This window comes from Eriocheir sinensis, unplaced genomic scaffold (genome assembly GCF_024679095.1).
Source record: "Eriocheir sinensis breed Jianghai 21 unplaced genomic scaffold, ASM2467909v1 Scaffold1173, whole genome shotgun sequence".
NCBI lineage: Eukaryota > Metazoa > Arthropoda > Malacostraca > Decapoda > Varunidae > Eriocheir > Eriocheir sinensis.
Genome location: NW_026110489.1, coordinates 18,834 through 90,922, shown reverse-complemented (window position 1 = coordinate 90,922; position 72,089 = coordinate 18,834). Strand labels below are relative to the sequence as shown.

The 72,089-nt window shown below is 41.5% G+C and overlaps 3 protein-coding genes and 4 long non-coding RNA genes across 8 annotated transcripts in view; all 7 read left to right on the top strand.

The window, feature by feature from the left end:
- LOC126989450 (uncharacterized) overlaps positions 1–2,503 on the top strand; it is a 13,370-nt gene extending 10,867 nt beyond the window's left edge. Inside the window, exons 1-2 of one of the 2 annotated variants that reach the window (XR_007743286.1) lie at positions 1,871–1,933; positions 2,042–2,503. This is a non-coding gene — a long non-coding RNA (uncharacterized LOC126989450). Of the gene's footprint in view, positions 1–1,870; positions 1,934–2,041 lie in introns of those variants that run through there. The other variant, XR_007743287.1, reaches the window with a different exon arrangement.
- Positions 2,504–18,618: 16,115 nt separating this feature from the next.
- On the top strand, positions 18,619–19,284 carry LOC126989448 (uncharacterized). Its single transcript, XM_050848040.1, has 2 exons — positions 18,619–18,671; positions 18,780–19,284. Exons 1-2 carry the CDS (start codon positions 18,663–18,665, stop codon positions 19,002–19,004), a joined length of 234 nt encoding a protein of 77 aa, XP_050703997.1. The 5' UTR covers positions 18,619–18,662; the 3' UTR covers positions 19,005–19,284.
- Positions 19,285–40,754: 21,470 nt separating this feature from the next.
- On the top strand, positions 40,755–41,424 carry LOC126989449 (uncharacterized). The gene is made up of 2 exons (XR_007743285.1): positions 40,755–40,829; positions 40,938–41,424. It is a non-coding gene; the product is annotated as an uncharacterized LOC126989449 (long non-coding RNA).
- A 12,944-nt stretch (positions 41,425–54,368) lies between these two features.
- On the top strand, positions 54,369–54,992 carry LOC126989447 (neuropeptide-like protein 32). The gene is made up of 2 exons (XM_050848039.1): positions 54,369–54,516; positions 54,627–54,992. The coding sequence occupies exons 1-2, from the start codon at positions 54,391–54,393 to the stop codon at positions 54,840–54,842; spliced, it is 342 nt and encodes a 113-aa protein (XP_050703996.1). The 5' UTR covers positions 54,369–54,390; the 3' UTR covers positions 54,843–54,992.
- Positions 54,993–56,997: 2,005 nt separating this feature from the next.
- Positions 56,998–57,985, top strand: LOC126989446 (uncharacterized). Its single transcript, XR_007743284.1, has 2 exons — positions 56,998–57,394; positions 57,505–57,985. It is a non-coding gene; the product is annotated as an uncharacterized LOC126989446 (long non-coding RNA).
- Positions 57,986–59,170: 1,185 nt separating this feature from the next.
- LOC126989445 (neuropeptide-like protein 32) lies at positions 59,171–60,216 on the top strand. Its single transcript, XM_050848037.1, has 2 exons — positions 59,171–59,314; positions 59,613–60,216. Exons 1-2 carry the CDS (start codon positions 59,306–59,308, stop codon positions 59,862–59,864), a joined length of 261 nt encoding a protein of 86 aa, XP_050703994.1. The 5' UTR covers positions 59,171–59,305; the 3' UTR covers positions 59,865–60,216.
- A 952-nt stretch (positions 60,217–61,168) lies between these two features.
- LOC126989444 (uncharacterized) lies at positions 61,169–62,487 on the top strand. The gene is made up of 2 exons (XR_007743283.1): positions 61,169–61,235; positions 62,051–62,487. It is a non-coding gene; the product is annotated as an uncharacterized LOC126989444 (long non-coding RNA).
- Positions 62,488–72,089: the final 9,602 nt, after the last annotated feature.

Genomic DNA, 72,089 nt, shown 5'->3' with positions numbered 1-72,089 from the left:
CCTTTCTTCCATAAAGGCACATGGTGTTCTCTTCTAATTATTTCCTGCCGGCACGTTGTTGGAGGGAGACGTGGGTGGGGAGGAGATTTCATCTATTCTATGATTTCTATCCTGTCCTACCACACGGATTACTAGTAGTAGTGGTAGTAGACAGACACCCTCGCCATAGACGAACAGGTCTTCTGGTGGCTGTTCTTCCTATGTAATCCTATGTATCTGTAGGACTCAACAATTCTAAGATTTATCCTGTTGTACTCGTATTTATTTACTTCTATCTTTTTTTCCGACAACCATTTTGGTCTATTATTATCGTATCATTTTTTAGTACTACCCGATGTATCCTTTATACGTGTTTGTAGAAGCACGACTCTACGTGTGCACACTGTACCACTATGTCAGACATGTACTTAATAACCCATTGTAGTGGAATAAAGAATTTGAATCTGAATCTCTCTCTCTCTCTCTCTCTCTCTCTCTCTCTCTCTCTCTCTCTCTCTCTCTCTCTCTCTCTCTCTCTGTAATTTTTCGCCATTTTGAATTTTGGGAAAAGGTGTGTGTGTGTTGTGTGAATGTAGTGTGGTGTAAAAAGAAGAGATTATATTCAGCATTAATTTTTGTAAGACCACATCTAGAATACGCCGTCCAGTTCTGGTCACCGAATTATATCAAATATCAAGTTTTGCTAGAAAAGATACAGAGACGAGAAACCAAACAAATTCCAGCGTTCTGTAATTTGCCGTATGACGAGTGTTTAAAGCGTTTAGATATGTTTTCCTTAAAAAGGCGAAGGGCAGGAGGGGATTTAATTGAAGTGTTCAAAATCCGCAATAGATTCGAGAACATTAACCCAGAAAGTCTGTTTCAGTGAGACCCCAACACAGTAACACGCAGCAACGGTATGAAGTTAAAAGGAAACAGATGTAACACATTGGCGCGCAAAAGTTATTTCAATAATAGAGTCGTCGATCACTGGAATAGACTCCCGCCGACAGTAGTTAGCTCACAGAGTATCAATAGCTTCAAGTCTTCATTTGATAAGTTCTTCAGGGATATAGGATTTTACTGACCCTTTTCGAATGTTCCAGTCACACTGCAGCACGGCTCCAACCGAAGACTTTTGGTTAATAATTTCCCCCATAGCTAAGAGTAAGTTATGGGTAGTAATTTCCTCTTATTTTTCTCTTTACTGTAAAATTTCCATGTCCCTTTCTTCCTTAAAGGCACATGGTGCTCTCTTCTAACTATTTCTTGCGGGCACGTTGCCGGAGGAAGAGGTGGGTGGGGAGGAGCCTTCATCTATTCTATCCTGTCCTACCAAACGTATTACTAGTAGTAGCGGTAGTAGACAGACACCCTCGCCATAGACCGACAGGTCTTCTGGTGTCTGTTCTTCCTATGTATTCCTATGTATTTATAGGACTCAATAATTCTAAGATTTATCCTGTTGTACTCGTATTTATTTTATATGGTATGTTTAAAAGTGTTTCTGTTATAGGATTCTAATATTTTATACTTCTATCTTTTTTTCCGACAACCGTTTTGGTCTATTATTATTATCGTATCATTTTTGTAGTACTACCCGATGTATCCTTTATACGTGTTTGTAGAAGCACGACTCTACGTGTGCACACTGTACCACTATGTCAGACATGTACTTAATAACCCATTGTAGTGGAATAAAGAATTTGAATTTGAATCTCTCTCTCTCTCTCTCTCTCTTTTTCTCTCTCTTTTCCGGTACTAACAGGTTTCATAGGAAAAAAGAGTGTTAGCAACAAAAAAATCTTTTGGCAATGAAGTGACTGGGGAATATTCTGTAAGTCTTGCAACGCACTGGCTGGACTATATAAGGTGGACGCAGGCTTCACGCAGACTAGACGCTGATTCTTCATTGATACAGTTGAACCTTCCTTTACTTGCCATCATGAAAGCCGTGAGTATCCTTTTACCCTTGTTATGCCGCCAAGATCTTAACAAAACATAACTACATTCTCCCAGAGTTAGCTGATCCTCAGAGTACTAAATCTATATATTTCCTTAGTTGACAATTCTGTTGTTGGTGGCGGCCGTGGCCCTGATGGTGCTGGTGGTGGTGCAAGCCTTGCCTGAACCTGATCCTGAAGCATATCCCGAGGCCTACGCTCTTCCTGATCCATCCAGGGGTGGTCATTGGGGACATGGAGGTGGACATCATGGGAGAGGTGGTGGTCGCTATCGTGGTTAGTCCACGTGTGGTAGAAGCAGCAAAGGAGCCTACATCATCGTGCTGGTCACTCTTGTGTCAATAGCGAGACAAGATCCTCATACGTAGGCCTCCCCAAGCAACACCGTCGTCACCACTTCCACAGATGCATCTTTATTTTCGTATTTCCTCTTGTGCCAGGGCTACGGAATACTGTTGTCAAAATCTATTGAAATCATCTCTTTCCAATGACTTATTCTTGTCTACAAAGTTTCTCACCATGTTTGACCTTTTACGTCAGAATAAATAATTGCAAGCATACCATTTATATTATTTTCCCTTCATCTCGAGCATCAAATTAACACAAACAGGTGACTGTAGATAAATAATCATTTGTAAAAGAGAAAGGAAATGGGAGATATGTAGGCAAGGGCAGTTGTCACAACAACGACCTGAATTATTTTATGGACACATTCATATAAAAAATACACGGAGGGGATATTTATTGGAGCTAATAATAATCATGATATAAGAACAGATTTTTTTTTTTAACCGATTTTAAGTAAGCTTGTGATGCCTATTTATTTAGCTTTATTGTGTGTACAAGGCATCAGACTAAAATTCAAAAACATATAACTGACTCCTCGCGTTGCCCTCACACCCTGCACTCACTCATGACTCACGGACTGTTCACGAGTCATCCTCCTGATGAGCTTAAGACTTTTCAACAAGGTTACTGTTATAAAGTATGAATGTTTATAGAAAGCACAGCATAAATGCACAGACAGGATCGGGAAACAGAGGTGAGCACACAACTCCCAGGGTCCCTCATCTCGCGGCAGTATTTTTTTTCAACTCGGATGGCAGAAGCAGAAAAGAAATTGGAATTACACCACAGCCACACACCCGCCGCTGCGCCAAGCACCATCCTACATTTCCGACGGTTAGCAGTTTGGTGTTTGAGTATGAAAATGAAAACAAAATAAAAATGATAAAAAATGAAAATAAAAAAAACACTTGAATCAATCATCGTTGGATTTCTTCCAATAATGGAAAAATTGAAGCTGTGATTAAATATTCAGGATATGACCAACAAACTTACCTTTATCTGTTATTCACGCAGGATTAACTGGAAGGAGTGTTAAGAAATAAGATCTTCAGGGAACGATCAAGAAAAAAAATATCTCACCCACAGACCGGTTCTCAACGAATGATTCATCACTGAAAGCGATCAACAACTAAAAAAGGGTAATAAGGTGATGCACTTTTACGCAGTTCATGGTGCAGCTTTACTTACACAAGAAGAAGGGACACTTTAAAGAAAATGACTCACACACCATTCTGTTCAGGACCATCAGGGAAAAATGCAAACCGCTCAGGAAAACATTAATCACTCTCGGTTACTAGACAGGTATTCTGATTAAGACCATCTTAGGCAGCGCTTAACGGGTAATTTTTTCCCCTTAATTAAGCTGCTTTTTCAACAGTTAAAAAATACACTCAAGCGATCCCACAAGTGCTAACATAACCTGATACGAGCAATCCCGTTAAATCTTAGTATTGAGACTGGCATGGGCGGCTCACTCCGCCGCAAGACATGCATGCACTTGTCCCAGCTTCAGCGAAAAGAAAATGTTGTGTTCTTGCTTATATAAAACATCCGAAGCAAATAAAATATATGTTCTTTATTGGCACGGCATCTTGCACTCACGTACAGTGATGACGTAGAGGTAGTTGTAGATAGTCAGGTCTGACGCACTTTTCCAGTGAAAGAACAGTTGATATATGGCGCACACTCGGCGAATAAATAAAGCATCTTTTATGTAAATGCCTGTAGCATTATTCAGAAGAGTAGCCATTTGATAGTACATGCAATAGCTGAAAAACCCGACTTCATTTTGATCACAGAAACATGGTTGAATACACGCGACAAGCATCAATTAAGTGCAGTGGCTATTAAGGGTTACAATGCGTTTTCTAAGTGTCGTCTACACAAAAAGGGTGGAGGTGTAATAATATATGCGGAAAGTAATTTAGAAGTCATTCAGCTTAACACAACCAAGACAGAGGCATATGATTTTTATATGTACAAGTGACGATTGATAATGAAAAATATATTCTGGGCGTAATTTACCGACCTCCTAAATCAAATGAGGATATTGATGGAAATCTCTACGCAGAAATAAATAATGTTATCAGAAATAGAAATGCGGTAATACGCGGTGATTTCAATAACCCCTCCATTAACTGGTCTGCCATCTGTGGCGATAGAGAAGGCCCTAGATTAGTAAACTTTGCGCAGGACACATTTCTTTATCAAACAGTTACCACACCGACACGAGGAAGCAACATTCTTGATTTAGTCTTCACGACCGACAGTTACCTCATTAATGCCTGTGAGGTCGCCGGGCCATTTGCAAGCAGCGACCTCAACATTATCAGATGTCTCTTAAATATTGAAACAAAAACAAGAGAAAACTCACTTATAATACCTAACTATTGTAAAGCAAATTTTACGGACCTAAGAAGAGAATTAGCATCAGTAAATTGGAACCATTTGCTCAATTCCGTCAGCGTTCAAGAAATGTATAACCGTTTCTCTGCAAAAATCTCAACGTGAGTAAATAAATTCATCCAACTCAAGCCACGAAGGGCAGAGAACCACAACCCGTTGTGAATGACTAATTCCCTACAAAAAATCATCGTCGTAAAAAGAAAACTGTAAAAGAAATATAAACTGGTACACAATTCACAGGATCATACTAATTATATCAACATCAAGAGAGAGTGCGAAAAGAAAAGCAGAAAACAGAAACGCGAGTATGAAATGAAAATATCACTTGAGGCTAAGAATAATCCTAGGTTATTTTTCATTTACATATGAAATAAAAAAAACTATCAAGAATAATATCGGCCCACTGTTAGAAAATGGTGACACGGTTAGCGATGATAAAGGTATGGCGTCGGTCCTAAACTCAACTTTCAGTAGCATATTCACAAAAGAGAACTTGACATCGATCCCCGCCCCGAGGAATATTTTTCAAAGCCCTGAAGAATATAAGCTTACGTTGACCGAAATTGATATCAGTGAAGTGCGTGCATACCTGCAAAAAATATATCCAAATATATCTCCGGGTCTCGACAATTTATAATAATAATAATAATAATAATAATAATAATAATAATAATAATAATAATAATAATAATAATAATAATATTAATAATAATAATTATGATAATAATAATATTTTTATTTCGCCCAGCGGCATATAAAAAAAAAAAAAAAACAGGAGAAGAAAACGAACGAGATTGAAGGGGATACATAACGCTTAACTAATTGATACCTTATAAGTATATATGCGTGTGCACGGCACACTTATGCACAGTCTACACGTACAGAAGGCCCAGCTACTCCCGCCGCATAGATCCACATACATAAGCCGAGCTCTGTCTGACGAAGGTGATGATGGAGTTCCCAGATTGTTCCACTCTACCCCTCACACTGTACGCGGCGTGGCGACGCAGCACAGCCAGACAGTTCATCTCGTGCACGGTAAAGGCCAAGGATGAGCCAGTCCATCTAGGAAGTCCCAGAAGCCGCTTGAGGATGTCGTTATTAAAGACCGACAGACCCTAAGACGCTTCATGGAGGCAGCCCTATACCGCGACTACAGCGAGTTGCTGTGGTCGCGGTGTAATGGCCCGAAATGTACTACAATTGTAATGGTATTTTTCCCCATGTAAATAGAGTTAACCTGGGGTGTTTGCGCAACCAGTTATATATGTATGTGTGTTTCTCATGAGAGAGAGAGAGAGAGAGAGAGAGAGAGAGAGAGAGAGAGAGAGAGAGAGAGAGAGAGAGAGAGAGAGAGAGAGAGAGAGAGAGAGAGAGAGAGAGAGAGAGAGAGAGAGAGAGAGAGAGAAATAAGGAAGTACACAAGAGAAGGAGAAAAGAATGACAAGTATGGGAGAGAGAGAGAAAGAGAGAAGTTTGAGAGAAGAGGGAGAGAGAGAGAGAGAGCGAGAGGGAAGAGATGGGTGTTGAAACAAAGAGGCCTGTTGTGCTCCCATATCTCCCCTACAATCTGTCGTGTCAACAAAATTCAGAGGTGTCAGGGGTCAAAACAGGGTATCGTTGCCGAAAGTGGTCAGTCTGCCTTCCTTTAATTACTGCGGGAGAACGGTAAATATTTATAATGGAAATAAAATACCAGTGACCTTATATTGATATTGGAGGCCTACCAAGGAAATCTCAGGTCTCAAGCAGGCCTAACCTGCGATCAGTTTGTCATTCCGTGACGTCACACCAAGACGTTTTGGGGTCGAGACTGACCCTAGGTTGTGGAAGCGAGCTCATTCTCACGAGCGACATTGCCCCTTTCAGGTGAGGAAAGAGCCGTTCACGGTGTTCAACTCACTTTGGCAATAATACTATAACTGAGACTGGGATTCTCACGAGCGACATCGCCCCTTTCAGGTGCGCCAAAGGCAAGCCTGACAGATGGGAAGCTGGGCGTCGCCCAGACCAAGGCCAACATGCAGCAGTAAACACTTTTGAAGCTGCGTTATGGGGGATTGACTGTGGCAGGGTGTGTGAAGAGAGGAAGGAAGGAGAAGGCCAAAAGGGTGGTATGTGTGTCGTTGTCAGGGGTAACAATGGATAAGCGCAAACACTCACTAGTTTTAGTTAGGACTTAATTAAGGTGTGGAATGGTGGAGACTGTGTTTCCCCGTGTGGGTGGAAACAATTATGATGTTGGTGCTACTTATTCCCATGTGTGCATGTTAGTTTAAGGTGTTAATGTTAACCTGTGTTCATGGTATTTATAAGTGTAATTAGTGATGTAAGATACGTAAGCTAACCTCTAATCAGTGGACCCTGTCCTATGACCCTAGTTCACCATCAGAATCTCTAAACAATAATTACCTCAAGTAACATTCTTAAAGTCGCGTTACCTATATTACTTGGACAGGTGATGATCCCAAAAGGATAATGGTGCCTTATAAGACTGGGTGAATAAACTACTAATTTTACTCTGTGGTTTAAATGATCAATAATTAATTCTACTTTGAGGTATAATGAACCTACATAATTAATTAAAAGAGTGCCCATGAACGGCACGACAGCGGTATAGGGATGCCTCTCCTTGCGTATTAAGAGAATGTAGCCAACAGCTAAAATTACCTATAATGTTAATGTCCAACAGGTTATTAGCACTTGCGTGAAAAGAACCAATGTTACCCAGATCTTTAAAAAGGAGATAAAAAAAGCCAGTAATTATCGTCCTATCAGCCTTACGTCTGTCCTAATTAAACTATTGGAAAAAATAATTAGGGATAACGTGATCACTTTCCTCGAAACAAATGATTTGGTAACTGAGTAATCAGCACTGATTTCGTAGTAACTGATCTTGCCTCACCAGCTTATTAACTTTCTTCAATGACGTATACTCCAGCTGGGACACACGAGCCCCATATGACATAATTTACCTATACTTTCAGAAAGCGTTCGATAAAGTTCCCAACGTTAGGCTTATTTCAAAACAGCGTTCCCACGGTAAAAGTGACCATCTGTGCGCGTGGATTCATGACTGGCTCACAGATAGACAACAGCGTGTAGTTCTCAATGGTGAAGCATCCGACTGGCAACCCGTCACCAGTGGCGTGCACCAAGGATCGGTCCTGGGGCCAACACTATTCATAATTTGCGTGAACGATTTAGAGATTGATATCCTATCAAAAGTAGCCAAATTCGCCGACGACACCAAATTGGGAGGTACGGTAATGAACTGTAAAATTTGTGAGAATATTCAGTCAGATTTAACAAGACTTGCCGATTGGAGCGACAAATGGCAAATGAGTTTCAAAGTAGATAAATGTAAAGTAATGCACATAGGTGAAAAGAACCCTAACTTTAAATATCAGATTCAAGGACGTGAGCTCAGTGAAGTAAAACAAGAAAAAGATCTTGCTGTCATTATCAATAACACTCTTAATTAAAATGAGTGATCAATGTACAGCAGCGAGTAAAAAGACCAATATGATGTTAGGTTTAATCTCAAGAAACTTTGATTATAAATCACCCGAACTTATTATTTTTTTTACAGCTAAGGAGACAGTTCAAGGGCGTAAAGAAAAATATATATAAAAAAAAAAGCCCGCTACTCACTGCTCATGAATAGAGATCAAACTGTGTCCAAAAAGAGAGGTCAATATCAGGAGGAGAGGTGTCCTGATACCCTCCTCTTGAAAGAATTCAAGTCGTAGGCAGGAAGATTATTCCAGACTTTACCAACGTGAGGGATGAAAGAGTGAAGATGCTGGTTGACTCTTGCATAAGGGGTTTGGACAGTATAGAGATGAGCATGAGTAGAAAGACGTGTGCAGCGGGGCTGGGAGGGGGAGGCATGCAGTTAGCAAGTTCAGAAGAGCAGTCAGCATGAAAATATCGATAGAAGATAGAAAGAGAGGCAACATGGCGGCGGAATTTGAGAGGTAGAAGACTATCAGTATGATTTACATAGATTTACATAGAAAATCAGACCACACAGACCCCATGGTCCAGACTAGGTGGTCTGTCCTTAAACCTAAGTGATTTTACATTAATCAGAAGGCTCCAAAACGTTGCATTTCTACTCTAGTTGATATTAAGTTGAAGGAAGTGACGGTCGAGCTTATTTTTGAAGGAGTCAATCGTGTTACACTGGACCACTGATGGTGGAAGCTTATTCCATTCTCGCACTACAACGTTGGTGAAGAAAAATTTGGTGCAGTCTGAATTTACTTGTCTACATCTGAGTTTTATGCCATTGTTCCTCGTGCGCAAAGTGTCATCGGTCATAAACAATGTTGATCTGTCTACATTCGTGAAACCATTAAGTATTTTAAAACATTCGATCAGTTTTCCTCGGAGGCGACGTTTCTCAAGAGAGAACATGTTAAGGGTAGAAAGCCTTTCATCGTAGGATTTGTTGCGCAAGGAAGGGATCATTTTCGTTGCCCGACGCTGAACACCTTCTAATTTAACAATATCCTTTGCATGGTGGGGAGACCAAGACTGTACCGCATATTCCAAGTGGGGTCTGACTAAACTATTGTAGAGCGGGAGTATTACATCTTTATTCTTGAATAAAAAGTTTCTTTTAATGAAACCCAACATTCTGTTCGCTTTATTTGCTGAATCGATGTATTGCTGTGAGAATTTGAGGTTTGACGCGATTTTGACCCCCAAGTCCTTGACGCATTGAACGCTTTTGAGTTTAACGCCGTGCATTTCGTAATCGAACTTCTTATTCCTCGTTCCAACTTGAAGGACATGGTGCTCTCTTCTAACTATTTCTTGCGGGCACGTTGCCGGAGGGAGAGGTGGGTGGGGAGGAGCCTTCATCTATTCTATCCTGTCCTACCACACGTATTACAGTACTAGTAGTAGCGGTAGTAGACAGACACCCTCGCCATAGATCGACAGGTCTTCTGGTGTCTGTTCTTCCTATGTATTCCTATGTATTTATAGGACTCAACAATTCTAAGATTTATCCTGTTGTACTCGTATTTATTTTATATGATATGTTTAAAGGTGTTTCTGTTATAGGATTCTAATATTTTATACTTCTATCTTTTTTTCCGACAACCGTTTTGGTCTATTATTATTATCGTATCATTTTTGTAGTACTACCCGATGTATCCTTTATACGTGTTTGTAGAGGCACGACTCTACGTGTGCACACTGTACCACTATGTCAGCCATATACTTAATAACCCACTGTAGTGGAATAAAGAATTTGAATCTGAATCTCTCTCTCTCTCTCTCTCTCTCTCTCTCTCTCTCTCTCTCCTCATTCACACCAGACCTCTCCTGAGAGACGGACGTGACCTCACCCCGCTGCGCTCCACAGCCTCGCTTCACACCTTGTCAACCCTGTGTTTTCGTTGTGCTCTTGGAATTGCGTTTGCTTTCACGTGCGTTTGTGTGCTCTCGCTTGTGGACTTTGTGTGTTCCCTGTGATTTCCCGACACGTGTTTAGTGTGTGTTCGCTTGTGGTTTCTGCGAGTGTGTATGCCTGTGGTGGCCTCTGTGATTTGTGTTTCCGGTGTTTTAGCATGTAATCTGGCTGTTTCCGAGTTTTCTGCGTGGGTTCCAGAGTGATTCAAGTGTGTTGTGTTTCCGGTGTTTTTGCGTGTGATTTGGCTGCTTCAGAGCGTACTACGTGGGTTTCAGAGTGTTTTGAGTGTGCTGTTGTGTTTCCGGTGTTTTGGCGTGTGATTTGGCTGTTTTCGAGTGTTCTGCGTGGGTTTCGGAGTGTTTCAAGTGTGTTGTGTTTCCAGTGCTTTTGCGTGTGATTTGGTTGTTTCCCTGTGCTCTACGTGGGTTTCAGAGTGTTTTGAGTGTACTGTTGTGTTTCCGGTGTTTTTGCGAGTGACTTGAGGGTGTTTAATCGTGCTTATGCTTGAGTTTCTGAGTGTTTCGTGTGTTCCGAGTGTGTTGTTGTGTTCCAGAGTGTTTCACGCGTGATTTGGGTGTGTCGACAACTCACCCTTTGAATTCCCTGAGGATTCAATCTGTTCCTCCTCACTACACCCTCTTTAAATCCCCAAGAGGATTAACACTTCCTACACCCCTTTCCCTCACCTCACCTAAGCCCCCCCACCCTCGCTCACCTCACATCCCTTTTGCTCCTCCTCACTACAAATCCCCTAGAGGATTAGCCCTTCCTACTCCTCCCTCACCTCCACATATTTCTAAGCCCTCCCCCCCCCTCACTCACCTTACCTCACATTCTATTTACCCATCCCTTCACCCACCTTACCTCGCCTCTTTCTTAACCCTTCTTGATCTCACACACCTCACTCACCTCACATTCCTTCCTACTCCTCTCTCCCACTTTACCTCCTTTCCCAAACTCCCTCTCACTCACCTCACCTATTTCCTAACCCTCCTTGATCTCACACACCTCACTCACCGCCTCTCTTTCCCCCTCTTTACTCACCTCACATCCCTTCCTACTCCTCCTCTCTCTCACTTTTCCTCCATTACTAAACTACCTCTCACACACCTCACCCCCTCCTAATCCCCTTCACTCTGTGTTTTTATCTCTTTCATTTCAGCTAAGATGGCGCCTAAGAAGTGCAGTACTTGTAACGGTAGCTTCTCTGCTCACTTTTTTACAGGGCGTTCTGCTGTCTGTCGACTGTCTCTCTCCAGGCAGCATCTCGAGACAAGACTGCAGGAGCAAGAAGAGAAGATGGAAGAAGGCCAGAATAAAATAATAGAGCTTTCTCTCACCAGGCAGCATCTCGAGACAAGACTGCAGGAGCAAGAAGAGAAGATGGAAGCAGGTCAGAATAAAATAATAGAGCTTTCTGGCTCTGTTGCCTCCTTGCAGGAATTAATCCAGGCTAACGTTGCTGTGATGCCAAACCCTTCTCCAACCGCCCCCTTGCCCTCAGCGGTACCGTCGACACCAGCGGACAACACCACGCAACGGGAAGATGCTAGTGGCACCGCCCATGATGGCTTCACCATCGTGAATGGGGGAGCCAAACCAGCCAGACAAGCGAGTTATCCTGTTCATTGCTTCAACAGGTTTGCCATTCTGGAGGAGGAGGACGAGCAGGAGAGCACCTTCCTGGTGGGTGACTCCATGATTCGCCAGCAGGTCGTTGAGTTCTGCGGCAGAGTTCCTCGTCGAAGACGGAACTATTGCTATCCTGGTGCTGGGATCGACGATATAACTGCTGCTCTTGAGGAGATCTCCCCCAAGGCTACTAATGATTCACTGTTTGTTATTCACACAGGTACGAACGACGTCACCACGACCCGGTCTGAGGAACTCCTGGAGAAGTACCGTAGGCTCATCCAGCAGTATAAGTCTAAATCCCCTAACATTTTGATTTCAGGAGTTCTACCACGGACTTGGGCGGAGAGCGACTTTTTCAGTAAGGCCTTCAGCCTAAACAACCGCTTACAGACTCTTTGTAGGGAGCTTGACGTGGAGTTCTTCAACGCATGGGACAATTTCTATGGACAAAGTGACCTCTTCAACAGGGACGGATTGCACCTGTCTCCCATCGGGGCAGCCAGATTCGGAAGGCTCCTCAACGACGCAGTACGTGTCATCCGATCAAAAAATGAGTCACAGCCACGTCCCACCACCCCACCCGGGTAAACAGACGCCGTGCATCGCAACAAACCCGTAACCGTGATCCCGCAAGTACCACCACCTCTAATACCAAGTCTCTAGATAACTTAAAAATCCTTAGTTTCAATGCGCGTAGCCTAAGAAACAAATTTGATGAACTGAGATGTCTTGCTCTAACAGAAAATTTTGACATAATTGCTATAACCGAAACATTTATCGACATCACAAATATTGATTTCAGTTCCGAATACAACATAAATGGCTACAGACTCTTCAACAAAGACCGTGTAAACCGTAGAGGCGGTGGCGTCGCCCTTTATGTCAAAAGCTATTTGCAACCCACTGACAAAACACCGGGAAACAGTAGCGTTGAACATTTGTGCGTGCGAATAAACATTGCAAAAGTCAATTTAAATATATCTGTCACCTACAGACCTCCCGGGCAATCAATCGATGACGACCTTGAAATGTACAGCGTCTTAAGGCAGTCACTTGATAACAACGACTCACTGATATTAGGAGACTTTAACCTCCCCCATATCGACTGGGCGACACTGTCAGGTACAGAAGGCGAGTCCCATAGAATGATCGAATTTCTAGAAGAAAATTATCTAAGCCAAATGGTTTCTGAGCCAGCTCGACAAAATAATATACTCGACCTTGTTATAACGACCCAAGATAACCTAGTCAGTAATGTCACGGTAGGAGAACACCTCGGTTCGTGCGATCATAAATTAGTGCGCGTCGACATTAGAGCTCAATCATCAGTGACTGAAAATAAAGTAAAGGTGCCCAATTTCAAAAGAGCTAACTTCGTAGAAATCCGACAAAAACTAACAGAAATACAACTATCAGATGACGGCAACGTAGAGGAAGCCTGGCTAAGCTTTAAAAATCACTTACTCACTCAGCAGAACACATTCGTTCCCTTGTGCGAGAAGCGAGTTAACACTAATAAAAGCCCACCGTGGTTTAATAGCGAAATTAAACAATCAGTCAATGAGAGAAAATTGTTTTACAGGTTAAAGAAAGAACAAAGCACGCCCGAAAACATTAGACTTTATAATGATGCCAGGCGACGAGTAAAAAGACTAGTAGGTCAGGCAAAGCGTAGATATGAAGAAAATATTGCAGCCAACTGTAAAAATAATCCGAAATCTTTCTTCAGTTACATAAACAACAGAAAGGCGATCAAAAGTGGTATTGGGCCTTTAACAAACAGCGACGGTGCACTAGTGACTGACAGCCAACACATTGCAAACCTCTTAAACAATTACTTTTCCTCGGTGTTTAATACTAAGTCTTCCTCTCGCTACCACCAACACCAGTACTACTGTAAATCTCGAGCACGCATTGCCTAATTTTGAAATAACAACCGATGAAGTCCTTAAAGCTCTCCAATCACTTAAAACAAATAAAAGTCCCGGACCCGACAAAGTATATCCTATACTGCTTAAAGAAACAAAGAGCGAAATACTCTCCTCCCTCACTACCGTATTCAATATGTCCTTGCGACAAGGCATCGTCCCTTCGGATTTGAAAAAGGCTAACGTGACACCGATTTTTAAGAAAGGAGACAAAAAAATACCATGTAACTACCGACCCATTAGTCTAACTTCGATTGTAGGTAAGCTACTCGAGAGCATATTTAGAGACAAAATTGTGAGTTACCTCTAAAACCACTCATTAATCGGGGATTCACAACATGGCTTCCGTAACAAAAGATCCTGCCTGTCAAACTTACTGACCTTTTATAACGATCTCTTCTCAGTTTATGACGTAACCAAATCAGTGGACGTAGTCTATATTGATATCTAGAAAGCGTTTGATAAAGTCCCACATCATAAATTACTTTATAAATTAAAGCAAATAGGCATTGACGGTCAAGTAAACAAATGGATCGCGAATTGGTTGAGCAACAGACAACAAAGAGTTGTGATTGACGGACTTAACTCAGAGTGGGCGCCGGTCACTAGTGGCGTCCCTCAGGGCTCGGTTCTTGGCCCAGTGCTCTTCATTATTTACATCAACGATGTGGATGTTGGACTCAATAATCGCATTAGTAAATTTGCAGACGACACAAAGATTGGTAACTCGGTTCTCACTGACGAAGACAGGCAAAGCCTCCAAGAGGATTTGCACAAAATTTCAGCTTGGTCGGATAAATGGGAGATGCCCTTTAACGTAGACAAGTGCCAGGTCCTTCAAGTTGGAACAAAAAATAAGAAGTTCGATTACGAAATACGCGGCGTTAAACTCACAAGCGTTCAATGCGTTAAGGACCTGGGGATTAAAATCGCGTCAAATCTCAAATTCTCACATCAATGCATCGATGCAGCAAATAAAGCGAACAGAATGTAGGGCCTCATTAAAAGAAACTTTTTTATTCAAGAATAAAGATGTAATACTTCCGCTCTACAATAGTTTAGTCAGACCCCACTTGGAATATGCGGTACAGTTTTGGTCTCCCCACCATGCAAAGGACATTGCTAAACTAAAAGGTGTTCAGCGTCGAGCAACAAGAACATAAGAACATAAGAACGCAGGAGTCTACAAGAGGCCGGTAGGCCTGTACGAGGCAGCTCCTTTGACCCTAAGCTCCCGTGTATCTAACCCCACCTAATATCGCTGTCCATGAATTTATCTAGTCTATTTTTGAATGTGACAATTCTATTGGCACTCACCACATGACTGCTAAGCCTATTCCACTCATCCACCACCCTGTTAGTAAACCAATTTTTGCCTATGTCCCTGTTGAATCTGAATTTATTCAGTTTAAACCCATTACTTCGCGTCCAACCCGGTTCTCTTACCAACAAAACCTTATGAATGTCTCCCTTATTAAAGCCCTTCATCCATTTATAAACCTCGATCATGTCTCCACGCACCCTTCGCCTTTCTAGAGAATGCAAGTTTAACTGTTTGAGTCTTTCCTCGTATGGCAAGTTTCTCAACCCCTGAATCATCTTAGTCATCCTCCTCTGCACCGATTTTAACATTTTGATATCCATTCTATAGTAAGGTGACCAGAACTGAACCGTATAGTCAAGATGAGGTCTAACTAATGCTAAATACAGTTTGAGGAAGACTTCGGGGCCTCTGTTGCTTACGCTCCTTGAAATAAATCCCAGTACCCTATTAGCTCGATTTCTAGCTTGAATGCATTGTGCCCTTGGACGGAGATCAGAGCTCACTAAGACCCCTAAATCCTTCTCGCACCCAGACCTGCTTATGAGAGTGTCATTTAAGCAATAGTTATGTGAGGGGTTGTTCCTACCTACACTCAGAATACTGCACTTCCCTTCATTGAACTCCATCTGCCATTTATCCGCCCAGTCATACAATCTGTTGAGTTCACCTTGGAGAATACTAGCGTCCCCATCCGACTCAATTACTCTACCGATCTTGGTATCATCTGCAAATTTACTAACATCACTACTAATTCCTGTATCTAAGTCATTGATATAAATAATAAACAAAAGTGGACCTAATACCGAACCTTGTGGGACCCCACTCGTAACACATCCCCAGTCAGATCTTTTACCATTAATTTGCACTCTTTGCTTCCTATTGCTAAGCCACGCCTTGACCCAGTTCAAAACTTTACCCTCTACTCCGTGAGCCTGTAATTTAAGCAACAGTCGTTGGTGAGGAACTTTGTCAAACGCTTTACTAAAATCAAGATAGATTACATCATAATTTTCATCTCTGTCAACCGCCTCAAATACTTTATTGTAGAAGGACAAGAGATTGGTGAGGCATGACCTACCTTTTGTGAACCCATGCTGCGAGTCGTGAATTAAGCTATGTTTCTCTAAATGCTCCCGAATGTTCCTGGCTATTATGGACTCCAGCATCTTGCCTATAACCGATGTTAAGCTAATTGGGCGATAGTTTGAAGCAACTGACCTCTCCCCCTTTTTAAAAATCGGCGTCACATTAGCTACTTTCCATAGGCTCGGCACATAGCCAGTATTTACCGACATCTTAAAGATGTCGGTTAGTGGGTCACTGAGTACATCACCTAATTCCTTTAATACCCTCGGAAATATCCCGTCAGGACCTGGCGACTTGTTCTTAAGCTTATCTATCTCATCCTGAACTACTTGCCTGGTAATGATTATATCCCTCAATTTGTCGCCATCCCCGCCCTCGTACACCTGAACCCTTTCCGGTATAGTCGTTCGATCCTCCTGTGTGAATACTGAAAGGAAGTAGTCATTCAACAATGTGCTCATATTTTCGTAATTTTCTACTAGCTGCCCTGTGCTTGTTTTCAGCGGTCCAATTTTCTCCCGTGTTTTTGTTCTATACATCTGAAAGAAGCCCTTAGGATTACTTTTCGCCTCATATGCTACTTTGATCTCATAGTTCCTTTTTGCTATCCTGGTGTTTTTTCTTAACTAATCTAGATAGTTCGACGTACCGGCCCCTGAGATGTGTTTCACCATTCTTTATTTTCTGATAAATTCCCTTCTTTAACCCAATCTCGTGTTTTAGTCCACAAGTCATCCACTTAGGATCATTGTTTTCTTTTCTAAGTGTTCGCTGTGGTATATGCTGTCCTTGCCCCTCCACTATTACTCAAACTAAGTTATTGTAAGACATTTCTACCTGGTTCTCCTGGCTCTCCAATCCGCAGTTCTGGCCCTCATAAATCCCTAAATTATCCCAGTTTACCCCTTCAAGATATCTTCGAAGCCCCTCGTAATTTGCTCTTCTGAAATCTGGCACTAACACTGGGTTTGGTTCGCGGGTTACCGACCAGTCTAAGCTAAAACGAACCGTTCTGTGATCACTATTTCCTAACTCTCCGCCCACCTCCAACTCACGTAGCACGTTCCCATTCTAATATGTTATCTCCTCTGGTAGGCTTAGTAACTACCTGCTTAAGGAAATTATCTTGTATAACTTCAAGAAAGTCCTCGGCTTCCAGGTCACCCACTAGGTCTTCCCAGTCTATATTCCTATAATTAAAGTCCCCCATTACGCAGACATTTCTACTCATACACGCCCTGCCAATCTCCTGTAGTAATATACTCTATTAGCAGTGTCTATCCATGTCTCAGTGATCGCTATTATGTCAAAATTTTCTAAACAAGCTTCACCCCTTAGTAAGTCTATCTTGTTTCTGAGGCTCCTGCTGTTAGTATAGAAGATTCTTAGCCCGTCCTCTGTTACTCCCCTAGAATTACTTCTAAGATGCCTGGTTATATTATGAGCTAGATGTCCCCTCCCATTACTCCTCCCGTTGCTCCCATTACTCCTCCCCCCCTCGCCTATACTAAAAAATCCCTCAGGGTACCAAGTGCTCGCTCAAGGGAGTCTGAGAGAGCCTCAACACCCTTGAACGTCAAGTGTATCCCGTCACGGGCGTAAAAGAAACTTTTTATTCAAGAATAAAGATGTAATACTTCCGCTCTACAATAGTTTAGTCAGACCCCACTTGGAATATGCGGTACAGTTTTGGTCTCCCCACCATGCAAAGGACGTTGCTAAACTAGAAGGTGTTCAGCGTCGAGCAACAAAAATGATCCCTTCCTTGCGCAACAAATCCTACGAAGAAAGGCTTTCCACCTTTAACATGTTCTCTCTTGAGAAACGTCGCCTCCGAGGAAAACTGATCGAATGTTCTAAAATACTTAATGGTTTCACGAATGCAGACAGAACAAAATTGTTTATGATCGATGACACTTTGCGAACGAGGAACAATGGCACAAAACTCAAATGTAGACAAGTAAATTCAGACTGCACCAAATTTTTCTTCACCAACGTTGTAGTGCGAGAATGGAATAAGCTCCCACCATTAATGGTCCAGTGTAACACGATTGACTCCTTTAAAAACAAGCTCGACCGTCACTTCCTTGAACTTAATGTTAACTAGAGTAGAAAATCAACGTTTTGGAGCCATCTGATTATTGTAAAATCACTTAGGTTTAAGGACAGACCACCTAGTCTGGACCATGGGGTCTGTGTTTCTCTCTCTCTCTCTCTCTCTCTCTCTCTCTCTCTCTCTCTCTCTCTCTCTCTCTCTCTCTCTCTCTCTCTCTCTCTCTCTCTCTCTCTCTCTCTCTCTCTCTCTCTCTCTCTCTCTCTCTCTCTCTCTCTCTCTCTCTCTCTCTCTCTCTCTCTCTCTCTCTCTCTCTCTTTTCCGGTACTGACAGGATTTAAAGTAAAAAGGAGTGTTAGCAACAAAAAAATGTATTGGCAATGGGGTGACTGGGGAATATTCTGTAAGTGTTGTAACACATTGGCTGGACTATATAAGGTGGACGCAGGCTTCACGCAAACTAGACGCGGATACTTCATTGAGACAGTTGAACCTTCCTTCACTCGGCATCATGAAAGCCGTGAGTATCCTCTTACCCTTGTTATGCCGCCAAGACCTTAACAAAACATAACTACATTTTCTCAGAGTTAGATGATCCTCAGAGTACTAAATCTATATATTTCCTCAGTTGACAATCCTGCTGTTGGTGGCGGCCGTGGCCCTGACGGTGCTGGTGGTGGTGCAAGCCTTGCCTGAACCTGATCCTGAAGCATATCCCGAGGCCTACGCTCTTCCTGATCCACGCAGGGGTGGTAGGGGATATGGAGGTGGATTTGGACATGGAGGTGGATTTGGACATGGAGGTGGATTTGGACATGGTGGACATCATGGTCATGGTCGCTATCGTGGTTAGTCCACGTGTGGTAGAAGCAGCAAAGGAGCCTTCATCACCGTGCTGGTCACTCTTGTGTCAATAACGAGACAAGACCCTTATACGTAGGCCTCCCCAAGCAACACCGTCGTCACCGCTTCCACAGATGCATCTTTATTTTCATAATTTCCTCTTGTGCCATAGCTACGGAATACTGTTGTCAAAATCTATTGAAATCATCTCTTTCCAATGACTTTTTCTTGTCTACAAAGTTTCTCACCATGTTTGACCTTTTACGTCAGAATAAATAATTGCAAGCATACCATTTATATTATTTTCCCTTCATCTCGAGCATCAAATTAACACAAACAGGTGACTGTAGATAAATAATCATTTGTAAAAGAGAAAGGAAAAGGGAGATATGTAGGCAAGGGCAGTTGTCACAAGAGGCAATGAGCCAATGATGAGTGAGACAGAATCCAAAGCGCCACCCCTGCATGGAAGAGGCGGCTTCATAGGAAAGATATGGAACTTGAAAAAAAAAATGGAGGTTTGATCAGAAAAAAGTGTAGAAGTTTCAAGTTCGTGTCCTATCTTGGTTTCTGTGAGAAGTGCCTTGCAGCAGCTCCAACACAAGGGGAAGGAATGGGATGCATACCACCAAGTGTACGCAGGAAAGTTGAAATAATAAGACTGCAGCCCATTAGTGTAAATGGATACAAAAAGACTCTCGAACGGTCCTTAATAAATATACATATAAATATAAATAAATAAATAATATATATATATATATATATATATATATATATATATATATATATATATATATATATATATATATATATATATATATATATATATATATATATATATATATATATATATATATATATATATATATATATATATATATATATATATATATATATATATATATATATATATATATATATATATATATATATATATATATATATATATATATATATATATATATATATATATATACACACACACACACACACACACACACACACACACACACACACACACATATATACATATATATTATATTTATTATAGATAGATATAGGTAGATAGATAGATAGATAGATAGATAGATAGATAATGTGGGATGAAGTTTGATTAACATTCGATAATGTACTCATTACTGAACCACTCAAAAAGCAAACAACCTACACTAACATAACTAAAACAACGACCTGAATTATTTTATGGACACGTTCATATAAAAAATACACGGAGGGGATATTTATTGGCGCTAATAATAATCACGATATAAGAACAGATTTTTTTTTACCGATTTTAAGTAAGCTTGTGATGCCTATTTCTTTAGCTTTATTGTGTGTACAAGGCTTCAGACTAAAATTCAAAAACATATAACTGACTCCTCGCGTTGCCCTCACACCCTGCACTCACTCATGACTCACGGACTGTTCACGAGTCATCCTCCTGATGAGCTTAAGACTTTTCAATAAGGTTACCGTTATAAAGTATGAATGTTTATAGAAAGCACAGCATAAATGCACAGACAGGATCGGGAAACAGAGGTGAACACACAACTCCCAGGGTCCCTCATCTCGCGGCAGTATTTTTTTTCAACTCGGATGGCAGAAGCAGAAAAGAAATTGGAATTACACCACAGCCACACACCCGCCGCTGCGCCAAGCACCATCCGACATTTCCGACGGTTAGCAGTTTGGTGTTTGAGTATGAAAATGAAAACAAAATAAAAATGATAAAAAATGAAAATAAAAAAAACACTTCAATCAATCATCGTTGGATTTCTTCCAATAATGGAAAAATTGAAGCTGTGCTTAAATATTCAGGATATGACCAACAAACTTACCTTTATCTGTTATTCACGCAGGATTAAATGGAAGGAGTGTTAAGAAATAAGATCTTCAGGGAACGATCAAGAAAAAAAATATCTCACCCACAGACCGGTTCTCAACGAAAGATTCATCACTGAAAGCGATCAACAAATAAAAAAGGGTAATAAGGTGATGCACTTTTACGCAGTTCATGGTGCAGCTTTACTTACACATGGGACACTTTAAAGAAAATGACTCACACACCGTTCTGTTCAGGACCATCAGGGAAAAAATGCAAACCGCTCAGGAAAACATTAATCACTCTCGGTTACTAGACAGGTATTCTGATTAAGACCATCTTAGGCAGCGCTTAACGGGTAATTTTTTCCCCTTAATTAAGCTGCTTTTTCAACAGTTAAAAAATACACTCAAGCGATCCCACAAGTGCTAACATAACCTGATACGAGCAATCCCGTTAAATCTTAGTACTGAGACTGGCATGGGCGGCTCACTCCGCCGCAAGACATGCATGCACTTGTCCCACCTTCAGCGAAAAGAAAATGTTGTGTTCTTGCTTATATAAAATATCCGAAGCAAATAAAATATATGTTCTTTATTGGCACGGCATCTTGCACTCACGTACAGTGATGACGTAGAGGTAGTTGTAGATAGTCAGGTCTGACGCACTTTTCCAGTGAAAGAACAGTTGATATATGGCGCACACTCGGCGAATAAATAAAGCATCTTTTATGTAAATGCCTGTAGCATTATTCAGAAGAGTAGCCATTTGATAGTACATGCAATAGCTGAAAAACCCGACTTCATTTTGATCACAGAAACATGGTTGAATACACGCGACAAGCATCAATTAAGTGCAGTGGCTATTAAGGGTTACAATGCGTTTTCTAAGTGTCGTCTACACAAAAAGGGTGGAGGTGTAATAATATATGCGGAAAGTAATTTAGAAGTCATTCAGCTTAACACAACCAAGACAGAGGCATATGATTTTTATATGTACAAGTGACGATTGATAATGAAAAATATATTCTGGGCGTAATTTACCGACCTCCTAAATCAAATGAAGATATTGATGGAAATCTCTACGCAGAAATAAATAATGTTATCAGAAATAGAAATGCGGTAATACGCGGTGATTTCAATAACCCCTCCATTAACTGGTCTGCCATCTGTGGCGATAGAGAAGGCCCTAGATTAGTAAACTTTGCGCAGGACACATTTCTTTATCAAACAGTTACCACACCGACACGAGGAAGCAACATTCTTGATTTAGTCTTCACGACCGACAGTTACCTCATTAATGCCTGTGAGGTCGCCGGGCCATTTGCAAGCAGCGACCTCAACATTATCAGATGTCTCTTAAATATTGAAACAAAAACAAGAGAAAACTCACTTATAATACCTAACTATTGTAAAGCGAATTTTACGGACCTAAGAAGAGAATTAGCATCAGTAAATTGGAACCATTTGCTCAATTCCGTCAGCGTTCAAGAAATGTATAACCGTTTCTCTGCAAAAATCTCAACGTGAGTAAATAAATTCATCCAACTCAAGCCACGAAGGGCAGAGAACCACAACCCGTTGTGAATGACTAATTCCCTACAAAAAATCATCGTCGTAAAAAGAAAACTGTAAAAGAAATATAAACTGGTACACAATTCACAGGATCATACTAATTATATCAACATCAAGAGAGAGTGCGAAAAGAAAAGCAGAAAACAGAAACGCGAGTATGAAATGAAAATATCACTTGAGGCTAAGAATAATCCTAGGTTATTTTTTATTTACATATGAAACAAAAAAAACTATCAAGAATAATATCGGCCCACTGTTAGAAAATGGTGACACGGTTAGCGATGATAAAGGTATGGCGTCGGTCCTAAACTCAACTTTCAGTAGCATATTCACAAAAGAGAACTTGACATCGATCCCCGCCCCGAGGAATATTTTTCAAAGCCCTGAAGAATATAAGCTTACGTTGACCGAAATTGATATCAGTGAAGTGCGTGCATACCTGCAAAAAATATATCCAAATATATCTCCGGGTCTCGACAATTTATATAATAATAATAATAATAATAATAATAATAATAATAATAATAATAATAATAATAATAATAATAATAATATTAATAATAATAATTATGATAATAATAATAATTTTATTTCGCCCAGCGGCATATATAAAAAAAAAAAAAACAGGAGAAGAAAACGAACGAGATCGAAGGGGATACATAACGCTTAACTAATTGATACCTTATAAGTATATATGCGTGTGCACGGCACACTTATGCACAGTCTACACGTACAGAAGGCCCAGCTACTCCCGCCGCATAGATCCACATACATAAGCCGAGCTCTGTCTGACGAAGGTGATGATGGAGTTCCCAGATTGTTCCACTCTACCCCTCACACTGTACGCGGCGTGGCGACGCAGCACAGCCAGACAGTTCATCTCGTGCACGGTAAAGGCCAAGGATGAGCCAGTCCATCTAGGAAGTCCCAGAAGCCGCTTGAGGATGTCGTTATTAAAGACCGACAGACCCTAAGACGCTTCATGGAGGCAGCCCTATACCGCGACTACAGCGAGTTGCTGTGGTCGCGGTGTAATGGCCCGAAATGTACTACAATTGTAATGGTATTTTACCCCATGTAAATAGAGTTAACCTGGGGTGTTTGCGCAACCAGTTATATATGTATGAGAGAGAGAGAGAGAGAGAGAGAGAGAGAGAGAGAGAGAGAGAGAGAGAGAGAGAGAGAGAGAGAGAGAGAGAGAGAGAGAGAGAGAGAGAGAGAGAGAGAGAGAGAGAGAGAGAGAGAGAGAGAGATAGAGAGAGAGAGAGAGAGAGAGAGAGAGAGAGAGAGAGAGAGAGAGAGAGAGAGAGAGAGAGAGAGAGAGAGAGACAGAGATAGAGAGAGAGAGAGAGAGAGAGAGAGAGAGAGAGAGAGAGAGAGAGAGAGAGAAACGAGAGAGAGAGAGAGAGAGAGAGAGAGAGAGAGAGAGAGAGAGAGAGAGAGAGAGAGAGAGAGAGAGAGAGAGAGAGAGAGAGAGAGAGAGAGAGAGAGAGAGAGAGAGAGAGAGAGAGAGAGAGAGAGAGAGTACAGAGAGAGAGAGGAGAAAGAATGACAGAGTATGGGAGAGAGAGAGAAAGAGAGAAGTTTGAGAGAAGAGGGAGAGAGAGAGAGAGAGAGAGCGAGAGGGAAGAGATGGGTGTTGAAACAAAGAGGCCTGTTGTGCTCCCATATCTCCCCTACAATCTGTCGTGTCAACAAAATTCAGAGGTGTCAGGGGTCAAAACAGGGTATCGTTGCCGAAAGTGGTCAGTCTGCCTTCCTTTAATTACTGCGGGAGAACGGTAAATATTTATAATGGAAATAAAATACCAGTGACCTTATATTGATATTGGAGGCCTACCAAGGAAATCTCAGGTCTCAAGCAGGCCTAACCTGCGATCAGTTTGTCATTCCGTGACGTCACACCAAGACGTTTTGGGGTCGAGACTGACCCTAGGTTGTGGAAGCGAGCTCATTCTCACGAGCGACATTGCCCCTTTCAGGTGAGGAAAGAGCCGTTCACGGTGTTCAACTCACTTTGGCAATAATACTATAACTGAGACTGGGATTCTCACGAGCGACATCGCCCCTTTCAGGTGCGCCAAAGGCAAGCCTGACAGATGGGAAGCTGGGCGTCGCCCAGACCAAGGCCAACATGCAGCAGTAAACACTTTTGAAGCTGCGTTATGGGGGATTGACTGTGGCAGGGTGTGTGAAGAGAGGAAGGAAGGAGAAGGCCAAAAGGGTGGTATGTGTGTCGTTGTCAGGGGTAACAATGGATAAGCGCAAACACTCACTAGTTTTAGTTAGGACTTAATTAAGGTGTGGAATGGTGGAGACTGTGTTTCCCCGTGTGGGTGGAAACAATTATGATGTTGGTGCTACTTATTCCCATGTGTGCATGTTAGTTTAAGGTGTTAATGTTAACCTGTGTTCATGGTATTTATAAGTGTAATTAGTGATGTAAGATACGTAAGCTAACCTCTAATCAGTGGACCCTGTCCTATGACCCTAGTTCACCATCAGAATCTCTAAACAATAATTACCTCAAGTAACATTCTTAAAGTCGCGTTACCTATATTACTTGGACAGGTGATGATCCTGTGTGCGATAATGGTGCCTTATAAGACTGGGTGAATAAACTACTAATTTTACTCTGTGGTTTAAATGATCAATAATTAATTCTACTTTGAGGTATAATGAACCTACATAATTAATTAAAAGAGTGCCCATGAACGGCACGACAGCGGTATAGGGATGCCTCTCCTTGCGTATTAAGAGAATGTAGCCAACAGCTAAAATTACCTATAATGTTAATGTCCAACAGGTTATTAGCACTTGCGTGGAAAAGAACCAATGTTACCCAGATCTTTAAAAAAGGAGATAAAAAAACAAGCCAGTAATTATCGTCCTATCAGCCTTACGTCTGTCCTAATTAAACTATTGGAAAAAAAATAATTAGGGATAACGTGATCACTTTCCTCGAAACAAATGATTTGGTAACTGAGTAATCAGCACTGATTTCGTAGTAACTGATCTTGCCTCACCAGCTTATTAACTTTCTTCAATGACGTATACTCCAGCTGGGACACACGAGCCCCATATGACATAATTTAGCTATACTTTCAGAAAGCGTTCGATAAAGTTCCCAACGTTAGGCTTATTTCAAAACAGCGTTCCCACGGTAAAAGTGACCATCTGTGCGCGTGGATTCATGACTGGCTCACAGATAGACAACAGCGTGTAGTTCTCAATGGTGAAGCATCCGACTGGCAACCCGTCACCAGTGGCGTGCACCAAGGATCGGTCCTGGGGCCAACACTATTCATAATTTGCGTGAACGATTTAGAGATTGATATCCTATCAAAAGTAGCCAAATTCGCCGACGACACCAAATTGGGAGGTACGGTAATGAACTGTAAAATTTGTGAGAATATTCAGTCAGATTTAACAAGACTTGCCGATTGGAGCGACAAATGGCAAATGAGTTTCAAAGTAGATAAATGTAAAGTAATGCACATAGGTGAAAAGAACCCTAACTTTAAATATCAGATTCAAGGACGTGAGCTCAGCGAAGTAAAACAAGAAAAAGATCTTGCTGTCATTATCAATAACACTCTTAATTAAAATGAGTGATCAATGTACAGCAGCGAGTAAAAAGACCAATATGATGTTAGGTTTAATCTCAAGAAACTTTGATTATAAATCACCCGAACTTATTATTTTTTTTACAGCTAAGGAGACAGTTCAAGGGCGTAAAGAAAAAAATATATAAAAAAAAAAGCCCGCTACTCACTGCTCCTGAATAGAGATCAAACTGTGTCCAAAAAGAGAGGTCAATATCAGGAGGAGAGGTGTCCTGATACCCTCCTCTTGAAAGAATTCAAGTCGTAGGCAGGAAGATTGTTCCAGACTTTATCAACGTGAGGGATGAAAGAGTGAAGATGCTGGTTGACTCTTGCATAAGGGGTTTGGACAGTATAGAGATGAGCATGAGTAGAAAGACGTGTGCAGCGGGGCCGCGGGAGGGGGGGGAGGCATGCAGTTAGCAAGTTCAGAAGAGCAGTCAGCATGAAAATATCGATAGAAGATAGAAAGAGAGGCAACATGGCGGCGGAATTTGAGAGGTAGAAGACTATCAGTATGATTTACATAGATTTACATAGAAAATCAGACCACACAGACCCCACGGTCCAGACTAGGTGGTCTGTCCTTAAACCTAAGTGATTTTACATTAATCAGAAGGCTCCAAAACGTTGCATTTCTACTCTAGTTGATATTAAGTTGAAGGAAGTGACGGTCGAGCTTATTTTTGAAGGAGTCAATCGTGTTACACTGGACCACTGATGGTGGAAGCTTATTCCATTCTCGCACTACAACGTTGGTGAAGAAAAATTTGGTGCAGTCTGAATTTACTTGTCTACATCTGAGTTTTATGCCATTGTTCCTCGTGCGCAAAGTGTCATCGGTCATAAACAATGTTGATCTGTCTACATTCGTGAAACCATTAAGTATTTTAAAACATTCGATCAGTTTTCCTCGGAGGCGACGTTTCTCAAGAGAGAACATGTTAAGGGTAGAAAGCCTTTCATCGTAGGATTTGTTGCGCAAGGAAGGGATCATTTTCGTTGCCCGACGCTGAACACCTTCTAATTTAACAATATCCTTTGCATGGTGGGGAGACCAAGACTGTACCGCATATTCCAAGTGGGGTCTGACTAAACTATTGTAGAGCGGGAGTATTACATCTTTATTCTTGAATAAAAAGTTTCTTTTAATGAAACCCAACATTCTGTTCGCTTTATTTGCTGCATCGATGCATTGCTGTGAGAATTTGAGGTTTGACGCGATTTTGACCCCCAAGTCCTTGACGCATTGAACGCTTTTGAGTTTAACGCCGTGCATTTCGTAATCGAACTTCTTATTCCTCGTTCCAACTTGAAGGACCTGGCACTTGTTTACGTTAAAGGGCATCTCCCATCTATCCGACCAAGCTGAAATTTTGTGCAAATCCTCTTGGAGGCTTTGCCTGTCTTCTTCAGTGAGAACCGAATTACCAATCTTTGTGTCGTCTGCAAATTTACTAAGAGTTGATGAGACTTAGAGCCTTTGACTCCACTCTGTCAAGGAGAGCTGTGTGAGTGGACCCTCCCCCCCCCCCCCCACACACACACATGAGATGCATACTCCATACGAGGGGGGACAAGGCTCCTGTATATGGATAGCAACTGTGCGGGGGAGAAGAACTGGCGGAGACGGTACAGAACGCCCAGCCTAGAGGAAGCTGATTTAGTAAGAGATGAGATATGAAGTTTCCAGTTGAGATTTTGAGTTAAGGATAGACCGAGAATGTTTAGTGTTGAAGAAGGTGATAGCTGAGTGTTGTCGAAGAATAGGGGATAGTTGTTTGGAAGATTGTGTCGAGTGGATAGGTGAAAAAACTGTGTTTTTGAGGCGCTGAAGGACACCAGGTTCCTTGCCCCAATCGGAAATAATAGTAAGGTCTGAGGCTAAGCATTCTGTTGCCTCCAGCCTTGAATCGTTAAGTTCCTGTAGAGTGGGTCTTCAATTAAAAGAAGTTGAGTAATGCAGAGTGGAGTCATCGGCGTAAGAATCGATAGGACAGTTCGTTTTGGAAAGAAGATCATCAATGAACAACAGAAAGAGAGTGGGAGATAGGACAGAACCCTGTGGGACACCACTGTTAATAGATTTAGGGGAAGAACAGTGACCGTCCACCACAGCAAAAATAGAACGGTCAGAAAGGAAACTGGAGATAAAGGTACAGAGAGAAGGATAGAAACCGTAGGAGGGTAGTTTGGAAAGCAAAGATTTGTGCCAGACCCTATCAAAAGCTTTTGATATGTCCAGCGCAATAGCAAAGGTTTCACCGAAACGGCTAAGAGAGGATGACCAAGAGTCAGTTAGGAAAGCAAGGAGATCACCAGTAGAACGCCCCTTGCGGAACCCATACTGGCGATCAGATAGAAGGTTAGAAGTGGAAAGGTGCTTATGAATCTTCCGGTTAAGGATTGATTCAAAAGCTTTAGATAGACAGGAAAGTAAAGCTATAGGGCGGTAGTTTGAGGGATTGGAACGGTCACCCTTCTTAGGCACAGGCTGTACAAAGGCATACTTCCAGCAGGAAGGAAAGGTAGATGTTGATAGGCAGAGACGAAAGAGTTTGATCAGGCAGGGTGTCAGCACGGAAGCACAGTTTTTAAGGACAATAGGAGGCACTCCATCAGGTCCATAAGCCTTCTGAGGATTGAGGCCAGAGAGGGCATAGAAAACATCATTTGGAAGAATTTTAATAACAGGCATAAAGGAGTCAGAGGGGGGATGAGTAGGAGGAATATGCCCAGAATCGTCCAGGGTGGAGTTCTTACAGAAAGTTTGAGCGAAGAGTTCAGCCTTAGAGACAGATGAGACGGCAGTGCTGCCGACAGGGTTAAGGAGAGGAGGGAAAGCGGAAGAAGTGAAATTGGAGGAGATATTTTTGGCTAGATGCCAGAAGTCACGGGAAGAATTAGAAGAAGCAAGATGTTGACATTTTCTATTGATAAAAGAAGTTTTGGTAAGTCGGAGAATAGATTTAGCACGATTCCGGGCTGAAATGTAAAGGTCAAAGTTAGCTGGTGTTCGAAGGCTCTGGAATCTTTTGTGAGCTGCCTCTCTATCTTTAATAGCACGAGAACAAGCATGATTAAACCAAGGCTTTTTAGCATGAGGAGTAGAGAAAGAACGTGGAATGTATGCCTCCATTCCAGAGACAATCACCTCTGTGATGAGCTGGGCACACACAGAGGGGTCTCTCTCCTGGAAGCAGTAATCATTCCACGGGAAATCGGAAAAGTACATCCTCAGGTCATCCCACCGAGCTGAAGCAAAATGCCAGAAGCAACGCCTCTTCGGTGGGTCCAGAGAATGTACAGGAACGATAAGACAGGATACAGAAATAAGGTTATGATCGGAGGAGCCCAACGGAGAGAACAGTTTGACAGAGTAAGCAAAAGGATAAGAGGTAAGGAAGAGGTCTAGAATGTTGGGCCTGTCTCCATGACGGTCGGGAATACGAGTAGGGTGCTGAACCAACTGCTCTAAGTCGTTGAGGATAGCAAAGTTGTAGGCTTGTTCACCAGGCTGGTCAGTGAAAGAGGATGAAAGCCAAAGCTGGTGGTGAACATTGAAATCTCCTAAGATGGAGATTTCAGCGAAGGGAGAGTGAGTCAAGATGTGCTCCACTTTAGAGTTCAAATAGTCAGAGGATTTTACATAGTTAGTAGAGTTAGGTGAGAGATAAACAGCACAGATGTATTTAGTAATAGAATGACAATGAAGTCTTAGCCAGATGGTAGAAAATTCTGAAGAGTCAAGGTCGTGGGCACGAGAGCAAGTGATGTCGTTGCGCACGTAGGCGCAACATCCAGCTTTGGATTGAATTTTAGGATAGAGAAAGTAAGAGGGAACAGAGTAGTGGTTGCTGTCAGTAGCCTCAGAAACCTGTGTTTCGGTGAAGAAGAGATGGTGAGGTTTAGAGGAGGAGAGATGGTGTTCCACAGAATGAAAATTAAAACGAAGACCGCGAATGTTGCAGAAATTGATAAGGAGGAGGTTTGAGAAGTTATCAGGACACCTCTCAAGTCGGCAGCCAGAAGGGGAGTCCTCCCTGGGGGAATTTATGGTCCCCCCCCCGAGGCGGGGACTCCGAGGTTCTGTAATTTTTCGCCATTTTGAATTTTGGGAAAAGGTGTGTGTGTGTTGTGTGAATGTAGTGTGGTGTAAAAAGAAATTATATTCAGCATTAATTTTTGTAAGACCACATCTAGAATACGCCGTCCAGATCTGGTCACCGAGTTATATCAAATATCAAGTTTTGCTAGAAAAGATACAGAGACGAGCAACCAAACATATTCCAGCGTTCCGTAAGGTGCGGTCACACTAGCTACTGATATCGCTGGATCCAGCGGTACGGCTTGATCGGCCAGCCATTTGCGCTGCACAAGCGATTGATACCGGCTGCTTTGAGCTATCGATACGGACCGTTTGCACTGGCCGTACTGCTAGCGATAGCGGTAGCCGAATGGAAGGTAATAAGAAACTATCGTTTATTCAACATACATGCGATCAAAAAAATATTCCATTTCTTTTTTGGGGAGGGACTTTAAATGCGTAATAAAAGAGCTAGACGACAATACAAGAAAATTTCCAAATGTATTTTTTTTTCTTTAATGGAAATATAATATTCAGTTCTCATTTGACCTCGGTGACTTTCCAACGGGTCACCTGTACAGCAAGAGCAAGAGCAAGAGTGAACACACTTGCCAGCCATGGTCTTATCCACTTTCGTTTCACTTTTCTTTTCTTCCTTAAGTCCTCACTCGCTACAAAACAAGTGGCAAGAGTAATTGTGGACAGAGCGAATCCAAGAAGTGCTTCCTCCATAGCGGCTAGTGTTGTTATGATATGATTCGCTAGTTAGCTAGCTAGCGGACTTTGCATGTGGTGTGACCAGACTGCCGCGCGTATCGCTGGCAAGCCAGCGAAAACAAAAGCCAGGCTAGCGTTAACAATAGCAAGTGTGACCGTAGCTTAACTTGCCGTATGACGAGCGTTTAAAGCGTTTATATATGTTTTCCTTAAAAAGGCGAAGGGCAGGAGGGGATTTAATTGAAGTGTTCAAAATCCGTAATAGATTCGAGAACATTAACCCAGAAAGTCTGTTTCAGTTCGACCCCAACACAGTAACACGAAGCAACGGTATGAAGTTAAAAGGAAACAGATGTAACACATTGGCGCGCAAAAGTTATTTCAATAATAGAGTCGTCGATCACTGGAATAGACTCCCGCCGACAGTAGTTAGCTCACAGAGTATCAATAGTTTCAAGTCTTCATTTGATAAGTTCTTCAGGGATATAGGATTTTACTGACCCTTTTCGAATGTTCCAGGCACACTGCAGCACGGCTCCAACCTGAAGACTTTGGGTTAATAATTTCCCTGATAGCTAAGAGTAAGTTATGGGTAGTAATTTCCTCTTATTTTTCTCTTTACTGTAAAATTTCCATGTCCCTTTCTTCCTTAAAGGCACATGGTGCTCTCTTCTAACTATTTCTTGCGGGCACGTTGCCGGAGGGAGAGGTGGGTGGGGAGGAGCCTTCATCTATTCTATCCTGTCCTACCACACGTATTACTTGTAGTAGCGGTAGTAGACAGACACCCTCGCCATAGATCGACAGGTCTTCTGGTGTCTGTTCTTCCTATGTATTCCTATGTATTTATAGGACTCAACAATTCTAAGATTTATCCTGTTGTACTCGTATTTATTTTATATGATGTTTAAAGGTGTTTCTGTTATAGGATTCTAATATTTTATACTTCTATCTTTTTTTCCGACAACCGTTTTGGTCTATTATTATTATCGTATCATTTTTGTAGTACTACCCGATGTATCCTTTATACGTGTTTGTAGAGGCACGACTCTACGTGTGCACACTGTACCACTATGTCAGCCATATACTTAATAACCCACTGTAGTGGAATAAAGAATTTGAATCTGAATCTCTCTCTCTCTCTCTCTCTCTCTCTCTCTCTCTCTCTCTCTCTCTCTCTCTCTCTCTCTCTCTCTCTCTCTCTCTCTCTCTCTCTCTCTCTCTCTCTCTCCTCATTCACACCAGACCTCTCCTGAGAGACGGACGTGACCTCACCCCGCTGCGCTCCACAGCCTCGCTTCACACCTTGTCAACCCTGTGTTTTCGTTGTGCTCTTGGAATTGCGTTTGCTTTCACGTGCGTTTGTGTGTTCTCGCTTGTGGACTTTGTGTGTTCCCTGTGATTTCCCGACACGTCTTTAGTGTGTGTTCGCTTGTGGTTTCTGCGAGTGTGTCTGCCTGTGGTTGCCTCTGTGATTTGTGTTTCCGGTGTTTTAGCGTGTAATCTGGCTGTTTCCGAGTTTTCTGCGTGGGTTTCAGAGTGATTCAAGTGTGTTGTGTTTCCGGTGTTTTTGCGTGTGATTTGGCTGCTTCAGAGCGTACTACGTGGGTTTCAGAGTGTTTTGAGTGTGCTGTTGTGTTTCCGGTGTTTTGGCGTGTGATTTGGCTGTTTTCGAGTGTTCTGCGTGGGTTTCAGAGTGTTTCAAGTGTGTTGTGTTTCCAGTGCTTTTGCGTGTGATTTGGTTGTTTCCCTGTGCTCTACGTGGGTTTCAGAGTGTTTTGAGTGTACTGTTGTGTTTCCGGTGTTTTTGCGAGTGACTTGAGGGTGTTTAATCGTGCTTATGCTTGAGTTTCTGAGTGTTTCGTGTGTTCCGAGTGTGTTGTTGTGTTCCCGAGTGTTTCACGCGTGATTTGGGTGTGTCGACAACTCACCCTTTGAATTCCCTGAGGATTCAATCTGCTCCTCCTCACTACACCCTCTTTAAATCCCCTAGAGGATTAACACTTCCTACACCCCTTTCCCTCACCTCACCTAAGCCCCCCCACCCTCGCTCACCTCACATCCCTTTTGCTCCTCCTCACTACAAATCCCCTAGAGGATTAGCCCTTCCTACTCCTCACTCACCTTACCTCACATTCTATTTACCCATCCCTTCACCCACCTTACCTCGCCTCTTTCTTAACCCTTCTTGATCTCACACACTTCACTCACCTCACATTCCTTCCTACTCCTCTCTCCCACTTTACCTCCTTTCCCAAACTCCCTCTCACTCACCTCACCTATTTCCTAACCCTCCTTGATCTCACACACCTCACTCACCGCCTCTCTTTCCCCCTCTTTACTCACCTCACATCCCTTCCTACTCCTCCTCTCTCTCACTTTTCCTCCATTACTAAACTACCTCTCACACACCTCACCCCCTTTCCTAATCCCCTTCACTCTGTGTTTTTATCTCTTTCATTTCAGCTAAGATGGCGCCTAAGAAGTGCAGTACTTGTAATGGTAGCTTCTCAGTTCACTTTTTTACAGGACGTTCTACTGTCTGTCGACTGTGTCTCTCCAAGCAGCATCTCGAGACAAGACTGCAGGAGCAAGAAGAGAAGATGGAAGAAGGCCAGAATAAAATAATAGAGCTTTCTCTCACCAGGCAGCATCTCGAGACAAGACTGCAGGAGCAAGAAGAGAAGATGGAAGCAGGTCAGAATAAAATAATAGAGCTTTCTTGCTCTGTTGCCTCCTTGCAGGAATTCATCCAGGCTAACGTTGCAGTGGTGCCAAACCCTTCTCCAACCGCCCCCTTGCCCTCAGCGGTACCGCCGACACCAGCGGACACCACCACGCAACGGGAAGATGCTAGTGGCACCGCCCATGATGGCTTCACCGTCGTGAATGGGGGAGCCAAACCAGCCAGACAAGCGATTTATCCTGTTCATTGCTTCAACAGGTTTGCCATTCTGGAGGAGGAGGACGAGCAGGAGAGCACCTTCCTGGTGGGTGACTCCATGATTCGCCAGCAGGTCGTTGAGTTCTGCGGCAGAGTTCCTCGTCGAAGACGGAACTATTGCTATCCTGGTGCTGGGATCGACGATATAACTGCTGCTCTTGAGAAGATCTCCCCCAAGGCTACTAATGATTCACTGTTTGTTATTCACACAGGTACGAACGACGTCACCACGACCCGGTCTGAGGAACTCCTGGAGAAGTACCGTAGGCTCATCCAGCAGTATAAGTCTAAATCCCCTAACATTTTGATTTCAGGAGTTCTACCACGGACTTGGGCGGAGAGCGACTTTTTCAGTAAGGCCTTCAGCCTAAACAACCGCTTACAGACTCTTTGTAGGGAGCTTGACGTGGAGTTCTTCAACGCATGGGACAATTTCTATGGACAAAGTGAGCTCTTCAACAGGGACGGATTGCACCTGTCTCCCATCGGGGCAGCCAGATTCGGAAGGCTCCTCAACGACGCAGTACGTGTCATCCGATCAAAAAACGAGTCACAGCCACGTCCCTCCACCCCACCCGTGTAAATAGACGCCGTGCATCGCAACAAACCCGTAACCGTGATCCCGCAAGTACCACCACCTCTATTACCAAGCCTCTAGATAACTTAAAAATCCTTAGTTTCAAAGCGCGTAGCCTAAGAAACAAATTTGATGAACTGAGATGTCTTGCTCTAACAAAAAATTTTGACATAATTGCTATAACTGAAACATTTATCGACACCACAAATATTGATTTAAGTTCCGAATACAACATAGATGGCTACAGACTCTTCAACAAAGATCGTGTAAACCGTAGAGGCGGTGGCGTCGCCCTTTATGTCAAAAGCTATTTGCAACCCACTGACAAAACACCGGGAAACAGTAACGTTGAACATTTGTGCGTGCGAATAAACATTGCAAAAGTCAATTTAAATATATCTGTCACCTACAGACCTCCCGGGCAATCACTCGATGACGACCTTGAAATGTACAACGTCTTAAGGCAGTCACTTGATAACAACGACTCACTGATATTGGGAGACTTTAACCTCCCCCATATCGACTGGGCGACACTGTCAGGTACAGAAGGCGAGTCCCATAGAATGATCGAATTTCTAGAAGAAAATTATCTAAGCCAAATGGTTTCTGAGCCAACTCGACAAAATAATATACTCGACCTTGTTATAACGACCCAAGATAACCTAGTCAGTAATGTCACGGTAGGAGAACACCTCGGGTCTTGCGATCATAAATTAGTGCGCGTCGACATTAGAGCTCAATCATCAGTGACTGAAAATAAAGTAAAGGTGCCCAATTTCAAAAGAGCTAACTTCGTAGAAATCCGACAAAAACTAACAGAAATACAACTATCAGATGACGGCAACGTAGAGGAAGCCTGGCTAAGCTTTAAAAATCACTTACTCACTCAGCAGAACACATTCGTCCCCTTGTGCGAGAAGCGAATTAACACTAATAAAAGCCCACCGTGGTTTAATAGCGAAATTAAACAATCAGTCAATGAGAGAAAATTGTTTTACAGGTTAAAGAAAGAACAAAGCACGCCCGAAAACATTAGACTTTATAATGATGCCAGGCGACGAGTAAAAAGACTAGTAGGTCAGGCAAAGCGTAGATATGAAGAAAATATTGCAGCCAACTGTAAAAATAATCCGAAATCTTTCTTCAGTTACATAAACAACAGAAAGGCGATCAAAAGTGGTATTGGGCCTTTAGCAAACAGCGACGGTGCACTAGTGACTGACAGCCAACACATTGCAAACCTCTTAAACAATTACTTTTCCTCGGTGTTTAATACTAAGTCTTCCTCTCGCTACCACCAACACCAGTACTACTGTAAATCTCGAGCATGCATTGCCTAATTTTGAAATAACAACCGATGAAGTCCTTAAAGCTCTCCAATCACTTAAAACAAATAAAAGTCCCGGACCCGACAAAGTATATCCTATACTGCTTAAAGAAACAAAGAGCGAAATACTCTCCTCCCTCACTACCGTATTCAATATGTCCTTGCGACAAGGCATCGTCCCTTCGGATTGGAAAAAGGCTAACGTGACACCGATTTTTAAGAAAGGAGACAAAAAAATACCAGGTAACTACCGACCCATTAGTCTAACTTCAATTGTAGGTAAGCTACTCGAGAGCATAATTAGAGAAAAATTGTGAGTTACCTCGAAAGCCACTCATTAATTGGGGATTCACAACATGGCTTCCGTAACAAAAGATCCTGCCTGTCAAACCTACTGACCTTTTATAACGATCTCTTCTCAGTTTATGACGTAACCAAATCAGTGGACGTAGTCTATCTTGATTTCCAGAAAGCGTTTGATAAAGTCCCACATCATAAATTACTTTATAAATTAAAGCAAATAGGCATTGACGGTCAAGTAAACAAATGGATCGCGAATTGGTTGAGCAACAGACAACAAAGAGTTGTGATTGACGGATTTAACTCAGAGTGGGCGCCGGTCACTAGTGGCGTCCCTCAGGGCTCGGTTCTTGGCCCAGTGCTCTTCATTATTTACATCAACGACGTGGATGTTGGACTCAATAATCGCATTAGTAAATTTGCAGACGACACAAAGATTGGTAACTCGGTTCTCACTGACGAAGACAGGCAAAGCCTCCAAGAGGATTTGCACAAAATTTCAGCTTGGTCGGATAAATGGGAGATGCCCTTTAACGTAGACAAGTGCCAGGTCCTTCAAGTTGGAACAAAAAATAAGAAGTTCGATTACGAAATACGCGGCGTTAAACTCACAAGCGTTCAATGCGTTAAGGACCTGGGGATTAAAATCGCGTCAAATCTCAAATTCTCACATCAATGCATCGACGCAACAAATAAAGCGAACAGAATGTTGGGCTTCATTAAAAGAAACTTTTTATTCACGAATAAAGATGTAATACTTCCGCTCTACAATAGTTTAGTCAGACCCCACTTGGAATATGCGGTACAGTTTTGGTCTCCCCACCATGCAAAGGACATTGCTAAACTAGAAGGTGTTCAGCGTCGAGCAACAAGAACATAAGAACATAAGAACGCAGGAGTCTACAAGAGGCCGGTAGGCCTGTACGAGGCAGCTCCTTTGACCCTAAGCTCCCGTGTATCTAACCCCACCTAATATCGCTGTCCATGAATTTATCTAGTCTATTTTTGAATGTGACAATTGTATTGGCACTCACCACATGACTGCTAAGCCTATTCCACTCATCCACCACCCTGTTAGTAAACCAATTTTTGCCTATGTCCCTGTTGAATCTGAATTTATCCAGTTTAAACCCTTCGCGTCCTACCTGGTTCTCTTACCAACAAAACCTTATGAATGTTTCCCTTATTAAAGCCCTTCATCCATTTATAAACCTCGATCATGTCTCCACGCACCCTTCGCCTTTCTAGAGAATGCAAGTTTAACTGTTTGAGTCTTTCCTCGTATGGCAAGTTTCTCAACCCCTGAATCATCTTAGTCATCCTCCTCTGCACCGATTCTAACATTTTGATATCCATTCTATAGTAAGGTGACCAGAACTGAACCGCATAGTCAAGATGAGGTCTAACTAATGCTAAATATAGATTGAGGAATACTTCGGGGCTTCTGTTGCTTACGCTCCTTGAAATAAATCCCAGTACCCTATTAGCTCGATTTCTAGCTTGAATGCATTGTGCCCTTGGACGGAGATCAGAGCTCACTAAGACCCCTAAATCACTCTCGCACCCAGACCTGCTTATGAGAGTGTCATTTAAGCAATAGTTATGTGAGGGGTTGTTCCTACCTACACTCAGAATACTGCACTTCCTTACATTGAACTCCATCTGCCATTTATCCGCCCAGTCATACAATCTGTTGAGTTCACCTTGGAGAATACTAGCGTCCCGATCCGACTCAATTACTCTACCGATCTTGGTATCATCTGCAAATTTACTAACATCACTACTAATTCCTGTATCTAAGTCATTGATATAAATAATAAACAAAAGTGGACCTAATACCGAACCTTGTGGGACCCCACTCGTAACACATCCCCAGTCAGATCTTTTACCATTGATTTGCACTCTTTGCTTCCTGTTGCTAAGCCACGCCTTGACCCAGTTCAAAACTTTACCCTCTACTCCGTGAGCCTGTAATTTAAGCAACAGTCGTTGGTGAGGAACTTTGTCAAACGCTTTACTAAAATCAAGATAGATTACATCATAATTTTCATCTCTGTCAACCGCCTCAAATACTTTATTGTAGAAGGACAAGAAATTGGTGAGGCATGACCTACCTTTTATGAACCCATGCTGCGAGTCGTGAATTAAGCTATGTTTCTCTAAATGCTCCCGAATGTTCCTGGCTATTATGGACTCCAGCATCTTGCCTATAACCGATGTTAAGCTAATTGGGCGATAGTTTGAAGCAACTGACCTCTCCCCCTTTTTAAAAATCGGCGTCACATTAGCTACTTTCCATAGGCTCGGCACATAGCCAGTATTTACCGACATCTTAAAGATGTCGGTTAGTGGGTCACTGAGTACATCACCTAATTCCTTTAATGCCCTCGGAAATATCCCGTCAGGACCTGGCGACTTGTTCTTCTTAAGCATATCTATCTCATCCTGAACTACTTGCCTGGTAATGATTATATCCCTCAATTTGTCGCCATCCCCGCCCTCGTACACCTGAACCCTTTCCGGTATAGTCGTTCGATCCTCCTGTGTGAATACTGAAAGGAAGTAGTCATTCAACAATGTGATCATATTTTCGTAATTTTCTACTAGCTCCCCTGTGTTTGTTTTCAGCGGTCCAATTTTCTCCCGTGTTTTTGTTCTATACATCTGAAAGAAGCCCTTAGGATTACTTTTCGCCTCATATGCTACTTTGATCTCATAGTTCCTTTTTGCTATTCCGGGGGGTTTCTTAACTAATCTAGATAGTTCGACGTACCGGCCCCTGAGATGTGTTTCACCATTCTTTATTTTCTGATAAATTCCCTTCTTTAACCCAATCTCGTGTTTTAGTCCACGAGTCATCCACTAAGGATCATTGTTTTCTTTTCTAAGTGTTCGCTGTGGTATATGCTGTCCTTGCCCCTCTACTATTACTCTAACTAAGTTATTGTAAGACATTTCTACCTGGTTCTCCTGGCTCTCCAATCCGCAGTTCTGGCCCTCATGAATCCTTAAATTATCCCAGTTTACCCCTTCAAGATGTCTTCGAAGCCCCTCGTAATTTGCTCTTCTGAAATCTGGCACTAACACTGGGTTTGGTTCGCGGGTTACCGACCAGTCTAAGCTAAAACGAACCGTTCTGTGATCACTATTTCCTAACTCTCCGCCCACCTCCAACTCACGTAGCAAGTTCCCATTCTAATATGTTATCTCCTCTGGTAGGCTCAGTAACTACCTGCTTAAGGAAATTATCTTGTATAACTTCAAGAAAGTCCTCGGCTTCCAGGTCACCCACTAGGTCTTCCCAGTTTATATTCCTATAGTTAAAGTCCCCCATTACGCAGACATTTCTACTCATACACGCCCTGCCAATCTCCTGTAGTAATATACTCGTGTCCTGCCTGTTAAGGCTGGGTGGCCTGTACAGAACTATTAGAGTTAGTTTTTCTTTCCCTTTGTAAACGTCCACCCAAACTGATTCTGAATCCATGTTAGTTTTGACTAAATTGTTAACTAAACATTTAAGGGAGTCTTTAACATATAGCGCAACTCCACCTCCCTTTCTGCCCCTTCTGTCTTTGTGAAACATCTGATAACCCGTTATTTCAAATTCTGATCTAAAATTTCTATTAGCAGTGTCTATCCATGTCTCAGTGATCGCTATTATGTCAAAATTTTCTGAACAAGCTTCACCCCTTAGTAGGTCTATCTTGTTTCTGAGGCTCCTGCTGTTAGTATAGAAGATTCTTAGCCCGTTCTCTGTTACTCCCCTAGAATTACTTCTAAGCTGCCTGGTTATATTATGAGCTAGATGTCCCCTCCCATTACTCCTCCCGTTGCTCCCATTACTCCTCCCCCGCTCGCCTATACTAAAAAATCCCTCAGGGTACCAAGGGCTCGCTCAAGGGAGTCTGAGAGAGCCTCAACACCCTTAAACGTCAAGTGTATCCCGTCACGGGCGTAAAAGAAACTTTTTATTCAAGAATAAAGATGTAATACTTCCGCTCTACAATAGTTTAGTCAGACCCCACTTGGAATATGCGGTACAGTTTTGGTCTCCCCACCATGCAAAGGACATTGCTAAACTAGGTGTTCAGCGTCGAGCAACAAAAATGATCCCTTCCTTGCGCAACAAATCCTACGAAGAAAGGCTTTCCACCCTTAACATGTTCTCTCTTGAGAAACGTCGCCTCCGAGGAAAACTGATCGAATGTTTTAAAATACTTAATGGTTTCACGAATGTAGACAGTACAAAATTGTTTATGATCGATGACACTTTGCGAACGATGAACAATGGCACAAAACTCAAATGTAGACAAGTAAATTCAGACTGCACCAAATTTTTCTTCACCAATGTTGTAGTGCGAGAATGGAATAAGCTCCCACCATTAATGGTCCAGTGTAACACGATTGACTCCTTTAAAAACAAGCTCGACCGTCACTTCCTTGAACTTAATATTAACTAGAGTAGAAAAGCAACGTTTTGGAGCCATATGATTATTGTAAAATCACTTAGGTTTAAGGACAGACCACCTAGTCTGGACCATGGGGTCTGTATGGTCTGATTTTCTATGTAAATCTCTCTCTCTCTCTCTCTCTCTCTCTCTCTCTCTCTCTCTCTCTCTCTCTCTCTCTCTCTCTCTCTCTCTCTCTCTCTCTCTCTCTCTCTCTCTCTCTCTCTCTTTTCCGGTACTGACAGGATTTAAAGTAAAAAGGAGTGTTAGCAACAAAAAAATGTATTGGCAATGGGGTGACTGGGGAATATTCTGTAAGTGTTGTAACACATTGGCTGGACTATATAAGGTGGACGCAGGCTTCACGCAAACTAGACGCTGATTCTTCATTGAGACAGTTGAACCTTCCTTCACTCGGCATCATGAAAGCCGTGAGTATCCTCTTACCCTTGTTATGCCGCCAAGACCTTAACAAAACATAACTACATTCTCTCAGAGTTAGCTGATCCTCAGAGTACTAAATCTATATATTTCCTCAGTTGACAATCCTGCTGTTGGTGGCGGCCGTGGCCCTGACGGTGCTGGTGGTGGTGCAAGCCTTGCCTGAACCTGATCCTGAAGCATATCCCGAGGCCTACGCTCTTCCTGATCCACACAGGGGTGGTAGGGGATATGGAGGTGGATTTGGACATGGAGGTGGATTTGGACATGGTGGACATCATGGTCATGGTCGCTATCGTGGTTAGTCCACGTGTGGTAGAAGCAGCAAAGGAGCCTTCATCACCGTGCTGGTCACTCTTGTGTCAATAACGAGACAAGACCCTTATACGTAGGCCTCCCCAAGCAACACCGTCGTCACCGCTTCCACAGATGCATCTTTATTTTCATAATTTCCTCTTGTGCCAGGGCTACGGAATACTGTTGTCAAAATCTATTGAAATCATCTCTTTCCAATGACTTATTCTTGTCTACAAAGTTTCTCACCATGTTTGACCTTTTACGTCAGAATAAATAATTGCAAGCATACCATTTATATTATTTTCCCTTCATCTCGAGCATCAAATTAACACAAACAGGTGACTGTAGATAAATAATCATTTGTAAAAGAGAAAGGAAAAGGGAGATATGTAGGCAAGGGCAGTTGTCACAAGAGGCATTGAGCCACTGATGAGTGAGACAGAATCCAAAGCGCCACCCCTGCATGGAAGAGGCGGCTTCATAGGAAAGATATGGAACTTGAAAAAAAAAATGGAGGTTTGATCAGAAAAAAGTGTAGAAGTTTCAAGTTCGTGTCCTATCTTGGTTTCTGTGAGAAGTGCCTTGCAGCAGCTCCAACACAAGGGGAAGGAATGGGATGCATACCACCAAGTGTACGCAGGAAAGTTGAAATAATAAGACTGCAGCCCATTAGTGTAAATGGATACAAAAAGACTCTCGAACGGTCTTTAATAAATATACATATAAATATAAATAAATAAATAATATATATATATATATATATATATATATATATATATTATTTATTTATTTATATTTATATGTATATTTATATATATATATATATATATATATATATATATATATATATATATATATATATATATATATATATATATATATATATATATATATATATATATATATATATATATATATATATATATATATATATATATATATATATATATATATATATATATATATATATATATATATATATATATATATATATATATATATATATATCTATATATATATATATACACATATATATATATATATATATATATATATATATATAGATATATTTATAGATAGACAGATAGATAGATAGATAATGTGGGATGAAGTTTGATTAACATTCGATAATGTACTCATTACTGAACCACTCAAAAAGCAAACAACCTACACTAACATAACTAAAACAACGACCTGAATTATTTTATGGACGCGTTCATATAAAAAATACATGGAGGGGATATTTATTGGAGCTAATAGTAATCATGATATAAGAACAGATTTTTTTTTTACCGATATTAAGGAAGCTTGTGATGCCTATTTCTTTAGCTTTATTGTGTGTACAAGGCTTCAGACTAAAATTCAAAAACATATAACTGACTCCTCGCGTTGCTCTCACACCCTGCACTCACTCATGACTCACGGACTGTTCACGAGTCATCCTCCTGATGAGCTTAAGACTTTTCAACAAGGTTACCGTTATAAAGTATGAATGTTTATAGAAAGCACAGCATAAATGCACAGACAGGATCGGGAAACAGAGGTGAACACACAACTCCCAGGGTCCCTCATCTCGCGGCAGTATTTTTTTTCAACTCGGATGGCAGAAGCAGAAAAGAAATTGGAATTACACAACAGCCACACACCCGCCGCTGCGCCAAGCACCATCCGACATTTCCGACGGTTAGCAGTTTGGTGTTTGAGTATGAAAATGAAAACAAAATAAAAATGATAAAAAATGAAAATAAGAAACACTTCAATCAATCATCGTTGGATTTCTTCCAATAATGGAAAAACTGAAGCTGTGATTAAATATTCAGGATATGACCAACAAACTTACCTTTATCTGTTATTCACGCAGGATTAACTGGAAGGAGGACAGACCGGTTCTCAACGAATGATTCATCACTGAAAGCGATCAACAAATAAAAAAGGGTAATAAGGTGATGCACCTTTACGCAGTTCATGGTGCAGCTTTACTTACACAAGAAGAAGGGACACTTTAAAGAAAATGACTCACACACCGTTCTGTTCAGGACCATAAGGGAAAAATGCAAACCGCTCAGGAAAACATTAATCACAATCGGTTACTAGACAGTTATTCTGATTAAGACCACCTTAGGCAGCGCTTAACGGGCAATTTTTTCCCATTACTTAAGTTGCTTTTTTTTACAGTTAAAAAAATACACTCAAGCGATCCCACAAGTGCTAACATAACCTGATACGAGCAATCCCGTTAAATCTTAGTATTTAGAGTGGCATGGGCGACTCACTCCACCGCAAGACAAACATGTACTTGTCCCACTTTCAGCGGAAAGTAAATGAAGTGTTCTTGCTTAAGTAAAACATCCGTAGCAAATAACGTATAGATTCTCTATTGGCACGGCACCTTGCACTCACGTGCTCTACTCCCTCATGACTCACGAACTGTCAATGAGTTACGCCTGCTGACGAGCCTCTTAAACAACGTCACCGTTTATAATGTAAGCATGTTTACAATGAGCTTTACATATATGCATTATACGATAAAACTCTACCACCAACTCATTGAGTGAAAATCATTCATTTATATATTTCACCATCCTACTCTTTTCCTATTCGCTTTACATACGTAAAAATAAACGAAATACCAAAAAAAGTATCCAACACACAAAAAACAGTTTAACTACAATAGGGGTGGCGGGGGAAAGACCTGTGAAGGTCCACCTACTCGTGGGACGGACTATATATAGGGGACGCGGTCTTTCAGCGCACCAGATATAACTCTTCTATCGAGACAGCCGAGCCTTTCCTCACTGAGCTTCATGAAAGCTGTGAGTATCCTTCCCTTGCTTCTGTTATGACGCTACTGCCTTGGCAAACTTTGCCCTCATATAGACAAACAGACACACACACACACACACACACACACACACACACACACACACACACACACACACACACACACATATGTATATATATATATATATATATATATATATATATATATATATATTTTTATATATATTTTTATATATATATATATTTAGAGAGAGAGAGAGAGAGAGAGAGAGAGAGAGAGAGAGAGAGAGAGAGAGAGAGAGAGAGAGAGATAGATAGAGAGAGAGAGATAGAGAGAGATAGATAGATAGATAGAATGATAGATAGATAGATAGATAAATAGATAGGAAGAAAGATAGATAGATAGTTAAATATAGATAGATAGATAGATAGATAGATAAATAGATAGATAGATAGATACATACATACATACAGACAGACAGACACATACATACATACATACATACATACATACATACATACATACATACATACATACATACATACATACATACATACAGAGAGAGAGAGAGAGAGAGAGAGAGAGAGAGAGAGAGAGAGAGAGAGAGAGAGAGAGAGAGAGAGAGAGAGAGAGAGAGCATTGGTTTTATTCACGCTTGTTTTCGTGCTGTCAAAGATATATAGAGAGAGGCAGCTCACAAAAGGTACCAGATCCTTCTACCCCCGCTAACCAAAATCTTCACATTTCTGCCCGGAATCGTGCCAAATCTATTCTTCGACTTACCAAAAGCTCTTTCATCCGTAGCAAATGTCAAAACCTTGCTTTTTTCTAATTATTCCAGAGACTTCTGGTACCTAACCAAAAATATCTCATCCTTCTTTCCTTCCTCTCCTTAACCCTGACGGCACCATTGCCGTCTCATTTATCTCTAAGGCTGAACTCTTCGCTCGAACTTTCTGTAACAACTCCACTCTGGACGATTTTGAGTATATTTCTCCTACAGATTCCCCCTCTGACTCCTTTGTGCCTGTTATTAAGATTCTTCAGAATGATGTTTTCTATGCCCTCTCTGGCCTCAATCCTCAGAAGGTTTATGGACCTGATGGAGTGACTCCTATTGTCCTTAAAAACTGTGCCTCCATGCTGACACCCTGCCTGGTCAAACTCTTTCGCCTCTGCCTGTCAACATCTACCTTTCCTTCCTGCTGAAAGTACGCCTTCATACAGCCTGTGCCTAAGAAGGGTGACCGTTCCAATCCCTCAAACTACCGCCCTATAGCTTTACTTTCCTGTCTACTTAAAGCTTTTGAATCAATCCTTAACCGGAAGATTCAAAAGTAATTTTCTACTTCTGACCTTCTATTTGATCACCAGTATGGGTACTGCAAGGGACGTTCTACTGGCGATCTTCTTACTCTCTTAACTGATTCTTGGTCATCCTCTCTTAGTCGTTTCGGTGAAACTTTCTCTGTTGCGCTAGACATATCGATAGCTTTCGATAGAGTCTGGCACAACTCTTCGCTTTCTAAACTGCTCTCTTTCGGATTCTGTCCCTCTCTCTGTTCCTTTATCTCCAGTTTCCTTTCCGGCCGTTCTATCTCTGCTGCGGTAGACGGTCACTGTTCTTCCCCTAAACCTATTAAAAGTGGTGTTCCACAGGGCTCTGTCCTATCACCCACTCTCTTCTTGTTATTCATCAATGATTTTCTTTCCATAACAAACTGTCCTATCCACTCATACGATGACGACTCCACTCTGCATTATTCAACTTCTTTCAATAGAAGACCCTCTCAACAGGAATTACATGACTCCAGACTGGAGGCTGCAGAACGCTTTACCTCAAACCTTGCTATTATTTCCGATTGGGGTAAAAGCAACCTTGTGTCCGTCAATGCCTGAAAAACTCAATTTATCCACCTATCCACTCGACATAATCTTAAAATACCTATCCAATATTCTTCGACAACATTCAGCTGTCACCTTCTTCAACACTAAACATCCACGGTCTATCCCTAACTCAAAACCTTAACTGGAAACTTCACATCTCCTCTCTCACTAAATCAGCTTCCTCGAGGTTGGGCGTTTTGTATCGTCTCCGCCAGTTCTCCTCCCCCGCGCAGTTGCTATCCATATACAGGGGCCTTGTTCGCCCTCGTATGGAGTATACATCTCACGTGTGGGGGGGCTCCACTCACACAACTCTTGGACAGAGTGGAGTCTAAGGCTTTTCGTTTCATCAGCTCTCCTCCTCTTTAAGACAGTCTTCTACCTCTTAAATTCCGCCGCCATGTTGTCTCTCTTTCTATCTTCCCTCGATATTTTCACGCTGCCTGTTCTTCTGAACTTGCTAACTGCATGCTCCCCCCCTTCCGCGGCTTCGCTACACACGACTTTTTACTCAAGCTCATCCCTTTACTGTCTAAATCCCTTATGCAAGAGTTAACCAGCATCTTCACTCTTTCATCCCTCACGCTGGTCAACTCTGGAACAATATTCCTTCATCTGTATTTCCTCCTGCCTACGACTTGAACTCTTTCAAGAGGAGGGTATCATTACACCTCTCCTCCCGAAATTGACTGGCTTTCGGCCATTCCTCTAACTCTTTTTTGGAGCAGTGAGTAGCGGGCTTTTTTTCATTATTGCTTCTCTTTGTTTGTCCCCTTGAACTGACTCCTTTCCTGTAAATATATATATATATATATATATATATATATATATATATATATATATATATATATATATATATATATATATATATATAGATAGATAGATAGATAGATAGATATATAGATAGATAGATAGATAGATAGATAGATGAATAGATAGAGATAGATAGATAGATAGATAGATGAATGATAGATAGATGAATAGATAGATAGATGGATGATAGATGCATAGATAGATAGATAGATAGATAGATGATAGATACATAGATAGATAGATAGATAGATAGATAGACGGATAGATATAGATATAGATAGATAGATTGATAGATAGATAGATGGATAGTTAGACATAGATAGATAGATACAGAGATAGACAGATTTATATATACATATATATATATATATATAGAGAGAGAGAGAGAGAGAGAGAGAAATGTATATACATTTATATAGATATATAGATAGAAAGATAGATGCATGCATATATAAATATCGGCTCTTCGTCTCATCAGCTCTCCTCCTCATACTGATAGTCTTCAACCTCTTAAATTCCGCTGCCATGTTGCCTCTCTTTCAATCTTCTATCGATATTTTCATGCTGACTGCTCTTCTGAACTTGCTAACTGCATGCATCACCCCCTCCCGCAGCCCCGCTGCACACGACTTTCTACTCATGCTCATCCCTATACTGTCCAAACCCCTTATGCAAGAGTCAACCAGCATCTTCACTATTTCATCCCTCACGCTGGTAAACTGTGGAACAATCTTCCTTCATCTGTACTTCATCGTATATATATATATATATATATATATATATATATATGTATATATATATATATATATATATATAGAGAGAGAGAGAGAGAGAGAGAGAGAGAGAGAGAGAGAGATATATATATATATATATATATATATATATATATATATATATATATATATATATATATATATATATATATATATATATATATATATATATATATATATATATATATATATATATATATATATATATATATATATATATATATATATATATATATATATATATATATATATATATATATATATATATATATATATATATATATATATATATATATATATATATATATATATATATATATATATATATATATATATATATATATATATATATATATATATATATATATATATATATATATATATATATATATATATATATATATATATATATATATATATATATATATATATATATATATATATATATATATATAAGGGCGCCAACCACCGTGAAATTGAGTTAATAGTGTACATAGCTCTATAATTTTCCCTTCTTCTTAGAAACAACAGTAATATGATCGTAGTTTTGCTGTGCGTGCAGCAAACGTTGATTAATCATAGTAGTGTGTAGCTCATCAACCATGTCATTGCCATCACCGTCTCATTCAGTAAATATCACACGTTTGAAGAGGCAATTGTTGATAATCGTGGTTAATTCTAACACAAAACATTAGTATACACTATTGTTACCCAAAAATTATCATCATATACATGAAAGTTTCTTTAACTGGCAGTATAAATTAACTTTATTGGAGGGACTTTGTTTGATACGTAAGGTTTCTCTATCAATACGTGCCTCACCAGCCAGCCCAAACTTTCGTACGGCATTGCTGGCGCCAAGGCCAAGGTCGCAGCTGATTGGCTGCACACTGATGGCAGGCTACATCTTGCATGATTGAATGAGACATGTTTCTATATTACATGCCATAGCTAATCTCATATACGAGATAGTCAGTTTCGGTTGACACCATCAGACTCAGCAGTAACTGTAGAATCAAGATGTAGTGTAAAAACTTGACAAAACAAAATAGAAAATGGTTTTACGATGAGTTGAACTGTGACGATGTTAAAAAATGTTTATAACATGTTTTACGTTTGCTCGCTTTATTCGAAAGTTGGTTCATTGAAAGCTGAAATCTACATTGCAATTCGTAGGAAAATAGTGTCTTTAAAATGCAGATAAATATCCACATATTGAAAACACGAAGACATTTATACGAACATTTCACTCTCCGGCCGGAGGCTAGCCACTGCAAGCATGGCGCGCGGAGGCGATGTTGGGGGTTGGGGAGGCCTTGCGGTGGGGAGGGGAGGGTGGACAGGAAGCACCAACACATCGCGTGTCAGGCACTCATCAATTTTTTGTTTGTTTAGTTTTCTTCAATTCGACATGTGTTGTAGTTGGGAATATGCATTAGGGTTTTTGTTTGTTAATGATGAATGCAGCGGCGCTAGAAAAAAAGTGTCACCCGTCCTTCCAGTGCAACTTATCAATGAATATTAGAAGAAGAAGAAGAAGAAGAAGAAGAAGAAGAAGTAGGAGAGAGAGAGAGAGAGAGAGAGAGAGAGAGAGAGAGGGGCAAGGTTACGTAGGTGAAGGAAGTCATAGCGGGAAGGATGGAGGTAGGGGAGGACGAGAGAGGGTACAATGGGCGTGTCATAATAGGGCTGCATGTGAAAAATACCTATATATTACGCTAATATTCAATGTATTAATTAGAAATTGTCATTGGCAGACCACATTCAACATCGTCACATTAAATTTTATCACATGCTAATATTCATTGATGACCACTCATTCCTTGTTTCGAGTAAATTAACTGTAAATGGGTCCGAGAAAACACAAATTCAGCCGAAGACCTTCCATTTCGGGCACGGACACCACCATGCTACTTTTGCGTCAGCCTACACGTAATAAAAAGTCACGACCTTGACATCAGGTGCTCAGGGGCATTCAATCTACTACATCATCCAGTGTGTCAAGTGTCAACGTCTCAACTACATTCTACGGCCAGTCTTGAGTTAGTGTGTCTGCCAACCTAACACGCTCATGGTGTCAATCAACTTCAAGTATCTGTCAGCCTCACTGTATCAAACTCATATTCTGTCAACCTCACAATGTGTTAATTTCACAGTGTCAGTCAACCTCACATTGTCAACCTCATTATATCAATCAACCTCACAGTGTCTGTCAACTTCATAATGTCAATCAACCTCACTTTGTCAACCTCATAGCATCTTTCGACCTCACAGTGCCAATCAACCTTATAGTGGGTGTCTACTTCACAGTGCCAATCAACCTTACAGTGTCAACCTTAGTCTGTCAACCTCACAACGCCAATCAATCATACAGCGTCTTCCGACCTTACTGTGTCAATCAATCTTACTGTGTCTTTTTACCTCACAGTGCTAATCAACCTTACAGTGTCCTTCGACCTTACAGTGTCTGTCAACCTCAGAGTGTCTTTCAACCTCACAGTATCTACAACTTCAGTGTTAACCTCATAGTAGGTTTCAACCCGACATTGTCAGCATCAAAGTGTCTCTCACCTCATTATCAACCTCACAGAGTGTCATTCAACCTAAGTGTATCAACCTCAAGTGTGTCAACTTCACAGTGTGTCAACCTCAAAGTATGTCAACCTCAAAGAGTGTCAACTTCAAAGTGTGTCAATCTCAAAGTGTCTGTCAAGTTTCAACCTCACAGTGCTTCAACTTCAGAGTACCTATCAACCTCAGTGTCAACCATACAATGTCAATCTCAGTGTCAACCCCACAGTGCCTGTCAACCTCACAGTCATCTAACCTCAAAGTGATTTAACTTCACATTATCTGTCAACATCACGATGTCATTCAACCTCACAATGTCTGAACTCTCAGTGTCATTCAACCTCACAGTGTCTGTCAACCTCATAGTGTCTGTCAACATCACAGTGTCTGTCAACATCACGATGTCATTCAACCTCACAATGTCTGAACTCTCAGTGTCATTCAACCTCACAGTGTCTGTCAACCTCACAGTGTCTGTCAACCTCACAGAGTATGTCAACCTCACAGTGTCATTCAACCTCACGGTGTCATTCAACCTCACAGTGTCTGTCAACCTCATAGTGTCTGTTAACCTAACAGTGTCATTCAACCTCACGGTGTCTGTCAACCTCACAATGTCATTCAACCTCAGAGTTTCATTTAACCTCACGGTGTGTCAACCTCGGTGTCTGTCAACCTCACAGTGCCTGAACCCTCACAGTGTCATTCAACCTCACAGTGTCATTCATACTCATATTGTCATGTATACCTCAGAGCGTCTCGACATCACGGTGTCATTCAATCTCAGTGTCATTCAATCTCACTGTGTCACTCAACCTCACAATGTATGTCAACCTCACAGTGTCATTCATACTCATATTGTCTGTCAACCTCATAGCGTGTCGACATCGCGGTGTCATTCAACATCACAGTGTCTGTCATCCACAAAGTATCATTCAGCCTCACAGTTTGTCAACCTCACAGTGTCTGTCATCCACAAAGTATCATTCAGCCTCACAGTTTGTCAACCTCACAGTGCCTGTCATCCACAAAGTATCATTCAGCCTCACAGTTTGTCAACCCCACAGTGTCTCTCAACCTCAGTGTGTCAATCTCACAGTGTCTATCAACCTCACAGTGTCTGTCAACCTCAGTATCTGTCAACCTCAAAGTTTCAACCTCATATTGTCAACCGCAGTATCTGAACCTCACTGTGTCATTCAACGTAACAGTGTCAACCTCAGATTGTCAACCTTACTGTGCCTGTCAACCTCACATTGTCAACCTCACTGTGTCATTCAACCTAGCAGTGTTAACCTCAGATCGTCATCCTCACTGTGTTAACCTCAGTTTATGTCAACATCAGTGACGTTCAACCTCAGTGTGTCAATCTCATTGTCTGTCAACATCACAGTGTCATTCAACCTCACAGTGCCTGTCAACTTCAGAGTGTCATTCAACCTCACAGTGTCTTAACCTCACTGTGTCAACCTCACTGTGTCTCTCTATCTCAGTGTATGTCATTCTAACAGTTTCATTCATCGACACAGTTTGTCTACCTTACTGTTTGTCAACCTGACAGTGTCTCTCAACCTCACTTTGTCTATCAACCCCACACACTATGTTCAATCTCACAGTGCCAATGATCCTCACAGTTTTTCAACTTTACAGTTCCAATCAACCTCACAGTGTCTCGACTTCTCAGTATTAACCTCACAGTGCCAACCATTCTCACAATGTCAATCTTACAGTGCCAATCAATCTCGGTGTCAATCTCCCAGTGTCTGTCAACATTACAGTGCCAATTAGCCTCACAGTCCGTCTGTCAACCACACAGTGTACGGCTGTCAACCTCACAGTCCGTCAATCAACATCACAGTCTATCTGCCAGTTTCACTGTAAATTGTGTACTATAAGGATGACCATCAAGAGAAACTTTTACGACGTGTATTTTTATGGTTGTTTGAAAAATACTTCACTTGTGAGGACACAACGAAAACACTGCCAAAGAGTTTGAAATGTGGTGTTTGACCAGTAAGATTTATGACAATAGTAGGAGTTATTGGGAATAATGATTTTTTTTTATATTAGTAAAATTCATATAAATGTGGTAATGGTAATTACTAAGCATTCTAAAGGACTAGGAGAGAGAGAGAGGCCGAAGGGAATGAAAATGAGTAGGTTACAATATAGAGTGAAATGAAAACAAATACAAAATAAATTAATAATGTGATAATGGTAAGTGCCTATGCATTCTGAGAGAGAGAGAGAGAGAGGGAGAGAAAAGAGTGTAGTGGAAGGTAATACAAGGAGGAGGCAGTCGTACGCCTGGCAGCGTTACGCGTCGTCCCTCCCTACCGTGGATAGGGTGTCGCCTGCGGGAAGGAATAAAATTATTGTCATTCAATGAACATATGTACAGTTAATCTTTTACTTAGGAGTCTAAGACCTGTCCTAAATGAACTATTAAGAGATGCTGTCTATCAACTGATTGTTTTTTCCAAGGTAGTAATTACTGGGCCATGTGAAACTTTCAAAATCCTAAAATTGTTCCTGCTTAACACACTGCATTATTCATCATTTTATGACTCTTTTGTTATTCAACATTACGAAATCAATGTATATCAAATAAAAGCCAAGAAAATGTAGTCTCTAACGAAGTATAACACATAGTTGCATATACTCTGTTTAGGACACACGAGACAGGCAAAGTAAAGCGATGGTGAACGACCGACGCACGCAGTGTCATTACCTTTACACGCAGTTTTCTCGTTTGTTTACTTTTGGCGCTTGGCCCCTTGTCGCAGTCAGCGCTTCATATATACATGTATATATATATATAGATATATATATATATATATATATATCTATATATAGATATATATATATATATATATATATATATATATATATATATATATATATATATATATATATATATATATATATATATATATATATATATATGCCTATTTCTTGTTTAATATTCACATACTATTTGCTAGCAAGTGTATTGACCTCAGTGACCTGCCCAGGCTGACCAGTGCCAACGAGGCGACAACTGACTGGCTGCGTGGCTGGGGCGCTTTGTTGTTATTGTTGTTATTGTATTGTTATTAGTATTACTATAATATTCTTGTCGTTATTATTATTCATATTGCTTGTGTTCATACTATCACTGCTATTAATACTACTGCTTACAATATTATTGGCGTTAGTGTCATTAGTGTATTTTTAATACTTTGTTTACTTCTGTTCTGATGCAATTAAGATTATTCTCTCTCTCTCTCTCTCTCTCTCTCTCTCTCTCTCTCTCTCTCTCTCTCTCTCTCTCTCTCTCTCTCTCTCTCTCTCTCTCTCTCTCTCTCTCTCTCTCCTCCCACACACACACACACACACACACACACCGACCTCTCCTGTCTCTTCCCCACCCACCCTCTCTTCACACTCTACGCCCCATGCTACGCCCCTACCCTAGGCCCCCTCGCTCCCCACACTGCACCAACCGCCCCTTGGTTACGTTAACCTCTGTAACCTCGATGTCATGCTGACACCAACAAATTTCTCCACACCGCACTAATATCATCTCCATCCCAACTCTCTCTCTCTCTCTCTCTCTCTCTCTCTCTCTCTCTCTCTCTCTCTCTCTCTCTCTCTCTCTCTCTCTCTCTCACCCTTTGAGAACAATGTGTCAGCCTATAGTGATTGTAAACCTATCTATATAACTGTAAATGTCGTTAAATTAATAGGAAGTATTAATAATAGTGTCATTCTACAGTATATATCATTACTACTTTCAACCATAATCAATCAGTAGTAGTAGTAGTAGTAGTAGCAGTAGTAGCAGTAGTAGTAGTAGTAGTAGTAGTAGTAGTAGTAGTAGTAGTACTAGCAGTAGTAGCAATAGTAACAGTAGTAGTAGAAGTAGTAATAGTTGTAGAAGTAGTAGTAGTAGTAGCAGTACCAACAGTAATAGTAGTAGTAGTAGTAGTAGTAGTAGCGTTATTATTATAATTAGAAGGCTAATAGTAGTGTTCACGGGAACAATATCCTCCAGAACTTAGTGAATCTTTGAAAGGGCTCAATTTCGTTCCTAAGGGGGGGCGCCCTCCCCCCCTGGATCCGCTACTGAAGTTAAGTAGTCATTGTTCCATATTTGTATGTCTTCAAGAATTCTAACATAGATTTCCGGGTCATATCTCTTGATGAGCTTCATCGTCTTCAGCAACGTAACCGTTCCTAAAGTATTCACATTTACAATAAGCTCACCACAAATACATGAGACATTAAAATATCATCAACTGAGTAGGAGTGATTTTTTTCACTAATATGATTCTCTATCGTGCTCTTCTCCTACACTCTTTACCCACGTAGCAATAAAGGAATACCCACACAAAAAAATATTGCAAAAAAAAATCCAGTTCAAGTGCGCCTCATGGTGCTGAGGGAATGTCCCTTGAAGGTCTTTCTACGCATGGACCGGACTATAAAAGGTGGGCCCAGCCTTCAAACAAACCAGACGCAACTCTTCCGCCGAGGCAGTCGAACCTTCCCTCAGTGAGCAACATGAAAGCCGTGAGTATCCTTCCCTTGATTCTGCTGAGATACTGGTGCCTTAGCAAAGCTTGCCCTCGCCGCCAACAGTTAAGTGACTGTCTAAACACCCATTTCGTCTCTTCCCTCAGCTGACCCTCCTGCTGGTGGTGGCTGTGGCCCTAGCGGCGGTAGCGATGGTACAGGCCATGCCCGATCCTCTCGCCGAAGCAGACCCCGAGGCTTACGCAGACCCTGATCCACACTGGCGAGGTGGATTCGGTCGCGGATTTGGTGGATTTGGCCGAGGCTTTGGTGGATTTGGCCGAGGCTATGGTGGATTTGGACGTGGACACTACTATGGCTGATCAACATGCGATGGGACAGAAAAGAACACAACACTTTGCTAGCCACTCGTGTGTCTCATCATCGACGTGACCTACGTACAGCAAAAAGACTTCCACCAACAACCCCATCAACTTTGTCTTGAATATCAAAATAAAGTGCTGCAAACAATATCTTCATGCAATATTTGTTCCCATCAGCTTACTGGAAAGAGTGACACCAAAGGGACCTCTGACCAAAAAGGGAGGGGAAAAGGGAACATAAGATATAAAGTGACTACGAATAAAACGTATCCACTAGATAATAGATTCTTATTTGTCAGAGATACCTTAAGGTAATATGCCTTAGAGAGAGAAAAAAAATATCTTTTAAAATGGCTCGCAGCCCTTCTATGGAGGGAGCTGACGCGTCTTTGTCATCCGCTGTCACAATACTGTTGCTTTACCCTCATTGTTCACCTCCTTCTGAAAGTAATCAATAGCAAAAAAAAAAAAAAAAAAAAAACTTTTGGGACATTAGTTTGCTCTCTTGTACTACACTTCTTCCTGCAACTCTTACACATTATTCAACGGCACAGCGACGAGTACATTATGTCCCATGTGATCAGTTTAATCCTAATCAACAGCATAACTTTTCATTATACGTGTGTAATCATATAACAAGCTCATCATGAAGGCAGTATGCTTGATAGTTGTATTAACAACGAACTATCCGTTAGTCATTTACGAGTATGCTTCCCTCCCTTACGCACTTCCCACCCCTATTTGGATATCTAACATCTAACACTCGCAAAAAATAAGTCAACAAAATGTTCTTGTTGAAACGCTATTGTGTTGCTTGGATGATGTCCTCTCAAGGTCTTTCTACGTATGAGGAGAACTATAGCAGGTGGGTGCAAGCTCCTATCACATCAGAAGCAGTTCCTCCATCGGGACAGCCGAAACTTCCTTCCTTTGGCATCATGAGTGCAGGGAGTGTCCTCCCCTTGCTTGTGTTGGGACACCAGCTCCTTACGAAAGTATGCCCTCACCTGCCCCCAGTTGAGTGCACGTCAACATACTCAAGCTTCGTCATCCCTCAACCGAACCGCTGCAGGTGGTGGGCGTGGCCCTTTCAGCACGATCCCTTTTCATGATATACATCCTTGTAAACTGAGCTTATCCTTGTAATTTGTTTTTCACCCAAACAATGAAGTTCTCCAAGCAACCAGTGCCCACATTTTATTTCCTTTCCATTCAGAAATTTAAGAAATACTCAACAGAGGACTTCACTTAACCAATGTATCGAAAGAAGAATATAGTACTCCAAGCAATCTGCGCCTACAACATAGTTTCCTTTCCTTTCAGAAATCTAAGGAATACTCAACAGAAAACTTCACCTAACCAGTACATCGAAGGAAGAGGCAACAGAGGATAGTAAGTGTAGGAGCACAACACACACCTCTGATAATAATGTCGTTTCTTTTTAGGATACTTAACAAATAATGTCTGTGAGAGAGATGAGAAAGGTATGTCCGTATCTACAACCCTAATCGAAGCTCTTCATAACTCCTTATCTAGCAGCCATGTGTGTGTTATCAAGAGACAATGAACCGCAGAGGAGCAAACGCAGAAATATGAAGGACTATATAATCCTGTTTTGAATAGACATGATCTCTCTCTCTCTCTCTCTCTCTCTCTCTCTCTCTCTCTCTCTCTCTCTCTCTCTCTCTCTCTCTCTCTCTCTCTCTCTCTCTCTCTCTCTCTCTCTCTCTCTCTCTCTCTCTCTCTCATTGATAAACAAATATTACATACATACATACATACGTACATAAATACATACACACAGACAGACGGAAAAAAGGAAAGGCAGGAAGATAGTCAGACAGACACACAGACAGCCAAAAAGACAGACAGACAGACAAAAAGAGATACAGGCGGAAGATTGACAGGCAGACAGACACAAGCAGACAGACGTACATACAACTTTTCACCGCACAGCTATTTAATAATATGGTGAGTGCACTTAGAACAATAAAAACATAAGAACATAGGAGTCTGCAAGAGGGTTACATTATGTGTTGCCTCGAAGCTGCAGGACGACTGTAAACTACCAGCGTACTGATATCCAGGGGTGAAGATCCCTTAAACAGCGGAAATAAACAAAAGGCCGCTTTTACTGTCCATTGCCATGATGCGAAGTTATTCTTTTCCTCCATGCTCCATCCATGTTGGAGTGCCAGAAACGAAACTCCCTTTATGGAGAGCCTTCCCTTACTTTAGCGCGGAGACATCCAAGTACACATCCACGCGCAAAATGACGCTGATGCACACACTCTATAGTCTATGCTCTATGCATACAGATATATCCTAACCATAACAGCCGTCTCCTACACTAGCTAAGGTTACGGGAATACCCACAACAATGCTTTCCCCGTCACAAATATTGTACTGCGCTCATGAGGTTTTGGAATTTCCGTTTCAGGGCTGAGTAGCGCATGGCTCGGGTATAAAAGGTGGTCAGAGCCTCTGACACACCAGAAACAGCTCCTCCATCGAGACAGCTGAACGTTCCCTTGCCCAATACCATGAAAGCAGTGGGTGTCTTTCCTATGCCTTCGTTGAGTCTACCGGTGTCTTACCTAGGTATGCTCACATATTTGCAGACAAGTTCTGTACAATGATCTCATGATAATTCTCCCTTCAGCTGAACCTCCTGCTGGTGGTGGCCTTGGCCCTGACTGCGCTGGTGGTGGTGGAGGCCATGCCTGGCCCCTTCCCCGACGCTGACCCCGAGGCCCTCGCCGACCCTGCCCCTTGGGGTGGATACAGACGCTTTGGTGGCTTTGGGTTTGGCCGTGGCTTTGGAGGAGGATATGGATATGGGGGCTACTGGCGTTGATTACCGCGGAATATACTGGCGAGGGAAGCAGGTGAGCTAAGATAACCGCGGTGCCACTCACGCCACAACTCGGCTGTTTTCCCCTCGTGCCAGTCAAGTGCAGCGAGAGGCAGACTACCATCACTGCCTCTGGTACGCTGCTAACATCCTCGCCACCTCTGACTTCGCCGATCTTTGACATCTTCCCAATATTTGAAGAAAACTTGTCCTCTTCAGTGACTAACATACATATACACTAAATATCATTTTATCGTAACTGGTTCAAAATAAAATGCACTCACTAGATTATGCTTGTTTTTTGTAACTTAACCTCCAAATTATTGGTATAAAGAAATGGCAACAAACAAGAAATCAGACGACCACATCAAGGACAATGCAAAATGAGGCCCCAGCAAGCTCAGCAGATAACGCAGGTAGATTTAACTTACAGAATACAGGAAATACATCTTAAATCGACTAACAAATATTTGGTCATTGTCGCTCAGGCTCCAGGGACAAAGAGACGGAGATGAGGCCAACACAACATGATCTAACGCATGCTTCCAATTTTCCCTCTAACATATAAATAAATAAATAAATATATATATATATATATATATATATATATATATATATATATATATATATATATATATATATATATATATATATATATATATATATATATATATATATATATATATATATATATATATATATATATATATATATATATATATATATATATATATATATATATATATATATATATATATATCCTATATATTTTCTCGAGCATGAGCATTTTTATCGTCTCCCATATTTTTTTTTTCCTCCCAGATGCTAGATATATACAATGTCTTTGTCAGCCCCAAAAAGGATTCTGCTTCCTATATATAAGGAGGGGGGAGGAGGCTCAACCCACATAGTTCTTTTGGACTAAGTAGAATCAAAAGCTTTTCGCCTTTTCAGATCCTCTAGTCTTAATGACTGTTATCTACCTTTTAAATTCCGTCACAATATTACTTCCCTTTCTATCTTTTACCTTTTATTTTCATACTAATAAATACTAATACTAATAAATATAATATGTACCTTACAAATAAAATTTGTTTAAGTTCCTGTCCAGCAGAACTTTTGTTCTACACATTACGAACTGTCCCGCACCCTATACTGCCTCTAGCCTGTCAACACGTTTATAAGTGTAATACCTGCGTCTCCCTTCCCTTCCTTCCGCGCCGGAGAACAGTGACCCCTTACATGCGAGTGTCCGCATAGAGTTGCCATTCTCTCTTAATGCAAGAGGAAGCCAATATCACCTAAATGGTGGTAACCTTTCACACGCATGTTTCTGTGTAGGGATGAGGGTAGAGCGAACATTTGCTAAGACGTGCCAAATTTCTATCCAGGATTCACTGTCTTACAACAGGTTGGCCTGGCTTCAACGCGTGAAGGAAACCCCCACAAAAACTTGCTTGAAAATTGCTGTACGGTCGTTGAGCTTTGGGGATGTTCGTTGCTTGGCTTTTCAGTCCCGGGCTCGGCTATAAAAGGTGGAGAAAGCTTGCAAGCACACCAGACGCTGCTCCTCGACTCGCGACATCTGAAGCTTCTCTCACTCAGCACCATGAGAACAGTGAGTACCTCTCTCTTGCTCTCACGTGTCCACGCCGCCTCACACTGATTTTCCTACACTCTCCCACTAAAAAGTTCTTATCCTCGCATTCATGACTCCTCGCTCCTTAGTTGACCTTCCTGCTTGTAGTGGGTGTGGCCCTGGCGGTGCTGGTGGTGGTACAGGTCATGACTGTCTAAACACCCATTTCGTGTCTTCCCTCAGTTGACCGTCCTGCTTGTAGTGGCTGTGGCCCTGGCGGTGCTGGTGGTGGTACAGGTCATGACTGTCTAAACACCCATTTCGTCTCTTCCCTCAGTTGACCCTCCTGCTTGTAGTGGCTGTGGCCCTGGCAGTGCTGGTGGTGGTAAAGGCCATGCCCGAACCATTCCCGGACGCGGACGCCGAGGCCGTCGCCGATCCTGATCCACATTGGAGACGCTTCGGTTACGGCGGCCGTCGGTTTGGATACGGTGGCTATGGTCGCCGACATGGCTTCGGACACTATGGTGGCTTTGGCGGATATGGCGGATATGGAGGTTTTGGCCACGGGCATTATCACTGGGGATAAGTTACACGAGACGGCGGGCCAGCTTGGGGTGTGGGTAAAGTTATACCACCTTGGGGATCTCGAGTTACAACCTGCACACGTTTTCAAATCAACGACAGAGAGGGAGCCCAGGGCTCATCCATCACTCCAGATACTCCACCAGTCACTGTCGCTACACTGGCCCCGCCACGCACTCTCCACTAGCAGCCATGCGTTTAAGTCACTCGTGTCCACAGCACGGCATCATTTTTACAGTACTTAATTCATTTCATCTTCAAAACAGCATTAAAACATCACAACTACATTGTGTTTTATCCCTCGCCAATTAAAATGATTAAGGTGACCAAAGGGCAGAAATAGAGTACTCCTTTTCTCCCCGTGTTTCCCTCACCACCTACCTACACTTGTCAAAATGTCCATTTATTATTGATAATGACTGATGGAAATACTACGTATTATCAATATTACCAATAAAATCAATAGTAATAAAATAATAGAAAACGGTGTTCTACGCGCACCTAAAATTACCAAATACATATTCTCCCATATATTTTGCATCTTCATCTTATATACTCTTTTGATTGATTGATTGATTTAGTACATGTATATATGTATGCATTTACTTATTTTTATCAGTATTATTGCCATTTTTCTAATAACGACCGCTATACACAATATCTTGAATAAACGTAAGGTAATATTCTTGTTGCAAGGGCACTGTTCACTGGAAAAAAATGGGTCCATGAAACGGCAGAGTTGTACCTTTGGGTTTGAAATATACTGTTTCCCTGTTTGGCATTTGAATATTGCTGAACGAAAGGCTGAGTTCTAGACTTTTACTTAACGTAATCATAACAGTTTTGTAGCACAGAGGGTTATGAAGTTCCTCTTCGTTCTCTCATCCATAGCTTCTTTACTGGATCCCTTACGTTTACCAAGTGTTTGAAAATAATCCCAACACGGCCACACATTGCCTCCACTTGATAAGTTTGATTCTTGGGCGCGCCGTTCAATTTTCTTAATTAGGCAAGGCAATCAGGGCTCCACTGGTTAGCATCGCAACGAGGGTTACTTATGTGTCGACTTGGACCAATCAGTGAAGTGAATTATTAGAGATTCTGTACAAAATGAACATTAGTAAACATTGTAAGAGATGGATATTTTTTTCAATACCCCGATCACTTCACGCTTGTCTCACTTTGAACTTCACATATAAAGAAATAGCAATAAAAACAGACACAAAGAAAAAAAATGGTACCTATGGTCAGGAAACTTCCGCTGCAGGGCGTTGCGACACCGCCTGACTACAAAAGACGCGAGTTCCCGACAGATTAGACACCATCCGTCATCTCTAGGCGGCAGACTCTTCCTACTTCCTGCATCATGAGAGCCGTAAGTACTACGTTCCATATTACTAAACATTTCGGCGCCCAAGCACACATATTTGACAAGCCTTTCGATGGAGTTTTGGGCATTTCCACGCATAGTTTTATAACGTGGTGGTAGTTTGACCCTTCCTATGTACCACGAACCTACAAAAATGCTCATTTGAACCAGACTTATCTCCTTTTCGGCCCTTGGAAATAGTTTATTTGAGAGACGGAAACCTCTGATCGACCTGAAAATAAATATAATGAAAAGATTTGGATACATTAGTACAAAAATTTTAATATATAACCTATATACGAGTCAGTAGATTAAGAATTGACTGATTCAGTGTGTGTATTATTACCAGGGATAACAAAATTTAAGGTCATAAGGTGCTTGTCGGGTCTTAATTATGAGTCACTATGTTTCACAGCTCCAATCTTTTGTCCATAGACTAAGAGGATAGCCCTAAAAAATCACCTAAAGCATTCTTGAGCAAAGCAGTGGATGTGAAGTGATAATGGGTCGATTTGGAAAAGAATTATCAATACAGATAATTTCGTTTGTGAGTACAAATAAACACCTAAGGACATTTTAAGAGGATTACAAATTTGACAACTTGCAAATAGTTAACAAATCAGAGAAATACTAACTTGAGCAAATTTAGCAGTTATATGTTGTGTGCAAACATGGCAGAGCTCTGTGGGGTTGCATGGATAGCCTCATGGATGAGAATTACTCACCAACAATAGCCGACTAGCCGCTCTTCAAGTTTTCGCCATGTTTTGTTTTTTTCTTCAAATAAGGACCACACCAGTCATAACACTATCTCCTCTCAGCTGGCATTCCTATTTGTGGTGGCCGTGGCCCTGATGGTGGTCCAGGCCATTGCCTACCCCTTCCCAGACGCAGACCCCGAGGCCATCGCCGACCCTGATCCACACAGGGAATTCCGACGATATGGCAGATACAGTGGCCACGGCCGTGGTCAGGGCTACGTACATCATCACGGCTGAATGAAAGAAATTAGCGAGCCAGCTGGAGGAGTCAACATTTTGCGGGGCACTCACATCCAAGCGCTATACGATGTGAACGATGCGGCAGACATGCCATCCGACACCCGCTGCCGTCTACTGCATCCCAGCCGCCAATGATTTACCAAAATAATGTTCTCAGGGTATTTTTAAGCGGTAACGTCAGGTGTTTTTAAATAGGCAATGTATCTCTTATCTTATTCCAATATTGTCTGTATTTTCAAAATAAATTATAAACATTATACTGATTGTTTGTATGACATCTCGCCTCTTAAACTCTACTTTGAACACCCTAATAATAGGGACCAAGAGGAATTGCCTGCAGTGGGATGAAGGCAGCAGCGGGCACGAGTCTACGTCAGAGGTAGTTATCAAACGCATGTAGTGTTCTGCTAATCTTAGAGAGCCATAGGCAGCCATTATTGCAAAGCCTCAAACGATGCGTCCAGTGAGGAGGGGACTGTATGTACATAATGTAGTTTATCGTGCACTGCTTGCTTACTTATCTTCATTTAATTCAGTCTCCCAGTCTTGTGTATAATACACAAAGCTTGTTTGTTTGTTTTACATATACAAACAAGCACTTCTTACTTGTAAGAAGTGAGTCTTCTTACAAGTAAACTCACTCCTATTCGCTCTTGTATTCTACTCAAGACTCGCAGATTGATCAAGTCAGTCACCACACTCGGTCATTTCGAGTCACCGAAAGTTGTTTGATGACTATTGTGTGTGGCGTCTAAGATGAATTATCCTTACCCTACATTTATAAATAACCTGAACAAATCTTCTATAACAATTAAACTTTCGGAGATGTTTTTTATACAATCAGAGATGCTGTGAGAGTTAATGTGAGTTAATGTGAGACAAAGATGTGGCAAAGATGTGGCAAAGATGTGGCAAATATCAGCTGCCGATCGGAAGCGTGCGAGGCGAGCGTCGAAGGACCAGACATGCTGTCGTTTTTCTTTTTGTTTGTTTGTTTTTAGTTATCCTCAACAGGATCCTAAACATTTCGCACTAAGACGAGATGCTATTTGTATTGTATAACTCCATTTGTACACACACACACACACACACACACACACACACACACAATTCAATATAACTAAATCAAACCCCACGATTCAAAACAAGGAGAAGGCTTCAGCTGTAAAACTTGTAGACGAGGAGCTTTCCTCCATGGCCCGCGGATCCCTTCCCAAGCGTGCTGTGCTGGAAAGGAACCCCAGTATAGTGAACCTCTGTGCGTAGTTACCACACTCCCTTGCTGAGGGATACCACTTGATTCTATATTTATGAATGAACACACACACACACACACACACACACACACACACACACACAAAGCAAACAAACAAATATATACACAAAGCACAGAAACAAACAAACTAACTAACTAACTAACCAACTATCTAAAACATATACCATTACTTTGATGAATCATATTTCGCTGTGTGGGTACATCCGCTTGCCACTCTCGGCCTCCGCTAAGCAAGGGGATCCCCCACAAAAAAACACGATGTGGCAGTGGCCCTGGAATGGTCTTAAGTGGGCTTTCCTTTGAGGGCCCTGACTATAAAAGCTGAGCGGTACTTCTCCAGGCACCAGACTCACCTCCTCCACTCACGGCAGCGGATATATCCAATCCTCGGCAACATGCGATCTGTGAGTATTCCTGCCTGTGCTGGCTCACCACCCCTTTAATGACACTGATACATCCCAACGTCCGCATTATCTCCGGACCATTTACCCTCCCCCATTTTCCCATATATGTGCTGGTCCCCGTATTCACGAGTAACACATCTACCCTCAGCTGACCCTTCTGCTGGTGGTGGCAGTGGCCCTAGCGGCGCTGGTGGTGGTGCAGGCCATGCCCAGCCCTTCAGACCCAGACCCGAGGCCTCCCGATCCAGATCCACACCGCCACAGATTTGGTGGATTTGGTGGGTTTAGTGGCTTCGGCGGCGGATTCGGTGGCTTCGGCGGCGGCGGCTTTGGACATGGTGGATTCGGCCATGGTGGATTCGGCCATGGTGGTTGGACATGGACATCATTTTGGCCATGGACACGGCTATTACGGTTGAGTAAGAAGAGGCACCCGTCTCGTGGTGGATTCAAGTAAAACCAAGACGTAGTGAGAGCCATTCACACAACACGAGACTCTAAGCTCCACGACTCCAACACTTCTTCCCTCAACTGCCGCCACCACTCTAGCTACTTCAGTGATGTTTCCCGCCACCACCTCCACGGCAGTGGCCGAATCCCCTCGATCTTTTCTACGGCCTTCACAACGCACCCACCCACCCACACACACACACACACACACATTTACACACACACACACACACACACACACACACACACACACACGGCTGGCTGTTTCGAGAGAGACCCGCAGCAGACCAAGAGGTGAAACACACACACACACACACACACACACACACACACACACACACACACACACAGGTATGTTATATCACAGTTGTCAATAAATATACGTTCTTAATTTAATTTTTATTCCTACATCCCATATAGAAGAAAATATTTTACAAAACTGTTCAAATCATTATTTCCTGTCTTTTCAACATTGAGCCGTGTATTAAATATTCGAAAAAAAGTAAACAAGAAAAAACAGTTGGCCATTTCGAAAAAAACTCGGAAGTCGGAATTAATTATATTAATAATAATAATAACAATAGTATTAATAATAACAGCAACAAAAATAATGATAATAATAAAAATAATAATAATAATAATAATAATAATAATAATAATAATAATAATAATAATAATAATAATAATAATAATAATAATAATAATAATAATAATAAAAATAATAATAATAATAATGATGATGGTGATGTTAAAATAAATCATCATCATTATCATAAGAAGGAGAAGAAGAAGAAGAAAAACAATAACAACATCAACAAGAACGATCACAACAACAACAATAACAACAACAACAGTCCACGTTGCTTTATGATGCAAGCACAAACGTCAACACACGTTCGTTTCCCCTCCTACGCTCCGGTCCTAGGCAGACACCATGAAGGGATTGACCACTATCGGCCCGGTAACAGAAATAGGGACATACTAACATACTAACTGCATATACAAACATATATCCTCCGCCATGAAAAGAAACAAGACCTTGTCGAAACTGAAATTCACGCGATTAATAAGTACATGAAATTATTAATTCTATATAAAATATTAATAAATATTTGAAATGGACATTTAAGATGATTAATATTGTACCATCCTCCCCTCCTTCTCCTCTTCCCCATAACCGTTATCAGACAACCGTGACTAGTGACGGCCCCAGACACCATTTTCTCTAAGGGCGCCTGGGCTTTATAAGACGCAAAAAGACATCTTCCGATAAGCAATACTTTGGATAATTAGGTTTCTGCACCAAGGAACGTGTTGCTGTTCAAATATATTCTTAAGCTCCTGTAGATATCTAAACCTCAGCTCCAACCAGCGTGTGACCTTGTCCCCACCTGATGCACCGACTCTTTACAAGCCACGACACACGTCTCCCTTCCCCTGCTTGCTATGCCAGACCCATGTTCCTTACCCCACCGTCCCCGACCATGGCATTGTGCGTGGGAAAACTCTCCTGGCGGGGGTGACCATTGGTTTCAACATCAGGGAACATAATATCATCCACATTAACGAACACATGCACACACGCGCACCTTATTGCTGGAACATAAGCAAGAAATGTATATTCATCATTGTGATGTGTATAAGTGTTTACACACAATAGCATAAAATATAAATTAAAAAAAAAAGTTTACTTCAACAACTGGTTACCGCAAACGATTTTGTCATATTTGTTTGGCTTTCCTCCTCCTACAGACTGATAAGGACATGAATAAAAAACCTAAGACAATAGCGAAATTTTGCTATATCTATGCAAACTGTTTAGCGTAGTCCACCGGGATTTATCATTACTCATTAAGGAACGTTTCAGAACTGTGAAATCATTAAGAGGAGACAGCGACCGCAGACTCGAAACTGAACGACTCCTTGTGACTTCTGAATGCTATTATTATGCTAGGACTACACAGTAGGCTGTGCCCGCCTATAAAAGGTGGAGGAAGCCTTCAGGCTCAGAAGACGCAGATCTTCGACACAGGATAAGTGAGCCTTCTCCTCGACTCAGGATAGTCAAGCCTTCTCTCCCTCGGTGTCATGAGAGCAGTGAGTATCCTCTAATTGTGCTCAGTACAACAGTCGCATCGCGACTTCTTTGTTGCTTCTATACATACAAGCAAGTACTGATCTTGGTAATGAAGACGCCTCTCCCCTCAGCTGACCTTCCTGCTTGTGGTGGCCGTGGCTCTGACGGTGATAGTGGTGGTACAGGCCATGCGGTCCCTTCCCAAAGCAGCACCAGGCAGAAGCCAATCGGAGCCGTCCTTCGGTTGGGGAGGATGGTACCACCGCCCTTATTTCTACCCCCCTACCCCTACTATGGTTATGGGTACTACTGGGGCTGAAGTGCAGTGACAAACAAGCAGAGGAAAGCGGTGAGCCCATAACTTTCGAAGGAGTTCACATTGTAGCACAGTGGCCGCAGGATGATCCATCACCTTCGATTTCAGTCACCATCATCATCACCGTTTCTCTCGCTGGTGCTGTCGGTATCTCTTTATGCAGTCTCTTATATGTTAAAAGGTCTAAGAACAAGACAATATGTACGTGTATTCGTATGTGGTGAAGTCTCAGAAATATTTGATAATTGTCATTTTGTCCTTTACAGGCATTTCCTTGTCTCCACAACAATAAACTCGGAAGTAGTTATCGTTATATCACTAATTGTTGATGTCCTTCTTGTATGTTAAACCAGAAGATATTTACGTATGCATCCTCATTCCAGGAAACCTTAAAACCTTACGTAAAGTGAATGTTCGGGTGATAATTATTAATGTCTGTTGTTCAATTAGCCAAAGGACATTAACCAAGTATCTACAATAAACACACTGTAAGAATATATAACCCGTTCAAATGTATGTTTTGACTTTGCTTCTTTTTGTCTGTACGTCTGCCCCCCTTCCCCCTCCTCTCTCTCTCTCTCTCTCTCTCTCTCTCTCTCTCTCTCTCTCTCTCTCTCTCTCTCTCTCTCTCTCTCTCTCTCTCTCTCTCTCTCTCTCTCTCTCTCTCTCAGCCAGTAGACCAGAACACAATCATCTTAACTGTAAAACAGCTTCAAAATACTAAATCGTTTGGTTGTGATAACATTTCCCTAAGGTTTATCAAAGACTCACTTATAGTTATCATCTTCTACCTCACAACCATCATAAATACCTCAATCGTCTGAACATTTTCCTGCCTCTGGAAAATGCTGTTGTCCTACTATATAAAAACGGTAACCCAGACGAAATAGAAATTATCGTCCCATCTCTCTACTTCCAATTTTTCAAAAATATTAGAAAAGGTAGTTGCCAATCAATTAATGTCATTCCTGGAACGTAACAAACTTCTCTCTCCAACCCAACACGGCTTTAGACCAAAACTCTCTACAGAGACAGCGCTGCAAGTCATTACCAATAAAATTTATGATAATATAGATAACAAACAAATATCACTTTTAACACTCTGCGACCTTTCTAAAAGCCTTCGGTGTCAGCCACACCATCTTACTCCGAAAACTTCAACAGATTAATGTTGACACCTACTGGTTTGACAATTACCTCGATGACAGGTCACAGTCAGTCCGCATCAAAGACATCGTCTCATCCAAGAAATCAGTAGCCTTTAGGTCCCCCAAGGCTCAATACTAAGCCCAACATTATTCAATATCCATGTAAATGACATATCTACCTATATCAATAACTGCCTTCTAGTACAATACGCTGACGACACAGTTCCTCCACAGCGGTAATATCAACAATAAATACTTTAATTAATAAAACTGAGATCACTTTGAAACAAATAAGAACCTATTTTCTACAGAACGGCCTTCAGCTAAACATCAGTAAGACACAATGTATCTTCCTAGGCACACGCCAACTCCTGGCATACCTAACAACACCACCATCAGATGTGCTGATGGCGTTATACAACCCTCCTCCATGTTAAGAACCTTGGCTTTCATCTGGATTCACACATGACCTTCGACAGACACATAAATGAAATGACTAGGAAAACAATAGGAACATAAATTTCATTAACAGACACAAAGATCTCTTCAACAAAGAAACACGCTTAATGGTTATCCAGACTTTGGTATTAAGCATCATAAAATACAGCATCACAATATGGGGGACAACAAACTCAACTTTAATAAACAAAGTGCAAAACTACAAAACTTCGCGATAAAAGTGGCAGATGGGAAAGCCAGGAAATACGAGCATGTCACTCCATTATTTAAAGATTTACAATGGCAAAATCAAAGACCTAATCACCTTTAACCTCATCACAAAAGTGTTTAAGCAGAAAATAAAGGATTACAGACCACATCCTCTCTCCCAACTGTTAACTATATGACTGACTCAACAACAAGACAACAAAATCTCTACGTCCGAGAACCAGCACCGACACAGGTGCAAGAGCCTTTCATGTATTAGCTCCTAAATTATGGAAACAACTACCGAATGAAATAAAAGACTCTCATAATCTGACCACATTAAAATCAATTCTTAAAAAGAAGCTGTTGACCTCTGCATGAATGTATTATCTACTTTACTGCCTTCTGTATATTCTATCATGTATATTTAGATGTATAATACACCATGTATATTTATATGTATAACCTACCATGTATATTTAGATGTTTAGAATAACCACTTTTTAGTGGAAAATAAAGTTTATTATTATTATTATTATTATTATTATTATTATTATTATTATTATTATTATTATTATTATTATTTCTCTCTCTCTCTCTCTCTCTCTCTCTCTCTCTCTCTCTCTCTCTCTCTCTCTCTCTCTCTCTCTCTCTCTCTCTCTCTCTCTCTCTCTCTCTCTCTCTCTCTCTCTCTCTCTCTCTCTCATTTACTTCCCCCCTCACACACACACACACACACACCGTGGCGCAACTGGTAGAGCGCTGCCAGGCCAGGCCAGGCCAGGCCAGGCCGGATTCTTTCCGTTGACTAGGAGTGGTTACTGTCACCCCATGAGCAAGGGGGTGAAGGGGAAAGTCCTAACAGTACCCATAGGTCGACGATAAAAGCACTTGCTCATGTCAGGAGGTACCAACTGGCGATTAGATCAGGCCGTGGTGAATTACAACAAAACACACACACACACACACACACACACACACACACACACACACACACAAGCTCCGTTTCGTCTCAGGCTGCGTCACAGGGCAAATTTCGCCCAAAATGTTGTTCGTTTTTTTTTTGGCTGTTGGGCATAATGAACAACATCCAACAAAGATGGCCAGGTCAGGAAGCTGCTGCTAACATCCTCGCCACCTCTGACTTCCCATACGACGCTGACATCTTCCCAATATTGAAAACTTGCCCTTTTCAATGACTAACATACATATACTCTAAATTTCATTTTATGTTAACTGGTTCAAAATAAATGCACTCACTAGATTATACTTGTTTCTTGTAACTTAACCTCCAAATTATTGGTATAAAATGGCAACAAACAAGAAATCAGACGACCACATCAAGGACAAATTGAGGCCCCACCAAGCTCGGCAAATAACACAAGTGATTTGACTTCAAGAATACAGGATATACATCTTAAAACGACTTACAAATATTTGAAATCATTGTCGCTCAGGCTCCAGGGACAAAGAGACGGAGATAAGCGCCAAATCAACGCGCAGCCTAACGCATACTTACCATTTTCCCTGTCATATATATATATATATATATATATATATATATATATATATATATATATATATATATATATATATATATATATATATATATATATATATATATATATATATTTTTTATCGTCTCCGCCATTTTCCCCTCCCAGATGCTAGATATATACAATGTCTTTGTCAGCCCCAAAAAGGATTCTGCTTCCTATATATAAGGAGGGGGGAGGAGGCTCAACCCACATAGTTCTTTTGGACTAAAGTAGAATCAAGCTTTCGCCTTTTCAGATCCTCTAGTCTTAATGACTGTTATCTATCTTTTAAATTCCGTCACAATATTACTTCCCTTTCTATCTTTTACCTTTTATTTTCATACTAATAAATACTAATACTAATAAATATAATATGTACCTTACAAATAAAATTTGTTTTAGTGCCTTTTTTTTTTTACAACAAAGGAGGCAGCTCAAGGGCACACAAAAAAAATAATAATAAAAAAAAAAGCCCTACTCGCTGCTCTAAAAAAAGAAACAAAGGGTGGCCGAAGGAAGATCAAATACGGAGGAGAGGTGTCGATACCCTCCTCTTGAAAGGATTCAAGTCGTAGGCAGGAGAAATACAGATGAAGGAAGATTGTTCCAGAGTTTACCAGCGTGAGGATGAAAGAGTGAGGATGCTGGTTAACTCTTGCATAAGGTTTGGACAGTATAGGGATGAGCATGAGTAGAAAGTCGAGTGCAGCAGGGACCGCGGAGGGGGAGGCATGCAGTTAGCAAGTTCAGAAGAGCAGTCAGCGTGGAAATATCGATAGAAGATAGAAAAGAGGCAACATTGCATCGGAATTTAAGAGGTAGAAGACTATCACTATGAGGAGGAGGCTGATGAGACGAAGAGCCTTAGCCTCCCTCTGTCCAGAAGAGCTGTCAGTGGAGCCCCCACACATGAGATGCATACTCCATACGAGGGCGAACAAGGCCCTGTATATGGACAGCAACTGTGCAGGGAGAAGAACTGGCGGAGACGGTACAGAACGCCCAGCCTCGAGGAAGCTGATTTAGTAAGAGATGAGATATGAAGTTTCCAGTTGAGATTTTGAGTTAAGGATAGACCGAGGATGTTTAGTGTTGAGGAAGGTGATAGCTGGGTGTTGTCAAAGAATAGGGATAGTTGTTTGGAAGATTGTGTCAGTGGATAGGTGGAGAAACTGTGTTTTGAGGCGTTGAAGGACACCAGGTTCTTCTTGCCCCAATCGGAAATAATAGTAAGGGCTGAGGCTAAGCGTTCTGCAGCCTCCAGCCTTGAATCGATAAGTTCTGAAGGTGGGTCTTCTATTAAAGAGATTGGTAATGCAGAGTGGAGTCATCGGCGTAGGAATGGATAGGACAATTCGTTTTGGAAAGAAGATCATCAATGAACAACAGAAAAAGAGTGGGAATGGGACAGAACCCTGTGGGACACCACTGTTAATAGATTGGGGAAGAACAAGTGACCGTCTACCACGGCAGAAATAGAACGGTCAGAAAGGAAACTGGAGATAAAGGTACAGAGAAGGATAGAAACCATAGGAGGGTAGTTTAGAAAGCAAAAGATTTGTGCCAGACCTATCAAAAGCTTTTGATATGTCCAGCGCAATAGCAAAGTTTCACCGAAACGGCTAAGAGAGGATGACAAAGAGTCAGTTAAGAGGCTGGAGATCACCAGTAGAACGCCCTTGCAGGAACCCATACTGGCGATCAGATGAAAGGTCAAGTGGAAGGTGCTTTTGAATCTTCGGTTAATTGATTCAAAAGCTTTGAATAAACAAGAAAGTAAAGCTATGGGACGGTAGTTTGAGGGATTGGAGCGGTCACCCTTCTTAGGTACAGGCTGTATGAGGCATACTTCCAGCAAGAAGGAAAGGTAGATGTTGACAGGCAGAGGTGAAGAAGTTTGACCAGGCAGGGTGACAGCACAGGCACAGTTTTAAGGACAATAGGAGGCACTCCATCAGGTCCTTAAGCCTTCTGATTGAGGCCAGAGAGGGCATAGAAAACATCA

What these genes read in the sequence shown, in the direction of transcription:
- LOC126989447 (XM_050848039.1), top strand. Translation starts at nt 54,391, where the DNA reads ATGTCCCTTGAAGGTCTTTCTACGCATGGACCGGACTATAAAAGGTGG. An exon ending in CAGTGAGCAACATGAAAGCC is followed by an intron (nt 54,517 to 54,626) that starts GTGAGTATCCTT and finishes CTCTTCCCTCAG; the next exon opens with CTGACCCTCCTGCTGGTGGT.